Raw genomic sequence first — 72,089 nt, 5'->3', positions numbered from 1 at the left:
ATGAACTTGCTGGGTAATTTGCGGTTTCAAGGTTTTCACTGGATGAAAACTGGATATTGTTTGACGTGAAGAAAAGAAATTTTCCTACACGTAGAAAGCAAAGCATGAAGACGATCCGGAACAAAGAGTCGTGTTACAGTATTAAATATCATAAAAATAGCATGGTCCATTACTTCTCTTACTGAACTTCACTCTTATCAAATCTATGTTGATGATGTTGGAACAATTTCAACAAACTCATTTATGTATTTCTGAGAAACTTTTGATTTGCTTTTATGTTTCCTTTAGTATAAATGAAGCATTTCAATAATTTAGTAACGTGAACGTGACATTATGAAAAAAAGGCATTTAATAAGAATATATTCGAACAGAATAAACAAAACCACAATCATTTACAATTTGAAATTCTATTTTGTTTTGTCATGCGATTAATCACATTTCACCACAAACGGAACAGGCAATGACATTTTCTGTTAGTTATTTCGGGGTATCTGAAATGGAAACGATACTAGGTCACAGCAATTCGTAATTTAATTTTCATATTAGTGCATTGTATGTTTACAATATATTTACATTTTGCACAATATAATTTTTCTCTGATGACAATATTTATGTTTCCATTGGCCTTATTGCGGAATTAAAGTGAAAGGAAAATTACAACTACAATAGAAAAAGGAAAATATGTCAAAGAACACCGAAAAAATAACATTCCTTTAAAGCCGAATAGCAACGAAATAAAACTGAATGCATATGTTGTTTTCAACATTGCTTAACAAATACATTAGAATGATGTAAGAGAATTTTTATTTGGTGAAGAAGAAATCAGAAAAAGAAGATGAAAAAATGGGCAAGAACATTAAGGTGAGAAAGGGGTGGGAGTAAGCAGCAAATATCTCTGTGGAACGAAAATGTTGTCAGCGAAATGTATAAATTGTATAAATTCTTTTTTTGAACGCTGTGAATTTTGTCAACTATATATATATATATATATATATATATATATATATATATATATATATATATATATATATATATATATATATATATATATATATATATATATATATATATATATTCTTATTTGAATCCTGCTGTTAGAAATGTTAATAAATTCAAAACAATTAGTAAAGACACCCTAGCAATATAGTTTAAAAAGATAAAGATATATATACATACATACATACATACATACATACATACATACATACATACATACATAGACAAAACAAACAAGTAAAACAGAAAAACCGTTGTGTTTGCAAAACATTACATGATTATTTCTATGGGTATTAAACCTTTAAAAAGACTCATTAAGAGACGAAAGCGCTTAGGCTAGTTAGATGCTAGCTTTGCACTGCTCTTTGTCAGTTTATTGCATTTATCCTAATCAATCCTTGACACACGTGATCCCTTGCTACATCCAGTGCACTTGAAAGGAGTGTTATTTGCTATATGATATATATATATATATATATATATATATATATATATATATATATATATATATATATATATATATATATATATATATATATATATATATATATATATATATATATATATATATATATATATATATATATATATATATATATATATATATATATATATATATATAGTTTGAAGGTCGTGGGTTCGATTCCCGGCTGAGTCATACCAAAGACTTACAAAATGGTACTAACAGCTACCTCGCTTGGCGCTCAGCATTAAGAGGTTAGTGTTAGGACTGGTCGGCCTGGTGTCAGGATAATGTGACTGGGTGGGACATCATGCTACATGTCTGCGGCATGATGCTCCAGTGCTAGACATCACTACAAACTGTCACACTGCAGACATCGTAGCGATATGACTGAAAAATTGTCAAAGCTACGTTAAAGATCCAAATCGCACACACACACACACACACACATATTGAATGCAAAGAACCTGTTGGATGGAATTGTGTGTGTAGAATGCCAATAAGATACGTTTACATATTACCTACCTTTAAAGTACATGTACATATTATAGATACATGTACTTATTACCTACATGTAAAGATACATGTACATATTACTTACATGTGAAAACAAGAAAAACAAAATGAGTCATGTTTAAATTTCAAACGACATCAATGCTGAATAAAAGTAAGCATTTTAAATCTGCAAAATATGTCTGTGTAAAAATATGTTCACTTTAATGGATACAGCCCTCAACAACAATAATAAAATAACAAAAAAGGACACGAAATATTCCATGACCTCGTGTTATAGAAATAGCAAAGAGAATTATAGAATAAAAAGCAAAACTAGCAAAGGACATTGCAATAATACAGCAAAATTCACTTTTACTAGATTAATAAATGGATGGAAAAAATATTTAGTGTTTCATTTTCAAATAATACATGGATGGTACAAAATATCTAGCAATGCATTTTCATATTCGATTAATAAATTTATGGTAACAAATATATCTAACGTTGCATTTTCATGTTTGATTTAAAAAAATGGACGGTTAAAAATATCTTGCGTTGCATTTTCGTATTAGATTAAAACATCGATGGTTAAAAAATATCTAGCGTTACATTTTCAAGCACTGTTCAGCTTCCTTTACAGTAACTTGCTAATCATACCTTGGCATGACGGAGTTGTATAACAAATCAAGTGAACAATTTGTCTGTCTGTCCTTTCTAATTTGTTTCTACTTTTGCATATTAGCCCCGTGTCTGTGTACTTTTCTGCATCAGAAAATTACATCATACAATTCTAATATCTAACTTTTATGCTTTCGTGATACTTTTTTTCGACCTCATCCACTGAACGTAATAATTGTTTAAAGGTCTTTATCATTCATCAGCCACAAACAAGAAATGGCGACGACAATTTCCAGTGGTTTCGCAGCAGATTTGGAAGTCTGTAACCGACGAAGAAAATCGTTGGGTATCTTTCAACCCAGACGTCCCGTCGTTTCAACTCTTGAAATAGACAGAGGTCATTCCTTTCCATGATACCAAATTTATTAGACTTCTCAAACAACGGCGTTTCCTTGGGGGCTATAAAGGTAATAATTTAATTCAAACGTAGTGTCAGAGCTATAATGTGTACATGTTAGCATGAGTTAACATTTGTTACAGAAAAAAATACAATTTTCACTGTTCCATTTTTAGGCCAGGACGTGTTATGTGTTATCAGTACCCTACAAAGTCTCTCATTCACATGAACTATGTCAATTCTTCACTGAAATAACTTTTTTGGTACACATAATTAAAACATAAACAAATAGTATAGTCAAATGCAACAGATGCTATCCAACCGTGTAAGAAATGATACTTCAAAAATGCTTTGGTGATATCAATATGTCGGTATTTATTGTTTTTACAATAAACACTAGATAGCTATGTAACCGTACATTAATTTGATAGAAAACCATAAAAACACTTTACATTCGTGGTAGTTATATCTGTTGATAAGGTTAGGAATCCTATATTTGTAGCAAACTACCAGTCTGTTGCAGATTATACACTTTAAAGAAGATTTTACAAAGATATTTGGATTGGAACAAATGATATAAACCTTTTCTGAACTATAAATTTGTAGCTTACACTGCAAATCTGATAGAAAATATTGAACTATGAAATGTCTATAGGTATGTCTATTTTACAACGGATCTTACAATGCAAGACGTATGGAAAATATTAAGCAATGAAATTATAGGCGTTGATAATTTTACAGCTGGTGTATATTATCACATCCTTATGTCACTGGATAATTATATTTGTGTACCAGACATATAATCCTTAAACATGAATGGAATAGGAATGTTGATAGACATGTGTGTGTGTGTATACTAGACACAAATCATAAAACATGAATGGAATAGGAATATTTATAGACATGTGTGTGTACTAGACACAAATCTTAAAACATGAATGGAACATGAATGTTAATAGAGATGTGTGAGTACCAGACATATAATCCTAAAACATAGATGGAATAGGAATGTTGATAGCCGTGTGTGTGTGTGTGTGTGTGTGTGTGTGTGTGTGTGTGTGTGTGTGTGTGTGTGTGTGCTGGACATATAATCCTAAAATATGGATGGAGAAGGAACTTCATAAATATATTACTATCAGACTCATTCCACGCTCTCTTGTGAATCATAGAATGTAATGTACCGATGAATTTGCGTTCTCAATAGTTATATTCAAAATAAATATTGTCTAATCACATTAACTAAATGTTTCCAATGGAATGTTTCAAAAGCAAATCAATCATCTGTGCAGTTATGACAGTTGTACTGCTTCGTAAACATGAATGTAACTTTTAGAAGGAAATTTTGTCCACACACAAATAAATCTTGAAATGCGCTCTATCAAATCGTTGAAATGTTAGATCATTTCAAGAATTGTTGCCTGGAATTACATGTTTCACCTTATCGTCTCTTCATCTAAGTGTAAAGGAACTCAATGAAATAATCAAATTCCTTAAAAATTTGAATATAATTTTGTCTTAAACATGATGATATACGGTACGAAGAATGTTTTATTTTCCTCCTCAAATTGAGGATCAATTTTGCAACATCGTCCTAGCATTAACTTTCTGACCGCGATTTCACTTTACATGTCTCTGATACGTTTGATACGTTTTGATAAATGATATTTTAATATTTGATTAATAAACCGCTATTAATAATTTAGAGGTTGAATTAAATGGATTTTGCAGTTCGGCTATCCTGTATTTATGTTTCAAATACTTCCAATTTATTGGCACAGATGTGAAGGTTCCATATCATACTGTATCAAAATTTAACAAAATTTGATTCCATAATTCTATTTTGGCAAGTTCCTAAGCTTACAGATTTTATCTTTAATTACTTTCTCCAAACATTCCCGAAACATTTTCAGAAGGTTATCTCCTTTATTATAAATTATAGATGAGCACGATCTTTCAAGACGTTTATTTCATGGGGATTTTAAAAACCATCAAGCCCTTATCAGGATAATCAACGTTTGTTTTTAAAAATCGAACGCATGTTTGGAATATTTGAAGAATTTTATAAATACGTTTATAAACTTTCTTGTGTCACTTGTTTAGGCTCGGATAAACAGTAACACAAAACAGAGTGAAAACAACAAGCTTTGAAAAATACAACACTTTATTTCCCTGGAAAAATTCTGTAAAAATGAAGAAAACAAAAATATGAACTTACGGTTTTATAAAACCAAATCCAAAATTAATCCAAAAATAATCCGAGAATAAAATTTTAGTAGTCCTAATAACAAAATATTCTATTGATTTCACGTTCGAATCCCGACGAAGAATCCAGTATGGAAGATGATGACGTATGTTGCAATATGTAGTGTTGAAGTCTACAGTTCCTTGTAGAAATAAAAATTGTCACTCCGGTTTCTGATAGCTGAATAATTTTTTTTTAAAACTGTTCTTGTTCCACAATATTACATGAACACACGTATTTTCCAGAAAAATAACAGAATTAATCCTTTTAAATCCATGTAATTTGAAATAACTCCAAACCAAATAATTTGAAATAACTCTAAACAGCACAACATACAACTAATAGTTTAACAGCCCAGCTTCTACTGAGATTAATTCTCCAAAACATGGGTTATATGGGCTTTCTAAAACGTAAACAAGGGTCACGTGATCATCTTCTGGAAGTTTATAGAAGCAAGTACTTGTTACAGATCACGTTTACCCAGTGTGACCCTGACGAAAACCAATCGTTTTTACTCTAAGAAATACAAAAATTAAAAACTTTGTTTATATCTTAAAGACAAAGTCCCATCATGACCTTGGAAACAACCAAATATTTTAAAATAAAATAGAACTTGTTTAAGAAAGTTGGTACAAATTCTGAAACAAGGCCAGGATTTAGATCAACACCTGGTGTTTATAAACTAACAGTCAAGGTCAAACTATTTTCTGAAAAAAAAAGTATCATCTCTAGTGAATAAATTTATATTACAATGTCATGTAATGAAAAAAAAAATTGACAAAAAATTAATTATCATCATCTTTATTTCCTTCCATGGAAGATTACATGATATAAGAATAAATCATCTGAATACAATCAATAAATAAAAAAAAATAAAAAAAAAAAAAAAAAAAAAAAAAATATTCTATTATGGAATACAAATTCTTACACAATATCAATCAACAAAGTGTTCGTCAACTCATAAGTTGCAAGTTTCAGTACCTTATTTACAGAAGATAGCTGCACACTGCATGACAAAGTATGCTGCATACAGGACGAATAGCTTGGAGTTTTCTTTGTCGATTACTCCTGATGGTAACCTTTTACCTAAAAGATATTGTAGTTGCAGCTCATCTTCTGCATTAAATAACGTAATGTGCAGGCTCAGGGGAAATTTATCAGTAAGGAAATCCCAGAAAGAATTTCGAAAGTTCGACATATAAGGACAACTAACACAACAATGAAGTATCAAGTCTGTATAAACATTCCCACATCTAATACACATATCAAGCTGTGTTTGTGGAACAGCAGCCCATAGTTTAGCTACATATGTAAATACCTTAGTGTGTTGTCTAGTTTTAGCCGACTGCCACACTGAGGCAGGTCGTAAGTATTCGTGTATCGAAGAGAATCTATCAAAATCTGCTTGATTAGACATACGAACTCTCCAGAGGCTATTTTCAAGACCAACAATTTTTGACCTTACAATTTCTTTCCAATTATGTTTATCTGGAATTTCAGAATGATGTAAATAATCAGTTAGATACCCGAGCAAGTCAAACTTCTTTGAGGTATAATATAAATTTGAAATTAACCCGCAGCTTGACATGCATCCGCTCAGAATGAAGTGAAATAACGCAACGTTAAACACACGTTTAGTATGTACATTGTTAGGCATCAAACACAATCTGTGTAAAAACATCAATTTTCTTCTATCAATTTCGGACTGCGCTGATGTCCATCCTAGCATTCCCAGGGCAATGTCTGATCTTGTATGTATTGGAAAACCTTGTAAATGTTTGGCAAAATACCTCAGAGTTTTATCCAATAAAGCGAGGTCACTTTTTGAAATGTTACACCATAATTCACTTCCATAAAACATTGAAGGGAAAATTACCTTTTTAATTACATTTGCAGCAACCAAAGGATTTAAACCATTCGGTTTAATGCCAATACCAAACAGACCGTGAAAAGATTTTTTCCCTTTCTTGCATGCATCGAGTATTGCGTCATGCGACGTCAGCTTTGAGTTAATCCGGTGACCCAGGTGTGTTGCCGAATCGGTGACCGGCAAACATGACGGGCCAAGATACCATTTCATATTGATAAAATTCTTGTATTGGGGTCCGAAAATGATAATGTATGACTTTGTAACACTAAGCTCGAATCGCCACTTATTACTGTAGTCGTATGCTATATCTAACAGCTTTTGTAGATTGCTAGGATATATAGCCAAAAGTGAAATATCATCAGCTAGGGTTGGATTTCCCACAGCTAAGGATCCAATCTTTGCTCCAAATCCACTATTTTCTAACTGTAGCAGCAAGTCATTTATAAATATTGTGTACATCAAGGTTGACAAAACACCCCCTTGTCTCACTCCTTGGCCAATTGAGAACCAATCTGAAAATTGCCCATTTACAAGAACTTTACTCTGTAAATTTGTATACATGTTAAAAAATATCAAAAGGGATTTACCCGTAATTCCCAACGTGAATAATTTAAAAAGCAGTCCTTCGTGCCACACGGTATCAAATGCCTTTTTTGTATCAAGAAAAGCAGCAAAAACCCGTGAACCCATGTTTACATTATATTGTACTGATTGCAACAGCACAAAACTCGCTGTTGTGCAGCCTAAACCTTTTTGGTAACCATGTTGTTGTGAACTGGGTATACTAGAATTAGCATCTTTGAGCCAAGTTACCAAACGTTCATGAATAATTTTCTCAAAGGTTTTGTAGATAACAGGCAGTAAAGTAACAGGCCTGTAACTTTCGAGGGAGTTCTTTGATTTTCTGTTACCTTTGTACAGTGGTATTACTAACCCTTTTTTGCAATCTACAGGTATGTAAGATTGATCAATCATCCGAGTAAATAAAATTGTCATACACTCGATGAGGTAGTCGCTGCCATAGATCAAATGTTCATTGCAAATTTGATCATGGCCCGATGCTTTTGATTTCTTTAGACCTTTAATGATTTCTCTTACTTCATTTAAACTGATACTGGTCTGTAAGGCCTCGATATGGCTTACTTCGTCCTGTAGACCCCGATTTAATTCTCTCTCTATAAATTCATAAAAGTTTCCGTCAAAACTATGGTTTAAATTCGGCGTGTGAATGTCCTCATAGTATCTAGCAAAGCCATTTGCGATGGAATCATCATCACGGACACAAACTCCATCAGTTGATAGTTCCTGACAAAAATTTGTATTGTTCCCTCTCTTAATGTTGATCATTTTCCAAAAGTGTCTTACATCGCATTCATGTGCTTTTTCAATTTCTTCATACACCTCCCCCATATATTTTTCCACAGCCAGTTTTTGAACGTTTCTAAAGTCTCTCTTCTTATCTTTATATTCTCTGTAAGAATTAAATTGACTACCCCTCGGTCTTCCCTCATTTATCCAAGTATACCTAGCTTGTCTTTGAAGTTTATGTGCTTCTTTGAGTTCATTTGACCAATATGGTTTGGCATGATAATTGAATTTAGACTTTGGAAGCGCGATGTCGCTTGACTGCTGTATTGCATTAACAATGTGCTGGTAAAAGCTATCAACATTGTCCGAAATAGTATCTATATCTAAAGTTTTCAGGCGAAGGTCCAGCTCAGATTGATAGTTTTTCAAGATATCAGCGTTTAATTTATTCCAGGCTATGTTGTTTCTCTTCATAGACTGTCTGAAGTCTCTCCCACAGGTCACTGTACGAAGGGAAGTAAGGATAGGGAAGTAAGGATAGGGAGGTGGTCAGATATCGCGTGCTCTTCGTGATCTGAAACAATGTGCACACTTCGTAATCTACCTATGCATTGATCCGACAGTACAAAATGATCAATCATCGTTCTTGCTGGGGTGAACGTATAGCGGGAACCAGTGCATATTATTAAATGTCCAGCACTCACTAGATTATTATATCGCAAGAACTCATGAAATACTCTATCTTTGTAATCTCTGAAAGTGGCTGGTTCAGCTACTGCATTGAAATCACCAGTAAAATACACGTCCCCCAGCTGTGAGTACTGATCATAGAGATTTTGAATCAACTCAATTTGCGCTTTGTAACAATCTATGCCATATAATAGGGTCGGCATATATACACAAAAAATATATACATTTTGCATATCAGGAAATTTGAATTATATGCCAACAACTCTGTCACTATTAACTTCATCTATAAAGTTAGCATATCTCATGAGAGAAGTTTTGCAGAAGATTGCAACTCCTCCTTTACCACATTTTATTAACATACAATTAGAGGAAACATCCTCTGCCTTAGCAGTGCATTTATAATCAGAACGAATAGTATCGCAAAATGGAAGTATGTGCTGTAATAGTTTATGTTCAGTTACGCAAGCTACGTCAACATTATATTTATCCAGCATTGCACTAAAGCTAAGAGCAAAGGACATAATTCCTCTAACATTCCAGGTCAGTATATTAAGATTCATATTAACTTGCAATATAGGCATATTAATACTTATGCATCGTGAAAGCAGGACTAAAATGACAAAGATGACAAAACACATTAACTTACGACAGAACATAATGGCAAATTTATGAACAATTAACTGTCACCCTAGTCACAGAATATCGCATCCTGCACCTTCATTTGCCTCCTGATCGCGATTGCTAAACCTGTCTCGCCAAGATTGATTCCCATACCACCTTCTTACATAAACACCTTTTGGCCATGTTACATCATTTTCAACAGTGTCGCAGTCTGAATTATATACAGTCAGCTTGGCCGATAGACAATTACGTCTACTGTGGATAAACTTTATGGATAACGGATCTATATCGTATTCTTTCAAGAATTTACCGAGGCCTTCAGCAGTAGATTTGACGCCAATGCCACCCACATAAAAGCGCCTTGTTCTACGTCTAACTACACCTTCAAATACAACATTCTCATTTTTGTCATCAACATCCTCATGTCCAACAATACTCTCTGAACCTATTTCTAAACCTGATTTACCAAATGATCTAGGTCTTTCTACCTGACCCCCAATAACGGTAGGTATCTTGCTAGGAGGGGTTTTCAAGTCTATACCTTTCACATTACTGTTGCTAGTAATCGGATGCCTAGCGTTCTCTATCCTGGTCGAAGTCGAAGTTAACAGTTTATTTTGATTCTGAATGGGTGTGCGCACAACATTTGTCACATCAGGATGAACACTGGCTTTATAAATCTGTGGGATATTTCCATCGAAGGGGGCGATATGTCTTCTAACGAAAGTCTGTGAAATTATATCCGAACTTTTTGAAACCAGAGTTTGCAGAGCACTGACCCCACTCTTTTCCATAGTTGTTTGGGCCGTTACACCGGTTCGTGACTCCACTGCCGTTGTACCTGGTGTAGAGTCGTCAGCCTCAACCAACACGGGAGACAAACAGTTGGACACTGCAGTTCTGTTCTGAGATTCACTTGATAGGCGGCAGTGTGTATCGCAACCAGTTTTGTTAGAGTCAATCAAGACGGAAGATGAACAGTTAGACACATGAATCTTGTTCTGAGCAGCAACTGATGGAGAGCTATCACCACATCCATTGGGACTACATGATAGGTTACTTACAGCTGGACTATTCGTGCGAACGACATCCGCATAAGACATGGGTTTACTCAAAGATTTCATCAGCTTAACTCTAAGTTGCTCGGTGATGGTGTGGAGAGTTTCATTTTCTTTCATCAACACGCTTTGAGTAGTTTTCAGTGACGTAATCTCATTACGGAGCAGTTCTATTGTTTGAGATTGTGTCTGTACCTTATTGTTTACATCAGCACGGAATGCATTAAGGTCATTCATATTCACCAATGTGATTTGGGTTGCCTTCAGAGATATAATCTCTTCTCTGAGTGAAACGACAGTTTGTTGTAGATGACCGCAATCACTCTTGATTTCCGCTAGCGAGAGTCTTGCTGAATTAATCACTTGTTCTGCTTGCCCTGAGCTATGTTCATCGTCATGTTCACAATGTTCAGCTTGTACATTAGGGTTTGATTTCTTCTTGCTAAAAATAGAATCGATCTCGCAAGGATCCCCTTTTATAAATATAGCTAAAGAATAACAATCCCTTACATATTTTATTAAACTACTTACACCATTTCTGTTTTTTCTAACAACCAAATATCCAGATGGACAGCCAGGAAAACCTCGTGCTCTACTAAATAAAACTGACCTGTACCAGGTTACAATATCTTCACTGTCGTGTGAAACCTCTAGCAATTTCTCAATATACATGTCTCTGGGTAGATTATCTAGTTCCTGATCAAGTCTTCTAATATAGTCCTGATTGGGAACCTGAGATATGACATCTTGATATGTTGGGCTGTTACAACGGTGACTCGAATCTTGGGCATCTCTGTCAAAACATGTATTATCAACATTCTGTGTACTCGTGTACTGAGGTTGCGAGCATAGATCTGCCTTGTTTGCATTGTCAGGCTCATCACTCACCAAATCTGCGTCATAAAAAGCATTTAAACCACAATTCCCATGTACAGTACAATCACCTTCATTTTCTGTTTCCAGTTCAGTATATTTCTTCCTGGAGCGAGTCTCATAAACAGAATTATCCATGATTTGCACATAAGCACTGCAACGTCCATCTGAACAGTCCGCCATCTTCAATTACCCAGTGTGACCCTGACGAAAACCAATCGTTTTTACTCTAAGAAATACAAAAATTAAAAACTTTGTTTATATCTTAAAGACAAAGTCCCATCATGACCTTGGAAACAACCAAATATTTTAAAATAAAATAGAACTTGTTTAAGAAAGTTGGTACAAATTCTGAAACAAGGCCAGGATTTAGATCAACACCTGGTGTTTATAAACTAACAGTCAAGGTCAAACTATTTTCTGAAAAAAAAAGTATCATCTCTAGTGAATAAATTTATATTACAATGTCATGTAATGAAAAAAAAAATTGACAAAAAATTAATTGAAATAAATATATATTAAATCACATAATTAAATCAACTACACATAACAACTTTATGAATCAAAATATGAATTTAAAAAGCAATGGAACTAATATTTATATTCTTGCTAAACAGGATCAATACAAATTGAAATTATATCAGTCCTAATTTTAGCGACATCAAATAACAAAATCAGGACATGGTATACACACTCAACCATCGTATCGCATTCTGCTTTATTACTAATCAAATCTGCCTACCTACAATTGTCAGTTCATCGAAAGTATTGGCTGAGGTTTGTTCAACACATTATATTCTAACAAAATGATGTATTGAAATTGCCGTGTAAATGAAAGATCCAACAAAAGTGATCGAGTGCTTTCAAAACTACGGAACTACTTGGAAATAATAATCTTTGTTTATTGCATGTCCATCATAGTCAAATTTTGCATCTTGTAACCAATAAAAGAGAACCAATACAATCCATCGGTAAATACGAATGTCTTTATGAAAACGGTAATACGCTATGAAAGTGGGGTTAATAAAATCATGATTTAGGGTGTATTGGCACTCTAAAGGGTGGCATATGTATTCACACAGATTAAGTAGTCATTTAAATCCACCATGCAAAACAACGACATGTATAAAACATAAGAATGCTAGACTTATCGTTCTACAAATGTACCTTGCATCAAACAATGAAACATAATTTAAGAGACACGTCGTTTTCTGCAGCAATGTCCGGAATAAAAGAGTATTATTTTCTGTGCGATCTTAACACACAATATGAAAGGTTAAATTTTCTGATATGGGCTTCAGTATCGTTAATATTGAGCGTTGCCCGACACGATGCAATAATATTTTCTACTCTGTTTACATGTCGTTTCAGAAATGTATGAGAAACAGTTTTGATTTAAGCGACAAGCCAAGATCAATTAAGTCATTGTACATGACATTTGTAATTCATGTTTGATAGCATGCAAATAACAGGCCCATAATATTGAAAAAGAACGTTTTATCATCTTCAAAGAGTTGTCAACGAGTTATTTGATGTTTTTAGAGTCAAAGGTAAACAAATTAAAAGGCTAAGTACAAGCCCATCAGAATGGCCTTTGACACATTTTGATCAATACGTCACCGTTTTGATGTATAACGGTAAGAGTGATGTGCGAATTTTGTCCCTAAGGTCATTTGTCTGTTGTTTGCAGTGATCAAAATAAACAGCTTCTTCTGGAAGCACGCCAATCCAAACCTTTTCGTCCCCAGGCCATAATCTACGATATGAGATCAATCATAAGGCAAACGTCGTAATCAGAGTCACGGGAAATATCTAGCTTTTCTTTTATTGGAATATATGGAAGATGACAATCGGAATATTTTTTTTGTGGAACTATTGTCATATATTATACCAAGTTATTTTGTCTTACCATAAGACAAATCAAATGGTTAAAAATAATGCATTAAACGAACACAGTCTTAATCTACTGGAGACAAAATCGTGAATTTCCGAACTATCACTTTGCAGAGGAGACAAAATCGTGAATTTCCGAACTATCACTTTGCAGAGGAGACAAAATCGTGAATTTCCGAACTGTTACTTTGCAGACGATTGCCCTCCTGATTTTGACAGAAAAAGAGAGAAATTTCGTTGTTTCTCTTTTCAAAAACTTATTACAGAAAGATGTTCTTTGTAAATACCTATGATTAATTTATTTGCCATCAAAGTCTGTCACATCTCTCTCTCTCTCTCTCTCTCTCTCTCTCTCTCTCTCTCTCTCTCTCTCTCTCTCTCTCTCTCTCTCTCTCTCTGCAAATCCAGACTTCACTTCAGGTAATGACTGAAAGAATAGCATACTGTAATAACTGTGTGTAAAAGATGCAGCAAAACCCATTCTTATCTTCACGTCATTGGAGCCACATTCATTATAACTGCTTATCTCAACGGTTTTCTGGTGTCATTTTACTCTCAGGATATCAGCTGTAAATAAAAGACTACAGTCTTACATATTTTCAAATCTAAGTATTCATGTGGTCAGTTCCTATTATTCCTGTTTTTCTCTTTAAAAAACTATATATATATATATATATATATATATATATATATATATATATATATATATATATATATATATATATATATATATATATATATATATATATATATATATATATATATATATATATCAAAAAGGGATACATTTTAGTTTTATTTTTTAAAATCGTAACGTTGTGTTTATGTTGTTTCTAGACTATACCCAAGCAGCACGTGCATGTTGTTTCTAGACTGTACCCAAGCAACATGTGCATGTTGTTTCTAGACTATACCCAAGCAGCACGTGCATGTTGTTTCTAGGCTGTACCCAAGCAACACGTGCATGTTGTTTCTAGACTATACCCAAGCAACACGTGCATGTTGTTTCTAGACTATACCCAAGCAACACGTGCATGTTGTTCAGCTTATTGAATATTTTTCGAAATAGACAATCGATTTCAAGTAAAATTGAACTTAACAGACTTCAAGGATGGTTGTAATATTTATTCCGAGATTACCATAATATGTTCTTCTTCACGAGCATGTTTTATTTTCCTTTGTTACATTTTAAGGAAGAATAATTAAAGACGAAAAGGAGCCGCACTCTTGGAGAGAAGAAACGAAGACGGTTTTCGCTTTAAACTTTTATCTCAGCCTTGATTGATTACCAAATAATGTCTTCTGTTTTGAGCGGAGATCACAGTGGGGAAAAAACGAGTATTGTTACAGCGCGCTGTTTGCATTGTGTTAATGATACAGCTCTGCCGCCAATTGCGGTTTGCTCATCGATCGATAGGATAAATGAAAATGCGTGTAATGAACTTCACTAATAAGTTGTGGTTTTCAAGTGTTCATTAGACAACTATAAGATATCATCTGATCTGAAAAAGCGCTTCTGGAATATGCATCGCGCAATCTGCACTTTTCTCTACAGCATTGATGCTTACTGTAAAACGCACCAAGAGGTGTTTCCTTACAGTATAATTTTCGTGTTTTCACTTTCATTGTGTTGAAATATGCGTCAATGACTCCACAATTTCTCCGTTTTCATTTAGTTTTGAGAACAATTGCAAATTAAATTCTAGGTGACATCGATGGTGTAGCTCCAACCATGTGTTTCACATCTATCAACAACGAAGCAAAATTCGCTATAATGATTATACGGAGACATCAGAGTAGAATAATTATGAAACTGAAATTAAAATCGTCATCAATTTGCATCAGGAAGTATTTTGCTTACGCTGCAATACTGTTGAGTTCACTGTTTTGTGAAAAAGTACAGATGATTAACTCATTTTTTAAGTCATATATTTTTTATAAGTATGTATTGTAACTATGCTACGTAAGTGATGTTTCTTTTTCTTTCACTGTTACTGTTAGTGTTTTAATTTTTGAAGATATGATAAAGAAATATACATTTCAGGTAAAATATAGACGAAATTAATACTTCCGCTAAAAATATCAATCGATTAACTTTGAAAACCAGATGTTAGACAACAAAATTTAATTCATATATTTTCCAGGTATCGAATATAGATATGTTAGAATATTGCCGAATATGGCATGTTCCTCGAGAGAGTTCAATTTTGTATAAAATATTTATCAGTGGTGAGAATATCGGTAACAGAAACAGCTGAAAGGAAGATGAATCTGATTTGAATCATAAAGGCATAAACTGCATTAAATTTATGATATAAATATTAAATTTGAGAACATTTTCTCAAGGGCAGGATTATACCGAACTTTATTTTCAAAATGATAGAAAGTACTTGATATTGATTCCAACTCTATTTCGTTTCGAACTGTTTCAGTTATGTCATAGGGAAATTTCACGGTGTGGACTATTTCAGTTACGTCAAAGGGAAATTTCACGGTGTAGATTATTTCAGTTTTGTCATAGGGAAATTTCACGGTGTAGACTATCTCAGTTATTTCATAGGGAAATTTCACGGTGCAGACAATTTCAGTTATGTCATATGGAAATTTCACGGTGTAGACTATTTCAGTTATTTCATAGGGAAATTTCACGGTGTAGACTATGACTTGCTGGTTTAAAAAAAAAGGACAGATTCTGTTTGAGAGAATTGATCATAGGACACGTTTGACCCAATTGTGCAAGCGGATGTTGTTAACAAGGAAAAAACGTTTTAGCCATTCAAAAAAGTTCTGAGTTTACGCATCACACGCATCACAAATAAATGTACACTTGTCTAAAAGTTATCTCCAAGGATAATTCGTAATTTCATTGTTAAGCATTATCTTACCGATCAAAAATGCTTTGCTTTCGTAATCTGTTTCAAAACTTGCATAGCTTCCGAATTGTTCCGAAATTTCACTATCATACTTTATGATAGTAGAAGATTTAAACTTTTACTAAGTTTAATATAAAAATGGTATTTACATGTTTAATACTAAAATGGGATTTACAAGGTACACTCTTATCGCAAATTCACAAGTTGGCTGGTCTATAATATTTCTTAAATATTAATTTGCATCAGATCTCATAACGTGACATATTTCTTAACTGTTAGTATGCATTAGATCTCATAAGATGTAATATTTCTTCCCTGTTACTTTGCAAGAGATGTCATAGCCTGTAATATTTGTAATCTATGAGTTAGACAATTTGATCTCCAGCAATTATAATGTTATGGTTACTAACTAAACCCTTTTCCACACTGATATTAATATCATTCCGAGAGGAGTTGGGTTCTTGCTGAGATCTATATACAACATATTACGTTCATGATGAGACCTCTGTGTGTATGTATGTGTGTGCGTGTGTGTGTGTGTGTGTATACATTGGGTTTGTCATCTGCTTGCAAATCAGTGGCGTCCGAGGGCTCGAGGCGTCAAGGGTTACTGTTCTTTAATGGCACCCCTACTTTGCTACAGAGAGCAGATTAATGTCAGCTGCCACCCGCTTCCCACACCCCATTATAAGTGTTGTAAAAAAATTACCGACCCACCCCGTTACACTAGGGATTAGACGAAATACTAAGAAATTTATTAGCTTCAAAGAAGGAAAACAAAAATGTTCCCGACAGAATCCCCGTTTGCCTTGAGCTTCAAACAACCAGCCCCACTTGCGCTACCATGTTACAAATAATTTCAAACCATGCTGCTTCTAAATTTCTGATATATAAGTCAGGTCAACATGGAAATTATAAGCTATTTGATATATAAAATATTACTCTACCACCATACTTGTCTCGGTCATTATGTTGAACTTTCGACTAAGCAGCCATCTTATTCATTACACGCTTTGGGAAAGAGGCTCAGTTTTAAATACCCCATATGACACATAGGCTATACCTATAAAATCGAAATTTGACTGTCTACTAGGGAAACCATGATAAATATAAATTTAAAAACTCGATGAGTATAGCTTTATTTTAATTAAAGTCCAGCTTTGTTCTAATTAAATTTGCAAACTGTTAACATTTCGTAAATGAAGATCAAAACATTTTTAGAATAAAGGTTTTTGAACATTCATAGACCAGATCTTATGACATGTCTTTGTAAAAACAAATGAAAGTAATCAAACTCAGATAGTTATTGACGACATCATCTAGTTTAGTTTTTAATTCTTCGAACATTCAGGTAGAACGCTACGACATCGTCTACTTTAGTGTTTAATTCTTTGAACATTCAGGTAGAATGCTGTGCAAGTATTATCAAAGTCCAGGCTCTCGCGTGATTAGAATAATTTATGAGGCGCCGTAGCGGACAAAATCTGGTCCAATGAGAAAGTTGCAGTTGAAATTTCTATGTCGTATGTCGAGAAATCCAATATCACGTGTTGGATCAAATTGCATGTCCTTAAAGTTCCGTTATCTAGGTCGAGATTTTAGATTGTATCTGTTGAATTAAACAGTAGTGGTTGAAAGTTATATTTTCTATGTCAAGGTTTTAGACTGTGTCGTTTGAAGTACACGGTGGTGGTTGAAATTTCAATGTCATACGTTGAGAATTCCCAATTCACGTATTGGTTTAAAGAGTTTATGTTGAATGTTCCATTCATTATGTTGAGTATTTGGATTTCATCTCTTGAATTACAAAGCGCTGACGATGACGCGATTTTAGATTGTATCTTCTGAATTACACGGCGGTTGTTGAAATTTTAACGTCATTTGTCGAGAGTTTCAATTTAACATGTTGAATCACATTGATTGTGCTGAAGGTTCCATTCCGTATGTTGAGTTTTTAGTTTGTATCTGTTGAATTACACAGAGGTGGTTGGATATTTTATTGCGCTTTGTCAGAATAGTTATTTTTATAAAGTGAAATGATGGGTTGGTTTTAAAAGTAACATTACACAATGTCCACTTTAACAATTCAAAACAATATCGTGTATTAAGATACATCATTCGTGTATTCAATTATGAGGCGCCATTTAATTTCATGCATTTACAGTTTGAAAGTTACCATTAACAAGTCGAGAATTGCTTTGAATTTCTTCGCTAGAGGTCGCTCTCGTGAACGGACCGCCGTGGTATTTTTAAACACGGTGGATGCCTCTCGTTGCTGTGAAATTCAACAGATGAATCTAAATACTCGCCATATGATATGGAACTTTCATCAGAACCACTTACATTCAACGTGTGAATTAGAGGGTTTCTCGACACATGATGTTGAAATTTCAGCCACCGCTGTGTAATTCAAAATATACACTGTAAAACGTCGACATAGGAAATAGAACTTTAAATTACCACTGTATAATTCAACATATCAAATCTAAACTCTCGATCTAGAAAATGGAACTTTAACGATGTGCAATTTGATCCAACACGTGATATTGGATTTCTCGACATACGACATTTAAATTTCAACTTCATATTTCTCATTGGACCAGCTTTTGTCCGCTACGGCGCCTCACAAATCATTCTGAAAAGATTCAACTGCATCTAAAGGAGAGTCAGGACTTGTTTCTATGCTGCCTCATAAAAAGGAGAAAATTACAAGCAATAATACTACTCATAATTACAGAATCAGAAATAATTAATAAAATTTTGAAATTAGACGCACGTTTTTAGGTACACGTCTTGTATTAGTCATGCTGTCTCTGGAGGATTCTTTTATAGAAGAAAGCACTAAGTCAGAGCTTTTAGGATGCAAGTGATGAAGACAGAAGTGCTTGATCAACATGTCTGATAACAGCCTTAGATTGCAAGAAGAAATATCGTGTTTTTAAAACAAAGTCCTGCATCCTCAAAAGTTTATAGCTTTGTTCCTGACAAAATTTTCATAATGTAAAACATCTGACCGTATACAGAGAAATAACATCATCCATAAGGAAATACAAATTATATGAAGAAAAAAAGTTAGTCTGGAAATAATAGACTGCATTCCGTTTTGTGGAATTTTAGTGGCAAACCATGGCAGCAAGAAAAGCAAAAAGTATATATATATATATATATATATATATATATATATATATATATATATATATATATATATATATATATATATATATATATATATATATATATATATATATATATATATATATATATATATATATATATATATATATATATATATATATATATATATATATATATATATATATATATATATATATATATATATATATATATATATATATATATATATATTTATATATATATATATATATGTATGTATGTATGTATGTATGTATGTATGTATGTATGTATATATATATACATATGCAAAAGTACAATGCTGGTAAATGTTTTCGTGGATGATGTGAACAGTTTGAAGGGGACCATAATGCTATTGAAAGCAAAAATGTTGAGATAGTAAAGATAAAATGTATCATGCAAGTAGTAAAGATAACATGTAATTAAAAATAGTAAAGATAAAATTTCATATACCAGTACTAAAGATAAAATGTAATTACAACTAAGACACAATGTAATTACAACTAGTAAAGATAAAATGTAATATACAGTAGTAAAGATAAAATGTAATTACAACTAAGAAAGATACAATATAATTACAAGTAGTATAGAAAAAATGTAATATACCAGTACTAACAATAAAATGTAATTTACAAGTAGGAACTATAAAGTGTAATTACAAGTAGTTAATATAACATGTAATATACAAAAACTAAATATAAAATGTAATTACAAATAGATACACATCTATTCAATGCAAGAATAATGCTGGTACTCGACATAACAAAAACTACAGCTGTGTAGAGAAATAAGAGGTAGAAAATTGATACAGTTGCAATTTGATGGGTTTTGTGTATAATATAATTAACTTGTATTATGTATTGCTTTCCAATAGAAAACAAATGTATTATCATCTATTAATACAAAACAAAATATGAGAAAAAGAACAAAGGAAATCGACACAATCAAACCGTGCGATAGAATACAACATGTATAATACATGCAACAGACAAGCATACGGTTAATGATTAATCATTCCACGAACAATTGTCATAGCAAATACAGGTATCAAACGCAGCACATCTGCGATTTATTGAACTGTAATATGTGGACATGATAAAACGTATATAGACAGCAATAATGAAACATATGGGTACCGAATAATTATCACAAGTACAAAGAAAAAAGTGGAAATTTGAGTGGTGTAATTTTTGTTTAAAAATCTGATAATATATGCAATAGATTATCATATACGCGGGGAATTTTACTAGGATAATATGATATTGTAAGATATCACATGCAGTTTATATGTTCCAGTATATGTAAATAATGCATTGCTTATATGTAGATATTGTCATATTGTAAGATATTTCTATCACATATATTATCATATTAAATTAGGGGGAGGTACACACTGTCTTGTTCATTGAACGAATGATATAGTTCACATATAAAAACTTTTGGTACACGTACACAGTTTTGTTAAAGCAACATGGGTAATTCTCTTGTATCTTAACATAATCCTTGTCTTATTCAGAAGAAGAAAAACAAACATTTAATTTTTAAAAAATCCAAATAAGAAACGTATTATATGTTCCAGGAAATATACAAAATATGTACACTATCCAATTTTTAGTAAAAAATAATCCAGCAAATAATAGGATAATAACATCATGGTCAATATAGTCAGTATGGTCAATATAGTCATCGTGATCAATATAGTCTTGATGGCCAATATAGTCATCACGACCAATGTAGTCTTCATGGCCAATATAGTCATCATGACCATAGTCATCATGACCAATATAGTCATCATGGTCACTATAGTCATCATTGTCAATATATTAATTATGGCCAATATAGTTATCATGACCAATATAGTCATCATGACCAATATAGTCATCATGGCCAATATAGTCATCATGGCCAATATAGCCATCATGGCCAATATAGTCATCACGACCAATATAGTCATCATGGTCACTATAGTCATCATTGTCAATATATTAATTATGGCCAATATAGTTATCATGACCAATATAGTCATCATGACCAATATAGTCATCATGGCCAATATATTCATCATGGCCAATATATTCATCATGACCAATATAGTCATCATGGCCAATATAGTCATCATGGCCAATATATTCATCATGGCCAATATAGTCATCCTGGCCAATATAGCCATCATGGCCAATATAGTCATCATGACCAATATAGTTATCATGACCAATATAGTCATCATGACCAATATAGTCATCATGGCCAATATAGTCATCATGGCCAATATAGTCATCCTGGCCAATATATTCATCATGGCCAATATAGTCATCCTGGCCAATATATTCATCATGGCCAATATAGTCATCCTGGCCAATATATTCATCATGGCCAATATATTCATCATGACCAATATAGTCATCATGGCCAATATAGCTATCATGACCAATATAGTCATCGTATTCAATATAGTCAACATATGCAATATAGTCAACATGGTCAATATAGTCAACTGAGATTTTAAAGTTAGTGGTGGAGAAAAAAAAGACAGATTGTGAAATGGCTGTTAAAATGAAAATTAATGGAATATGTCTTTCTAAAAGGAATAACCAATGGATGAGACAAGCTTAAAATGTGCAATCTTGAAATTGAAAAGTATTCAATAGCATTATACATAAACATGGAAGCAATATATTGGATTTGTAGGGCTATATGTGAAATCTCTTGTCAATAAGTATAGACACCTACATGTAGCAGCACAATTCGTTTGATTTAGTATTTTACGATACAGCAACACAGGTAGGTTATGTAGTGGCGAGACAATCGGAGTAGAGTGTCTTGCCCAAGGATACGGCACAATAGCCAACCTGGACAGATCTGAAGGCAAAATTCGGTACAATGTCTGGCATGCTGACCACTGGGTCCTCGTGGTTCATGCCTCCATTAATCGCTTCATTTGACATGCACAAGAGTACATACGGACTCATATGACATGCAGAAGAATACATAGGGACTCATTTGACATGCAGAAGAGTACATATGGATTCATTTGGCATGCAGAAGAGACCAAATGGACTCTACAACATGCACGAGTATGCAGATAGGTAGCAAAAGAATACAAGGGGCATTTTCTATACAGATCAGTGGTGTAGCTAGGATAACTGGACTCCACTGCGGGCCCCCTATGCAAAGTTTACCGATGGGTCCCTGCCTAATGCAGAGTTTAAAAAAATAATTCGTGGACCCTTATGCTTTGGATACTTTTGCTATATGGAAGCTACGACCCTGTTACAGATTTTAGCAGTACGGTTCATCAACCTAGAGAGAGTCTGGGTAGGAGTTTCACAGATTAATATATTTCTTAGGATGATAATTAGTTTCTTTCTTTTTTTTTTTTTTTTTTTGTCTTTTTGTTTAAAGACTATACGGCTTTTATTGAATCGGCAAGTAATAGGAGCAACAATATGAAGAAAACTCTTCTCGAATGGGCACGGTTCGAATTAAGTGGGTGGGGTGATCATGCAACCGTCTGTTGGAGGACATAGGAAGAATCTGACCATATGCATACTGCTTCTGTTGTGTCTTTGACTCCTCGAGAAACCAACCATTTAATTTTTCGGGGGTTGGGGGTTGAGTTTCTGATTTTATTCCTTTTTTAATGTTCATCACTCAGTTGGATTAAAAAAATAAATATTGTGTGTGTGTTGGATTTTCTTAACGTGGCATAAAAACAGTTTCAAATTTATAGTTACGGTGCTTCCAGTGTGACAATTTATAGTGAAGGTTAGCTCTGGGACATCATGCAACAGACATGTAGCATCATATCCCACCCAGTCACATTATCCTGACACCAGGCCGACCAGTCCTAACACTTACCTCTTAATGCTGAGCGCCAAGCAAGGCAGCTGCTAGTACCATTTTTATAAGTCATTGATATTACTCGGGCGCGGTTCGAACCCACGACATCCCGCATCCGAGGCGGACATTCTAACCCCTAGGCCACTGGAGTGGTCAAAAACAATTCTTGCTATGATTTGTAATAAAAGAACTGGTTATGTCCATTATACTGGGCATAAAAAATGTTATCTTTAGGTAACAAATACCAACAAATATCCTGATCTGAAAGAAAATTTAATCCCCCTACCACTCCGAAAATTAAATGGTCGGTCTCGCAACTCAAATTACCGAATCTGAATTGAGCATGTTATCTGCTTACCTAGGGTGATCATTGAATATTCAGTTGTTCATCAGTAATAGCTTTTAGTGAACCTTCCATGTCGCGTAGGTAATAGCTTTTAGTGAACCCTCCATGTCGCGTAGGTAACAACTTTTAGTGTGAACTTGCCTTGTCAGAATCTTTATCCGCCTCTGGCTCTGCCTCTGGCTTTGTAAACGTTTTCCTAAAAAGGTATAGGAATTTTTGTAACCAGTCTTTTTATGTGAAATTACTTGATGCAGCATGACGTGTGCTTAGACATCCCAACTCTTGATGACAAATATGATGATATGTATGAACTACTCGTCGATCAGCGATCCATGGGAGCAACAGTATGGTTTTAGTTGTGTATAAATATGAATTATAATCGTATATAAATATGAATTCTAACCTTGTATAAATATGAATTATAATCGTATATAAATATGAATTCTTATCGTGATTAAATATGAATTCTAGTCGTGTATACATATGAATTCTAATAGTGTATAAATATGAATTATATTAGTGTATAAATATGAATTATAATAGTGTATAAATATGAATTCTAACCTTGTATAAATATGAATTATAATCGTATATAAATATGAATTCTTATCGTGATTTAATATGAATTATAATCGTGTATACATATGAATTCTAATAGTGTATAAATATGAATCATAATAGTGTATAAATATGAATTCTGAGATATTTTCTGTATTAATTATTGCCTTATATGCTACGATGTGGACACTGAACATAGTGTGGCCTTATGTGCACATAGAACATAGTGTGGCATAATGTGCACATTGAACATGGTGTGGCATAATGTGCACACAGAACATAGTGTGAAATAATGTGCACATAGAACATATTGTGGCATAATGTGCACACAGAACATAGTGTGGCATAATGTGCACATGGAACATAGCGTGGTATAATGTGCGCATAGAACATGGTGTAGCATAATGATACCTTTATAACAGCTGAGGTGGAAACAAATGTGCCAAAGATAGAAATTACCATGTCTATGACTAATGGAATCAGAGCTGTCACATAAATTTTTCATGAAAAGAAAAATGTAAATTTGATAACTAGTGACAACTGTGTCATAAGTGTTCAGATCTTTATTTTCTATTTTCAACTTTCTAATGTAAAAAAACAAAATAATGTTCTGTTAGAAAAAATTGTAAATTTAAAAACAGACATTTAAACTTCTTAAGGTTTGCTCAGTGCACACATTCAACTTTCATTAAATAAATGCATGTTGATAAGTAAATACTATACGTGATTATTCAAACATTATGTAAATATTTCATTTATGAGACTCATTTATTTCAGTTTCTAATTTGTAAAAAGTTCTAAAACATTGTTGCCTTTCTTTCCAATCTGCTCCTTTAAAAATAAAACTTATACTTATATATATAAGCAATGCAGACATCAAACATTATAGTAACTTATGCGTATATAGCGGCACAATAGTAATAACTTTTCGTCATACTTTAAAAGAATTGTCTTGGGACGTGTTTTCTCCTAATTAGGGATGGAATTTTTTAAAAATAATTCAATGAACGCAGAGATGAATGTTCACGACAATTTTTATTAACCATGTAAATTATTTTAGTGCCCAATCGCATCCGTTTGAAACTGGTGTGCTTCGAGTTCCAGACGCACGCTTCTGTTTTAAACAGATCCCAATATAAAAGTTTAGCATTTCTCACGTCCGTCATTACAGTACCATTACTCATTGGCAATTATTTGCTCATGTTTGCCTTCAATGCCAGATAATATTGATCAGAAAATAAGTAAAATAAGTATTGATCAGTCGGGTTTCGTGTACCTACAGCGAACCAGTCTACGTTATTTTTACAGTTATCCCGCAGTCAAACAGCTGCCTGGAGCATTCTCCCCTGAAGTTATATAATGCGCCATATTTAAATTACGTTATCTTTTTTTAACATCCCTACTGGGTGCAATTTGACTGAACTTTATCCGTATGTCCTTTAACGGTTTAATATCTGTGTCATTAAATTATCATGAAGTTGGAATGTGGATAATGGCTGGTAATGGTCTCTGACCTAATTAACGCACTCGAGTGAATCAGAAAGTAATGTAGTGAGCGTCTCCAAAGTCAGAATAAGAACGAACATTAAATAAATCCCATTAGGTTTTCAATGGAACGTTTTAAATAGAATTGATCGGGTGTAATAAGAAAATGCATGCTTTTGTTTTAAACAAAAATTACTTTAGAATGTAGAAGTCGAACATGCAGTAAGAACACTTTAAAGTCAACTCGACCACAGCGGTACAAATGGAAACACTCCTTGAATCCGTATGGTCTGTTCTTAGCCTTTGGTTCTGTATATCACTATCAATAGCCAAAGAACAGAACCCAAGTTCATCAAGATTTCAAGGGGATCTAGTAGTCGATATGATGATATACGACTATTAAAAAAAAAAATGTTTTATTTTACGCAATCGAGTCGTGGGTCGATTCTGTAACATGTTTGTAGCATTAACTTTTGAGACCCACGAGTTTTGTTACTCGGGCGTTGTATTGATGCAAATGGAGATAGTAAAAAGCTGACTAATGATATCTGGTGATCATGTGGTCGTGAAGAGCATTCCTTTGACCTAAAGCTTGATATTTTATATTTTCAATAGTTTATTAGGTTTGTTTGAAAATTGCCATCAGTCCCATGCAGTCACGTACGGACAGTTCAGTCAGATTTAGAGTGGAACAGTGGGGCCTTGCAACCGCTCGGAGTGGGTGGGTAAAAGGACAGGTTCTTTTTTATTTATTTATTTATTTTTATTTTTTTATTTATTTATTTATTTATCTATTTTTTTATTTTTTTATACAGCAGTACAGTGGTTCTTATTACGAGACCTGAACTTTGCCATCATTTGTACTCGGAGCCCAGGCTTAAAAAAGGTTGCACCCGGAGTCCACTACAACAAGAATGCCTTTTTAAGTATCCCTAAAAAGTATACATAAAAGGCTCTTTACAAAAGTCCTTTACAAAAGATCATAATTGTTAATATCACCTGACAAGGTACAAAGAAAGATATGCTTCAAGTACCCAATATTGTCTGTGGACTCCTTGCAACTGGTCGCCCATGTTCTGGAAGATATCGACGAATGGAAGTTACACTCAATATACAAAAAGTCTAAACGAAAAAAAAAATAAACCAGTGGCCTTAGGTTTACATAGCATTGGGAAGAAAAAAATTACATCGATCGAAAAATTACAATCAAAATAACCAACCAACCAACCAACCCCCCTAAAAAAACCAACAAAAAATCATTGAGATAATAAGCTTTTACGTGGTTAGGCCAAATTCCTAAAAGAAACTACTAGTCACAAGGACTATTAGTTAGTGAACTCTACTAAATATAAAACAAGACAACAATACTAACCTCGACAGCCGTTAATTAATATTGTTGTGCAGTCCCTAACAGTACGGCACGGCGTTAGCAATGTGTTGTATTAACGTCCTTCAAAGGACGTATTTGCCAGGTCATATAGTCGTATGCATGACTGTGAATGGATGCGTTTCTATCTATATGTCTGTCTATCCACCTTCCTACTACTTGCTTAGCTACCTATATATGTTATCTTTTACCCACTTCTCTGTCTGTCTACGTATCTGTCTGAAAGGGGTGGTTTGCTCCCTGATCTGTTAATATATAATTTACAGACTCAATAACATCATATTCTTGAGCCAGAATAATATCAATCGAAAGATTAAAAAACTGGAGTCGCACAAACTGGAGAGGCACTTACGTATAGAAAATCTCGTGCTCGATAACGGGTCAGAGTAACCCATTTACTCCTTGTCATAATTTGCCTCGTACTATCTGCACTCGTTTTTGTATTTTTATATATAGTGGAAAATTTAAAGTATAAACATTTTGTTCACTATTTCATTTGATATTTTAAAAAAGTTATTACTCAGCACAAGATTATTAAAGTTGGATTTAAACATCGCGACTGAAGTAACTAGTAGAAGGGACGTAATCACACTATTCATCTTCAAAACTGCTCTCTTGTATTGCTTCCCTTTCTCTCTCTCTCCAATGAATGTTGCAACACAGATAAGCAACCTGTTAATAAAACACTAAAAATATATGATTATATTCAACCTGCGTATAAACACCAAACACGATCGTTACACGTGAAAATTTCAGTCATGGATAAAATGGAGTTTAAAAAGGAAAGGTGTTTTTATTTCAATGGGCAACATGATAACCGATGCAAAGGTTTTCAGTTAGAATATTGTCGAATTTCCGAGCTCCACCTACCTACCATCACCTGTCATGTTTATTTAACATTCTAACCCACTCTGAAGCCATACCATGTTTGATTAAGTACGTAAGAATGTCGAGGGTTCTCAGCTTTTCAGACTATAAAGTGGCCTGGTTTGCTGATAGTCTGTTGCCTTGACCTGATTTGCTGACATAACATTGACAAATACAAACTATTATAAATTCACAATCTCTTATCAGTGGTTTTTTGTGTTCTGTTTGTTTGTTTGCTTTTTAATTTAATTTTGAGCCAAAACATTATACTAAAGTGGTAAAACTTACAAAAAGGAAAGAAACTTTAATTTTAAAGAAAGTGCAATGCTGACGAGTGATTATCTATTCGTTAATTGACTTTAAAACCGAATACATTTATCATTAGAATAATAACGTCATTCAGTTTTAAAGTATGATAGACATTGAATTTAACCTAAACTTTTCATAAAATTCCACCCTAACGTTATGAGATATTGAGGTTCAATGTTACAATATAATTCAACTAAAACATGACTACTTGTCTACATGTCTGTATGCGTGTGGAGATAGATATGACCTATCATGTATAACGGCCAAAACGCATTTTGAATGTTCGTTAAAACAATCAAAAAATTAAAAGATAATTCAAAAGCGTCATTTTCAGGAAGAAATTTTAGATATTTAGTGAAAGTAGGTCCTGGTGGGTGGGTGGAGTGACACTAAGGTCAATTTCCAAAGCAATTCAGTAGAGTTTTGTGATACGCAAGTTTATCGTCTTTAACCTTGGGTGGAAACCTCCAATTTGGTGAGTTTTCCGGATTGTTGGGTGGCCACCTTAAAGTGCAAAAAACGAACTTAAAAAAATAAGTCAACTAACATTTGGGTTTCCTATGTTGTTACCGGTCAATGGGAAATAACTCCAGCTCCGCCGCCTTGTTTTCATGAATAAGACGTTTAAGACTATTGTTCTCCTGGACGTTTTGGCGAAGGTAGCAGCAAAAGAAAATATTTTCCCTATATTTTTACGGATATAGTCGTGATTGGTCATCTGTCTGTCTTTTCGTGCGTCTCTCTGTCCTTTAGACCTTCTTTGTGAACTCCATCTGCCCCTAATAAAAGAGGGTGACGATATTGGATTTGTTGTTTCATGAGGCTGAGTGGAACAAAGGATTTTCTTATCTTGGACGACGTCTCTTGGGAAAAGGGGATGGAGTGGGGTCAAAGTTCACCTTATCAACCTGAACTCATCTTCATCGACTGAAAGAGTGCTACCTTATTTGGCATGATATATTGCGAGGACGAGTTGATGGCAGAAGGATTACAATTCTGATAAGGAGTAGTGGGAGTAAACACTGTGCCGGTATTAGCTATGACTTTCATCTCTACCTCAATAACAAAACAAATCTTTTTTTCTTTTAACTTTAGTACAAAAGAAGAGCAGAAATCCAGAGAAATATGGACACCTTACGTAAATTTAGTTGGAAGTACTTTTCGTCCAAAATAAAAGATAGGATTATTACATCACCGCACTTGTGATTATAAAACAGGACTTTAACGGTGACATATTATTTATGTCATGAAAGTTACTCGACTTACTCGCAAAAAAGCATTAAAATATTTTTGTCCAAGAATACCCACCTTTTTACAATTTTACTTTTCTGCAAAATTTGGAAGGCTGCTGCAAGTGCTAGTAGTGGTGGTAGTACCAGCGGAAATCTCAATAGTAGCAGTAGTATTAGCAGTAGTGGCAGCAGAACTATTAGTAATAAAGGACAATATTAGATATGGTAATAGTAGTAGCATTAGCATACGCAGCAGTAGATATTGTAGCAGCAGCAGCAGGAGCAGTAGTTGTAGCTGCAGCAGTAGCAAAAGTATAGATAAGTATAGGCAGTAGATGTGGTACTAGCGGTCAGGTCCGGCGCAAGTGGAACTTTCCACTTTGCGCTCCCCCCATCCTCCAGAATCACTTATTAAACGCTGTTCATTAGTATTAATAATTTATTAATTTCATTATTTAGTCTACATATTTAATGATAATAAATGAATAATCTGACAGTGTACCAGTGTACTTTGTTTTTGGTGCCCCCCCCCCCCAAAAAAAAAAAAAAAACCACAAGTTAGCGCCTTAGGCGACCGCCGTGTGCATATATTGGGATAATCCGGCCCTGGTAGCAGCAGTGATAGAGGCAGCTGTAGTTTCGTTTGGTTTTGTGGGATTTAACGTCGTTAGCACATTACAGGCTATATATGGTGGCCAGAACAAGGTCAAGGACAGGGTTTGTGGGCCCTAGGAAAAATTCTCCAGAAGGCCCCATTGAATTACAAATTGTGACGCCGATGGGCCTCCTGACCGTTGTGAGCCCCTGTAATTTTGTCCTATTTGGCCTACCATATCCAGGACCCGGGGTCAGTATATTTGGCTGAGGGAGAACTTCGGGAAGACTCCAGGAAGAACCATGGACACAAGAGAAGCTATTGGCAAGGTTTCTCACATAACCATGTCGGTGAAGCCGAGACTCAACGCACGCGGACAGAGGTGAGATTATGTGATCTGTGAAGGCGAGGTATATGACCACTCGGCCACACTGGACCCCAGGCAGCAGTTGAAACACCATTAATAGAGGCAGCAACATCAGTAGTATTAGTAGCATTAGTTGTAGCAATAGTAGTGGTAGTACAGGCAGTAATAGTAGTAGTAGTAAAGGCAGCAGTAGTAGTAGCTGTAGAGGCAGTGTAAGGATGCAAATTTCTGTCGATGTATGAAAGGCACATTAACTTGGGACCAGAGAACAATTAATTAGATTTATGGGGACATGTGCTTGTTAAATCGCTATACTGCAATGATTTATAATGCCTGTGTCGGGAGAGGAAGCGATTCTTAATTAAGCCTTCGTTTACTTAGCCGTTAGACGACTTAAAAAGGGAAGGGTACCTTCGATTTTATATCGGAACTGTCAGATTTGAAATTTTCCAGATCTGCTGTTTGGAATTCTATAAGTCATGCTGACCGCAATTTAGGCGACTATTTATAAAAGGCGATAAATATGTTTAATCTTGATTGGTTACGCTAAATAAAGGGCGGGGTTCCCACACGAAAATTCCTTGGGGTTAAATTGCCCTCATCGAAAGAAATCTACTCAGTCTGCAATTTTCCTGAAAGAGTGAAAATATAAGGGACTCCGAGACTGAATTTGGAAGAAGTTCTCTAGTAAAACATTGGTCAAAGGGACCGGATGTCTGAAAAGTCAATGGACAAAAATTTTAGCGGTAGAAGCGAACAAAGCTTGAAAGCACAAGGTAACTGCGTCAATTTCATGTAGTTCGCTGATACCCATATAATGATTTGCTTGAATTTAATTGCTTATATTTGCATGAATTTATTTGTTTAAATTCGTAGATCAATATTCCTGATATGTGTATAACTGTGTTGAGTTCAGACATCTGAATTCGTACAATGATCTTCTTTATATAAGTTTGACGAATTGTTTGAATTTGTCGTCTTGATTGTTATAGGAATCTAAGAATTTCATGCATTACTTTAGTTGATATGAGTTACAAGAATCCGTTGAATTCACCGATCTGAGAAGATATCGCGTATGTTGAAGACTTGAATGTGTGTATTCGCTATAAAAAAAAAGTATTTAAGCCATGTAATTAATTTCAATCATTCATTTGTGTAACTTAGACGAGAACGGAACCGTTATGTTTCGTGTAATGTTAATGGGAATCATTAATGAAATAGCCATTAGGAAGTACATTAATCTTGTGAAACTAGGTTTCTTCACGGTCTGCCATGTTTAGCTTGACCAGAGAGCCTTTGGTCTGTTTGAATTCCGATAAAACGATATCTGACATAACGAGAGGGGAGTAATGATCTGTTCCCAGTAGGACAACTGACAGAATATGTAGGTTGTCTCTGTTTATTTTGTAAGGGGAAATAGCTCCACGGACGTATCTACTTACGTATCCACCTACCCACACAAGGTTTGAGGGCCGAAAAGAGGCGAGGCAGCAGGGAGGTCGGAAAAGGGAAAAAGCGAAGGGACCTAGAGGAACCACCATAGTGAAGTTGGAGTGGACTGGAATAAGCAGGTTATGAAGTTGCACAAGGCAATGACTTCGATCGTTCACTCGATTATATGATGAACCAATTATATCATTTAAACAGATCGGCTTTGGATAAATATATTTGTTAAAATTCGGTGAAAGATTTATTCCAAAAAGAAGTGTATCTTCTTGATGTAATGTATTATCTCAGTTGTTTATGTAATTGATTAAATGTTTGTTTTTCCATGTACGGGGTCTCGTGTCATTCTGTTCTATTTATTCCATCTTTAATTTCACCCTTTATTTTAATATTTACTCAATCAGGGCAACAATACCGAGGGCGATCACCCTCTAGATAACGATAGCCAAATAAAGCGGACACCTTGTAAGAAGGTACAACCTCATAATACCACACCACCAGTAGCAAACTGCTAAAAGCAGTAATATTAGTAGTAGTAGAGGCAGTAATAGTAGTAGCAGTAGCAGTAGTAGTAGTAGATGACATTTGTGGAGAATAATATTTGATCTTTGTGACTTTTCTTCGAATTAATGTAATGAAACTTGCGTTTGTTATTCTGAACAAACCGAATGCTATTAAAGTTCTCTCCCTTATGTTGATGCTAGAAGATAATAACATCTGACAACATGCGCTTCAGACTGAAACCAAGTTTAAAAAAATCAAACGGCAAGCGGGAATTTAGCGGTGGAGACATTTTCGCTATTCTGCTGACAGTGAGATCACGAAAATATTTACTTCCTAAAATTATCACATTATATATTCTAGTCTTAGCTCTGCCATCACTAAAATTTATCCCAAATTTAAAACCCGTTTCAGATCAAAATAGCCGCAGAAGATACCCGTTATATAGTATATTAATTTGGGATTCTTTGATCGTCCAGCTTCATTGTTTTATCTTTCTTAATTTCATTTTTACACGATTATAATGATTGATTGACTGATTTGATGATATACTTTAATAGATGGAATGTATTAAATGATTTCTGATCACCCGAGAATCAAATGGCCCAAAATTTGGTAATTAATGTTTACAGAATCACACCCATCCTGTCAAACACCAAAAAGATCAAGTTGAATTCATACATGTGATTCAGAACTCTTTCCCTCACAGTAGTAGATTCAATTTGAATTTAACTGGAAACTTCATCCTTTCTCATTGGCAAGAACGGAAACAATGGTGCTGACGTGCCGACAAATGACGATATGACTGGAAACTTGTTAAAGGTACATTAAAAATCTAAATCACACACACACACATACACATACAAATGTCCCTTCAATATGATACCATGTCAACTTCTGTCTGTCCAACTGTCCCTTCAGTATGATACCATGTCAACTTCTGTCTTTCCAAATGTCCATTCAGTATGATACCATGTCAACTTCTGTCTGTCCAAATGTCCCTTCAATATGATACCATGTCAACTTCTGTCTGTGCAAATGTCCCTTCAGTAGGATACCATGTCAACTTGTCTGTCCAAATGTCCATTCAGAAGGATACCATGTCAACTTCTGTCTGTCCAAATGTCAATTCAGTATGATACCATGTCAACTTATGTCTGTCCAAATGTCCATTCAGTAGGATACCATGTCAACTTCTGTCTGTCCGAATGTCCATTCAGTATGATACCATGTCAACTTCTGTCTGTCCAAATGTCCATTCAGTATGATACCATGTCAACTTCTGTCTGTCCAAATGTCCCTTCAGTATGATACCATGTCAACTTCTGTCTGTCCAAATGTCCATTCAGTAGGATACCACGTCAACTTCTGTCTGTCCAAATGCTCCTTCAATATGATACCAGGCCAAATTCTATTTCAATTTCCCTCATTATGATACCATGTCAACTTCTGTCTGTCCCAAAATCCCTTCAATATGATACATACCAACTTTCTGTCTATTCCAATTTCCCTTTATTATGTTACCAAGACAATTTATCATGCATTTCTCAAGTGAATTTTATATGAAAATCTAATGAACCAAACACTTAAATGGGTTTGATCTGTATCAAGTTTATAACATCAGACTGTACATGAGACTTACGTATTGCATATGTGGATCAAAGTAATTGCAACTGTGTTTGTTGTGATGTGATTTGGAATTTTAACGTAGCTTTAACAATTTTTTCAGTCATATGGCTACGATGTCTGCAATGTGCCAGTTTATAGTGACGTCTAGCACTGGGGCATCATGCCACAGACATGTAGCATCATGTCGCACCCAGTCACATTATCCTGACACCATTCCGACCAGTCCTAACACTAACCTCTTAATGCTGAGCACCAAGCGAGGCAGCTGTCAGTACCATTTTTTAAAATCTTTGGTATGACTTGGGCAGGGATCGAACCCACGACCTCTCACATCCAAGGCGGACGCTCTAACCACTAGGCAACCGGAGCGGTTTTAAGGGATGAAGTAAAGTTCACCGAAAAGCGAAAGGTTTCATTTTCCATTGTGACTTCTATTTTGTGGTCTTTAAACCCACAAATATGACTCTGTGTAATAGTAATACAGCTTGGTTTTATATAAAATTCCAGCTGTTCTTACAAGCTGCAGCTGCAATTAAAGCAACGATCTGTGATTAAATATATATTATTATCCAGTATGATCAATTAACGTAACAAAATGAAAACAACATAGCACTTGAAAACAAACTACCCTTTATTTGCAATTTAGTTCACTTGAAGTAATAAATACTTAATGAAAAGCATGTCATACAAACCATGCTATAGAAAAATTACTTGCAAAAATTACTGGTCACCTAAAGCTTCTAATAAGCATTCAAATCATTGGAAACAATTTTTAATTTCACTGACAGCCCAGGTCACCCACCTGTCCACTCATCCTGACCAAACGAAAATTGGCTGGACTGAGTAAATGCAAATTTTCCCCTTGAGAATAAACCTGTGTACATTTTCAAACATGCCAATCCCAAGAGAGGTTTAAGTGTTATTTTTAATAATATCAGTGGCAAAAAGAGCATAATCTGAGCATAAAAATTGTAATCTATATATTACATGCCATAATTATACTACACTGTATGAGAAATGTACATTTAGTTTTGCTGCTAACCTTTGTCTGCAGCAGGTCAAAATACTTGGCAAAAATGGGCAAAATCCATGTGGATTAGAACCAGAATACAGACCTAAAACATGCTGACAAATTATTCATATTAAAACACTGACTTTAACTAGTCTACATGCCTATAATAAGCCTACAGGTCATGTATACACATTTACTCGTCTTCAATACAAATTGTCAGTTTAAAATGTAATACTAATTTTGATTAACCCAAGTTCATTTAATCTTGATTATTGAATATTCTGCACCTTAACTGTCATCAAGAAACTTCCAGATGAAAATTATTGATCGCGATGGACTTTAACAATGTAGCCATGTATCAAAATGGGTCAAGAAAGGTGCAAGTAAAGCTGAATCATCACAATTTATGGTAGTACAAATATGTTTATCAACATGCGGAGTTTTCATTCACAGAATCACAACTTTAGGTTGATATCCAAAAATGTCCACATACATCTACCTTAATATTGATTTTGCTGTACGTATTTCTTGGGGTTTGTTGTTGTTGTTGTTGGGTTTAACGCCATTTTTCAGCACAAGATAGGCTATACATGGCGGCCAGTATTAATAGTGAAGGAAGAACCTGGGAAAACCCTGGAAAGAACCACCGACCCATGAGAAGCTACCGGCAAGCTTTCTCACATATCCACACTGGCCGAGCCCGAGACTCAAACCCAAGTAGACAGAGGTGAGACGGCAGTGATCCATGACAGAGAGCACTTTAGACCACTCATCATGGGATTTGTAAATAATGACCTTCCAAATGAATATGGATATATGAGGAGCCAAATAAAGTTAAGTGAATAACTGATATTTTTAAGGTATGTAGAATCAAATTCTAAACGATGACATCCACTACTGAAATAACCAGTGTTGAATGAGTACTCGATCTGCATGACTTTTATTTATAACTTTAGCCAAATGATCATGAAGTCCGCAAATTCTGCCATGAGTATGATATTGCCCTCAATCTCATATTCTTCTTTTCAAACTTGTAAAACTGTGTTGATTTGTCCTTCTGACCCAAAATGTTCATCCATCTGCTCTAAGAATTTTCATCCACAAGTCAAACCGTAAAAGCCTGATTTACTTCAAATCTGGTGCCATTTTCTTTCACAATACAGACTGGTTTGCTAAAAATAATGAATCTATGAGGTAAAATTTCAAATTAAATCCATTGATTCGTTTCCTTGAAAATGGGTTATAAGTAGTTGCTATAAAATGAACATTAGCAATGTACATGAAGGTTTAGGATGGATAAATTAACTCTTATGCTATTCTTATGCAGCAGTCTTTCTTTTTAGAATATTCTCAAATTCATATGAGTAGAATTAAAAAGATGATAACAAAAATGACAAACACAACTTTTTCTTGCTTTATTTTAATTTTATTTTTTAATGAACTGTAAAAGTGTAATCCATTTACAGCATAATCCATTTACAGGTGCGCATAAGCAGCAGAACAAGCCTTTTCTCTCAAACATACATACATCTTCTCTCTTTCTCTCTCTCTCTCTCCCCCTCCCTCCCTCTCCCTCTCCCTCTATCTCTCTCTCTCATTATCCAGGAACTGAACTTAAAGCTTGAACATAGATCCTCCATCAAAAATAAAAATCCTCCAGGTCTTTATTTGTGCTCTAGATCAACTACTAAGATCAAGTATTATTTATGTGTTACCAATCATTAATGCATGAAATCGAATATATTATGTCTATTCAGACAATGCACATTAAATCCATATCACAGTTCGGAACTGAACCTGCTTCATAAGGAAAATCATTTTATAAGACTGGGAATTCTCACCATACAATATTGTCTTGTGTTAATAAATGTACATCAGGTATTCTCAAGTGTTTTCCTTTTGAGACATTTCTTTTTTCGTCTCCAAGAACTGAACTTGGCATTTTGGAAGTGCATTCTGTAACATATGGATAGTTCCCTCTTTGTCGCTCACCTCAGGGAGTTGAAACAACACCAGTTGCTGGAGGTTTCTGAAATAGTCATAAAAACTAATTACCTCAAACAATTACCTCAAATAACTGTAACATCTGATATAACTAATATTCAGGGCTTTGACTGTTTTACCTACCATATGTATCCAATAATAAGCCCATATTTGATACCATTCATACTCACTAATTAGTTCAGTCCAACTGCAAATAACATGGACCCTGATCTGTGATCACCATAATGCAGTGATAGATCAGTGTCTATTTTTTCTTCTACTGATTACCCCCAACAAACTGCACAGGCAGATCTACTGGAAGATTATGTGCTAGCAGATCTGGGTCTGTGCAGTCAGCATTTGGACTTGACTTGTGAGCATATACAATACTTTATGGCTTCAACTGTTTTACATAACATATTTATCCAAGGATAAGCCCATGCTAGATGATAATTCTGTCCCCCATTTTATAACATGTTTGCAAATATTTACAAAGGATATCTATGTCTGATAATATGCCAACCCTATACATTTTGAAAAATTTGTAAGGCTGGTACCCTGGTCTTATCATGGAAGAAATACCATGTATTTTCAAAAGCAAGCATATACTGTTGTGGTATTCCAAAGACAGATTTTAAAAACAGCAAGAAAATTAGTGCCAATGAAATTATATGTTCACAAGAAACACAGCAAATATTAAGAGTGCTAATAAAACACACACTTCCCAACAAGTTTACATCTGGAGACTGTTATTGTCACCAATACACGTAGACAAAAAAATGCATGATCCAAGCTTTAATGCAAAACTTAACACAAGACTAATAAACATGATGTATAGTTCAGGGTGACCAACTGTAAAGGGTGTTGTACTTGCCAAGGAACACCCACCTACTACACTGTAACACTGATCAAGTAACAGTGTACAAGGAAGTATATGTTATATACTCTTGTAAACATACACATCACACTTATCAAGATATAAGTGAGAAATATAGGTCACATTGATCTATGTTTTTTTAATGAGAAAGGTATTGTACTTACAAATAGACTTGTATACCATAACCCTGAAGCTAAACATGCATTACAAAACTGATCTTACCTAAGCAGTGTTGCACTTTCAGTACACGATTATGGGTTTCCCACTATTTTATACCTCATGTCCTCCAAATCTAGACCCCTGTAGGCTAAATTTCTTTGGTTCATTAATTATAATAAAAACAACTGTCCCCTTTCAAAATTGTGTATGTCCTCCAGAGTTGTAGGACAGAGACACACTATGTCCCCATGCCTGATGGATTTTAAGTGCAACACTGCCAGGAACATCCACATTTATTGAGTGTGTGCGTGTGATTTGGATTTTTAACATAGCTTTAACAATTTTCCAGTCATAATGCTATGATATCTACAGTGTGGCAGTTTATAGTGATGTCTAGCACTGGCATCATGCCGCAGACATGTAGCATAATGTCCCACACAGTCACATTATCCTGACACCAGGCCGAGCAGTCCTAACACTAACCTCTTAATGCTGAGCGCCAAGCGAGGCAGCTGTTAGTACCATTTTTGTAAGTCTTTGGTATGACTCGGCCGGGGATCGAATCCACGACCTCCTGCATCAGAGGCAGATGCTCTAACCACTAGGCCACCAGAGCAGTCCATTTATTGTGCAGCATAAGCTGAAATAAAGTGAGTGATATAAGCTTGAATAAGAATCTGATTTGGGTCAGGTTTTTATAATGTATTAAACAACATTTTTCAGCACAAGATAGGCTATACATGACAGCCAGTATATTTTGGTGGAGAAAAAACCTGGGAAATCCCTGGAAAGAACCAACTCACAGGAAGCTACTGGCAAGCTTTCTCACATACCAACACTGGCTGAGCTAAGACTCAAACCTATGTGGTCAGATGTGTGGTGTCCGTGCTCTGCAAAGATAAGCACCTTAGACCACTTCCTCCCCACACAATAATAAACTGATGCATTGCAATAAATTTAGATGTTGACAAAACAAGATAATATGGCAAAAGATAAAAAGGCATACTTACAATGTAAAAAATAAATATATAAATTACTTCAACAAGTCCAACATTCTATTTAAAAAAAATCTTCAAACCAGTATAATATTGTCAGTAGAAACCAACTTTTGGAGTAAAATACTTTTGTTTAATAATATTTATCCAATTATAATACATCAGGATTGCAGCCACTACCTACTTACCCAATCATAATACATCAGGAGTACAGCCACTATCTACTTACCCAATCATAAAACATCAGTACAACCACTACCTACTTACCCAGTCATAATACATCAGACGTACAGCCACTACCTACTTACCCAATCATAATACATCAGGATTACAGCCACTATCTACTGACCCAATCATAATACATCACAAGTACAGCCACTACCTACTTATCCAATCATAATAAATCTGGAGTACAGCCACTACCTACTTACCCAATCATAATACATCAGGAGTACAGCCACTACCTACTTACCCAATCATAATACATCACGAGTACAGCCACTACCTACTTATCCAATCATAATAAATCTGGAGTACAGCCACTACCTACTTACCCAATCATAATACATCAGGAGTACAGCCACTATATACTTACCCAATCATAATACATCAGGATTACAGCCACTACCTACTTATCCAGTCATAATACATCAGGATTACAGCCACTACCTACTTACCCAATCATAATACATCAGGGGTACAGCCACTATATACTTACCCAATCATAATACATCAGGATTACAGCCACTACCTACTTACCCAATCATAAAACATCAGGATTACAGCCACTACCTACTTAACCAATCATAATACATCAAGAGTACAGCCACTACCTACTTATTCAATCATAAAACATCAGTACAGCCACTACCTACTTACCCAATCATAAAACATTAGGAGTATAGCCACTACCTACTTATTCAATCATAAAACATCAGTACAGCCACTACCTACTTACCCAATCATAATACATCAGAAGTACAGCCACTACCTACTTATTCAATCATAAAACATCAAGAGTACAACACTACCTACTTACCCAATCATAATACATCAAGGGTACAGCCACTACTTACTTACCCAATCATAATACATCAGAAGTACAGCCACTACCTGCTTACCCAATCATAAAACATCAAGAGTACAACACTACCTACTTACCCAATCATAATACATCAGGATTCCAGCCACTACCTACTTATCCAATCATAATACATCAGGATTACAGCCACTACCTACTTACCCAATCATAATACATCAAGAGTATAGCCACTACCTACTTACCCAATCATAATACATCAAGAGTATAGCCACTACCTACTTACCCAATCATAATACATCAAGAGTACAGCCACTACCTACTTATCCAATCATAATACATCAGGATTACAGCCACTACCTACTTACCCAATCATAATACATCAAGAGTATAGCCACTACCTACTTACCCAATCATAATACATCAAGAGTACAGCCACTACCTGCTTACCCAATCATAATACATCAAAAGTACAGCCACTACCTGCTTACCCAATCATAAAACATCAAGAGGACAACACTACCTACTTACCCAATCATAATACATCAGGATTACAGCCACTACCTGCTTACCCAATCATAATACATCAGGAGTATAGCCACTACCTACTTACCCAATCATAATACATCAGGAGTACAGCCACTACCTACTTAAACAATCATAATACATCAGGAGTATAGCCACTACCTACTTGAACAATCATAATACATCAAGAGTACAGCCACTACCTACTTACCCAATCATAATACATCAGGAGTATAGCCACTACCTTCTTAAACAATCATAATACATCAAGAGTACAGCTACTACCTTGCAAACCCAGCCTTTCCAATGGTGCTAAAAACAATCACCTAAGGATAAGTCAGACAAGAATGGTCTCTCATTGATAGTGGGATTGGTGCCAAATCCTGTCCACACTTGAATTACTTCAGGATTAAAATTGTAACTGAGGGAAAGCTAGGAGGGCTTGCCATTATTAACATTGCGTAAATGTTACTGAAAAAAACAAATTTTATTCCAAAAATGACTTTCTTCTTCAAATATGTTACCTGATCATAATACATTACAAGAACAGGTAAGAGGTGAAGGGAGTTTAATTTCCTCTTACACTGAAAAGTTGCAATATCCAGTTCCAAATCTTGTGAGAGATATGGGCTAGAATAGTCATATAGATATGCCTGGACTTGCAGGGAAAATACCTCCTCCCATACCACTCAAACCCAGAACAAGTCGAGTGCCATGTTGTTGTGAAGCTGCTGAACATGCCAGAAAGGTAACCTGTTGTGCTGCTGATATGCTATGCTGCTACAAGTCCCATTAGTTCACACAGCTCATTGCGATGAAAGGTCACTCAGGTAATAGCTAAACATAGTTGTCTCTGTCCTCCATCACACACCTTTGATAATGCCATCTATGGTGCTATGCTAGTAGCAACTGTCAAATCTTTTGAGCTTATATTTGCAACAAACTCATCTGGTCTTGGGTTTTTCTTTATACACAGAGTAAATAAACTATCATATACAGGACAATAGTGGTTGTGTCATGATACAATCCTTTCCTTCTTTTAATGGTAGAAATAAATTATATCTCCATCTTCTCACAGGCCTGGTTCACTTCAGGTACCACTTCAAAGCCCCTGAAGATGCTCTTGAGGCAATGGGTACAATGAGGAATGGTGTTTCACAGCAAAGAACCGACTCCCAATGAATGGGGGCCTGTTCTTAACAATGAAAAAAGGAACCATTATAAGTGAAATGAAATCATTACAATGGATATGCAGAAATCTCAGATCAACCAACAGGGAATGTATACTGATACACTAAAATGACAAGTAAGCAGATTTTATATAAGTGGTTTGTAAAGGTGGCTCTAGACACAAGTTTCAAAAATGCTTCAGCCATGTCAGAACCAAATGCAGATCCTACTTTAGAAGTGTGACCAAGACGTTCAGTCAAGGCAACTCAAATGTCTTTGGTTTGGCCTCTATTCTCAATTCCATGATGAAGAAACATGACTATGATAGTGGGATGGTAGCTTTTTAAAGGCCTAGCTTCTTCTCTTCAACGTGTCAAAGAAGAAAGTGGTGTACTAAGGTTTCCAGTGGAATGGTGTGTTTTCCCTGGCACTCGGATTCCCTCATTTTCTGGAGTGGGATGCAAGATGTATGCATCTACACCATTCCAGTTCATGGAGAGATCATAGACTGTCCATACTCTTGGACTTAGGACTAGAGAGACAAAAGTAGGTAGCTTTGAATTCCACCTTATTGCAAAAAGATCCATGAGTGGTTGGCCCCATTTGGCACAGATTTGTGGAATCAGCAAGGGAATACCCACCATAAGTCAGGTGAAGTTCTCCCATTTGCTGATATGCAGCCTCATATATCCTGAAATTGGAATTGCTTGACCCAGTGGGTAAAGATTCAGCTGCCACTGGCACAAGAGAATCATCTACAGTGGTCTCATAAACAAAGTGGCCCAAGACGAAAAGCTCTACTGCTGCATTAAGGAGACCAAATGAGCAAAGAAATTTCAGAACGTGAGGGAATAGGACCCTGTTTATACATGTGGGTAAAATGTTGGGATGGGGCAATATTGGATTTGTTCTTGTTGAAAAGGAATCAGAGGTGGATCAGAAGTGAAAAAGGTGATGTAAATTTTTTATCTAGAATAAAACAAACCTGGATCTTCAGCCAGCTACAATCAAGACAACTTGAAGTCACAGACACAGAGTTGACTCTGAAGTGTGACTCTGTCCATAATTATCATGATGAAACAATGACAGTTGTTTTAACCAAAAGGGAGTACCTTGGATTGGTATATCATAGACCTGAATGTGAATGTCAAGGATTCCTTAAAAGACATGTGCTTTAGTACATATGCTTAAGATCTAAAATGTAAGCAAAATCTCTCCTGAAAAGCACTGAGAATCTGTCTCATTATCTCCATTTTGAACCATGGTGCTACAAGAAAAGACTGAGAATAAACCTAAAATAGGCCAAAGTGTGCCACTGGACTTTGCCACCAAGAACAGTCTGGAGTAAAATCCTGCTGATTTAACATTATGAACAATCTCTACCATTCTTCTGATAAGGAGACTGTAATCTCTTTCTGAAGAATGTCAGCTCTGATTGGGTTTCTTGGGACATCTGTAGCAAAGGCAACTTACAACTGAAGATGGGTACTGAATGTGATCTGGAAGCCCTCCAACTTAATTTGGCAAGGCCCATGGATTGCCAAGTCAAAGTATTTCCCATTCTATGGTGAAGTGCTTGATGGGAAGATAAACTAGAATGAAAGTAAACCTAATCACCCTGACTTTTGTCATCAGTTGGCCTTGAAAACTGCTCCTGTCAAAGAAAAGGCATGTACGACTGTTTCTCTGTTTAGTATAGCATGGGCTGGGGGATATTCCTGTTTCTCTCTTCTCTACACTAAAACTGGGCCTCTACAGAAAGTTGTTTCAAAACTTCCTCTATATGACCATGAAAGAGCATATTGGATATGGTGGCTGTTATCTTAAAGTGGCTTTATGGTGTTTCTTCATCAAGGCCTGGATGGAGTGAAAGGAATATTATTCAGCAAGCTGTTCACTGATGCATGCACGTGTGTGTGTGATTTGGATTTTTAATCCAGCTTTAAACCATTTTCAGTCATATCACTATGATATCTGCAGTATGGCAGTTTATAGTGATGTCTAGCACTGGGGCATCATGCTGAAGACATGTAGCATAATGTCCCACCCAGTCACATTATCTTGACACCAGGTCAACTAATCCTAATACTAACCTTTGAATGCTGAGCACCTAGCGAGGCTGCTGTTAGTACCATTTTTATAAGTCTTTGGTATGACTCAGCCAGAGATTGAACCCATGACCTCCCGCTTCTGAGGAGGATGCTCTAACCACTAGGCCATTGTGTCAGTTCTGTTTACTGATGCTGTTATGGAATCGGCAACATGTGTTTTGCTACTCTGTTTAGAATAAGTCCCATCTACAAGACTGTGTCCAGAGTGCAAAGAGCAATCGTATCAATGGATAAGGCTAAGATGTGCTTTGTTCACTGAAATAGAACCATGGATATCAAGTCAAGACTGGATCCTTTTACAATCACATTTTGAACCAGTTACTGTGTCACCAAAGGTCTTTCCATTCATATGAACTAATGTGGGTTTTGACATTCCCAGGTGGTAATGTGTCGGTTGACACATGGGGCCCCAGTCTGAAAAACTGGAGAATAAGTCTTCAAGAAAGCCTTGTTGTTTCAGTGCAAAAACATAGGACTGTTGACAATTGGATCTTGAAAATGGCTCTCAAAACAATGTTTGTAATAAATCAGACTCACCCAGACTGTTGTGGTTTGAATGTTAACTGGTCTTTCTTGGCCAATGGATTGACAGATGCAGGATTGTTTTAAGTTCCAAATAATGGTGATGGAGAAGGCGAACAAAGTAGCAGAGGTTGGAAAACATGTCCAAGTGGTGTGCTAAAGAACGAGTCCTCTCTGGACATTATTTGGATCCCATTTGGAAGACATGTCTTGTGAGTGCAAGTCTTCAAACTGGGTGATATAAACAGCAACTGCAATAGCTGTGATGAAGCTGGTGAAGCCTACTGGGAAAGACAGTGAACTAGACATACTGTTCAAACTTGCAATGGTCTAGGAATGGTACAAAGCATTCAGGACCAAAGCATCAATGTTGACTCTATCAGGCTGTGACAGAGCCAGGAACAGTGCTGAATAGAGACTATTTGTTCTTTGATGCTGGTGCTGGGAATACAATGTTAGCAGTCAGAGCAATTTTATATGTTGAAAGCTATCTCCTTCATTATGCTAAGACTGGGTACAACTGGAAAATATTTGACTGTACAGTCTTGTGTACACCAGGCAGAGGCTGTTTTTTTTTTTTTTGGAGCTGGTACAACCAAGAAGACCTCTTCCAGATGTGAAGATGAGGGTGGAGCTGGTGCTGTATGTGTAGCCTGTGATGATGTGGCCTTGTTGAATTTTCTTCTGGATTGGTGAGCTCTCTGCCTCCAGTGTCTCTTCTAGTAGAAAGCTGTCAAATGAGGCAGCTAAAGGGTAATACTGATCATGTACAACGCTTTGCTAGTTCGCTTCCTTGCACTCTTACATGTTCAAATAATTTGACCAAGGTAGTTGCCCATACATTTGCTTACCATCATGTACTTATGGCCCAAATTGTCCGAGACAGGCAACACCCTAAGTACTTTGTCCTGCCATTGTGTTGATACTTGTAATTACATTCTGCAAAAACAACGGCATATGCAGCTAAAAACTGTCAAGTGTCACATCAACCTATTTGGCACTAATGACAAAAACAAAAGTCTAAAATAATTACATGAATGACCTTACAACACGTATTGCTAAACAGTGGAAATTCATAAACCAGGTCAAGTACTGAGATGAAGTAAGTACTATGGACCTTAGGGCAGGTAACTAAAATGGTGCTGTCATGCAAATCCTAGATCTTCATCTATGATAGATTAGATTTTGAAATAGAAATATAGCTGGAGTATAATTCCTGGTGTGAGAAAAAACCTTAAACAGAGGTTCAATTAAAAATCAGTTTTACAATGTCTCCAAACAGAGTATGCTTCCAAACACAAGCAGAACTAGTAACTGGAGTATGGATGGAATATTGTGCCAGCCCCCTCTATCGAAGAAAAAATAAGTCAACCTAAGTAGGCAGAAAACCTTTTGCACACATGTTGTTAAAATGAAGCTTGTGAAGGCTTGACTTGTGAAGTAATGGATATACTCATAATGTGTTATGATTAGCTAATCTATTTGACAAGAAATTTACTTTCATAATAAAGACCTTTATTTTTAAACTGACCAAATCACAAAAAGTAATAAACATGCTTACTCTAGCACTACAAGCTTGCTTAGTCCATTCTTGGTGATGTTTGGACATCTGCTGATCTGCAGAAACTTCAAGGTGTCCTTTATGTGGGACAGATCTTCCAGTGCATTGTCTTCTAAGTATATACATTCATGGAGAATCATCTTTGTGACATGCTTAAGACCATCTGAAATAATAATAAAGGTGTTTGCAATCGTTAACAGTTTATATTACTGGAATTCAACTTTCAATTAGCAGAAACATGTTTCTCTCCTTCCCAAAATTAAAATTATTATTATGTGAAAGGAACAATCTAGAAAAGTGAATTTAGTGAACTAGTGTTATGACAATGCGAGTTTCTAAGTTTCTGTAACAGCCATTGGTGACGAAAAATGATGTCATCTGTGTTGATTACATTGTCATGGGAAATGATACAAGTTACAATGAAACCTGCCAATAAAGGATACAAACAGGACCACTTAATTTCATCCTTTATTGACTGGTATAGTTTATGTGAAGGTTTAAAATGACTGAATCAAACTTTGCTGAGACAATATTAAGAATGAAATCAATGTAAATCAAAGTGTATTATGTGATCTTTAAAATTAGGTCAAGGTCATCAAAGCATACTAAGGTCTTGAGATCTTTCAAAAGCATCTCAATATCCAATAGTCAGAATTCCATGTTCCTGAGTGATCTTGCATACCAACAATTGATACTAAAGACCCACTGCATACAGAAGTTCATCCTGTAACCCTGAAATTTTGCACAGGGTCAAGAAACCAATTGTTTCTAATAAAATGTTTTTTTGATAATACTTACCCCAAAATAATACCTTAGGAGAACTACTACTACCCTGCAAATCCAGCCCTCCCTGATAAAAACCTTGTAGCTAAATAGCAAACGTTATCAGCCCACCTTGGTGGCAGTCAGATAGAGGAAACTCCCATTGATACAGCATACCTGCCAACCCCAGAGTAAAAAAATACTGACACTGATTTTCAGGAACAAATACTGATTTTTAAAACTTTAAATGCATATGTAATTATCAACAACATCTACAACCATCTGTAAAGTAACTTAATTATTAAATTAAGCACAGGAGCAATAATTTCCAATTTTACTGTGTGGATAAAGTGTGCAAAATAAATCGCCAGTAGTGCTAGTAAGTGAGGAAGGTTCATTTCTAAAAGAAATTAAGTAAAATTTACTTTGATCAAATTACATCAAGGTTCTCTCTGGCATTTATAAATGTCCCAAGTTCAGGTTGAGTTGTTGATAATGAAGCAGCAAGCTGATGTTTATTATCTTTTTCATGCTGTTTATGTTCATTGGCACCTCCATGCCCAATAGCAAAATCACAATTACACAATTTGCAAAGCACAAGGTTTTCTCCTTTACTAGATGGTTTCACAAATCTAAACAGGATGGCATACTATGAAGATGAAATATAGCAACAGAGCCAACTGTTTGCACAATCCAATATGGTGGTTAAAGACTGGCATGGTAGCCTTGTTTTGAATGTCATATTTCAGAACTCATATCCCTATATCCATGCTATTCATTTACTCTCAGAATGGAACCAGGTGCCTGTTATAAACAGAAAATTGTATGGCAATTTTTATACATTTTTTTTTTTCTAAATGGATTTTTAAGACGAAAAATGTAAAGCTGTAGTCGGTTCCAAAATATGGAACAAATACAAAAAAAGATGGGACATTTCACAGTTATGATACAGAGATTGGTGCCAAATCCCATGAATTTGTCATTTACTACTGCAGCAGAAGGCACACTCTCTATATGGATGCATCTGCAGGGAAACCAAGAGAGTGTATGTTTATTATGGTTGGGTAAGTATTATCAAAGAAACATATTTTACAAGAAATAATTGGTTTATTCTTCAAATATGTTACCCAATCATAATACCTTAGAAGAACATGTAAGAGGTGGAGGTAGATGCATCACTTTACCCCAAGGAGACCAACTTCAGTCCCGTATGGTATGTGAGACAGCTTCTAGATAACCTGATCAGAAAATAGACTCCATATGTTGGGGAGTGACTTTGAAATGGAAAGATTTTCCCTCCATCAAATCAAGATGAAGTCATAAAGCCACATATTTATGAAGCTGTTAAACAACCTGGAAAGATAACCTTCTGCACCACTTGTAGAGGTTCCTTCAGACTGAACTGAGCATTTTAGGGTGAAAGATCTCTGATAAACACTGAAGAAGTGTACTTGGATCACCATCCCACAGCATACAAAATTACAGTTAAAGAACAGTTTTGCTCATCTGCAATGTTTGTGGCAACTGCCCTAACTTCAAGAGCTGATATGCAAAGCAAATTCATTGATGTGGGTTAAGTTTAGTCCAATATGCAGAACATATAGCCCACTTTATTAAAGACAAAAGTGTCTGTGTTGATATATCATCCGTCACCTCTTCGAAGGCAAATGAGTCATGATCTCCCTCGATGCAATGGCTCAGTCTTCCCGAAATACCACTTAAGAGCTCACAATGGATCCTGTAGATGACTATGAGATGAAGTGTCCAAAGTAGACAAGAATTATTACCATTATCTGATTACCCACAAATGGTAGCCTGTAGTTGGCAATGAAATCAGGGGGCTTCATGAGATCCTGATCCATCTTGTTGGGACTGCATGTTGATGGGTTCACCAATAGGAAATGTACTGGCTTATTTTGCCTGCTGACTGCCAAAAGGAGTAAGGTGGCAGGACTTACATGAGAGGTGAACTAATTAAGCTCCTGAGAGCAGTTTGAATAGTGTCTTGTTCAACCTGATTAATCGCCATGATGAATTCCCTTAAGCATAGATCCAGTGTCACTGACCATGTGAAATCCCATATGAACAGAAGATTGGATAGGTCTTTAGTTTATCTGACGACGTCTCTTCCATGGTAACAGGGTGCCAGTGATCATGGACTGATAGGCTTAATTGTGATTGATGCTAACTGTTTCTCAATGAAGCGCTATAGGAAGTTAGATATTGCTGTATGGATGCCAACATTGGTATAAAGTACTCTTGTGCAGTCGACTGAGAATATATTCCATTGCCTTCGTATGCCTCTAAGATAATCAAATATGTATTGCCTAGAAGTATTAATTTTAAGCATAGCGGGTATATAATATTCAAACACTGTTAACAATCGTATTATTATTAATATTAATATTATTATTATTATCACTTGAGTGATTCTCAAGAACTGTTGATTCTTAAGGGCATATTTTAATAACATCCAGATAAGCAGGTTGAGTGACTGGGTTGGAATGAAACTCCTGCCATCATGCTTGCTTAATGCAGTTCAGGGAATATCTTGATTCCTGGCAATTCTGTTGCAAGAATGATTAGGATGGTCCAAGATTCCTACTGAGTGGAGCAATCAGAATGAGACCCTCTGATTCTTTTAATTCCTGTATCACCTTCAGAACCTGAGGTGTTGAAGAAATATACACATTTGGCCATTCCAATTCACAGAAAGAATATGAACTATTCATGCCTATTTGAATCTGGGACAGGTGAGACAAAGGCTGGGATTTAGGCATTCCACCTTGTCACCAATAGTTCTATCATAGGATGATCCCATCTAGCATCTACTGAAAGAAAACTGAGAGATGATGATTTCATTGTTTACATTAGTTCCTTTTTGCAGGACAATAGAGTCTTGCACCCCCCAATCCTCTGTGTTCACATCTGATCATGATTGCCAGAGGTTGTACTTGCAGAAGTATCCTGGAGGCAAGTCCAGGTTGGTTTCACTGCCTTCAAGAATCGACGAATGCATTAATTCAGAAATATTTCTGCCTGATTATTGATTCCAAACCAAGTCAGCTGCAATTCTGAGAGGGTATGAGGCTGGATATGTCCTTCTTGACAAGTAGATTGAGAATGAGGAAGGTAACAATGAAATCCTGTCTTGCTCTAGAATATAACTAGCTTGCTGTTTAGCAGACTTTTGTTGGGGAATCACAAAACATCTGGAAGCCATGTGAGTAGGAACATGAAGCCATTCCTTGCAAATCCACAGATTGCAGTGTCTCTATAAAATGGAGGGTATCAGAACCTATTGTTGCATCCAATCGCGATCCCCAGAGCATAAATGAATTGACTGAATGTGCTTAGGTTAACGACCACGTGATATGTGCTGCATTGTAGCTGAAAGAACTCTGGGCAAAGGCTTAATAGCTGTGTGTAACCTGATACTGAGTCCACTGGAAACCACTTGTTAGGTCCACCACATGCCAAGGTAAATCTTCCCCATTCAGCAATGAAAGATTTAAGCCTTCTCCCTACCGGGATCTGTGATAAGGGGGAGGAGGCATGAATGTATATCATTTGAGATAGGGAGAGTCTCATAAAATGCTGTCAAAAACAACTGACCTCCCTTTGACTCTTCCACTTTGTTCACAATAACTGTAATTTTTGAAGGTTGTAAATTCATTAGGACTGCTTCCCAGTTGCATGTGCTCTAGTGACATCCCTGCAACCTTTTGTTTGCTATCTTTCAATCCCTCTGCTACAGCTGAGACTGAGGGATGGAGGGAAAGTATCCATGGTGACTTGTTGCAAATTCCATCAACCTTATCATTAAAGAGATTAGATGATTATGGTTGTGAGTGTAGTTTGGTCTATGATCATCCTTACGACAGTGGAGGTAGAAAGCATTGCTTTTGTCCAACCCGTTGAAAGTTCAGCTGCTGTTACAGCCATGGCCATAATATGTTAGGCCTCTATTTTACGAAGTGGGCCATTCTATAAACGAAGTGGGCCATTGTGGTCTAAGGTTGACATTGCCCGGGGTGGGACTGGGAGACAAGCGCCCCAATCCTCCAAAATGCCCCATACGGCCTGCGTCTCCTACTGCCTCTGTCAACTAAAATCCAGCTCCTGGCCTTCGCGAGTGGCTTAGATTTGAAGCCCGGCAGACCATGTTTTCTACTAACAGGAGAAGGGGTGAAGGCGGCCCACTGGCGCCTTAAAACCAGTTGCTTCGGGTAGATGGGACTCGTAAACCTTGGATGGTAGCTCATCTAGGAGAAGGAAAACTCTGATTCCAAACCTCTGCTGCCTTGTGGCTATACCCACTCATGGGAAAGGCTAAGGGAGTAAACCCCGACAGAAAATCTGGAGATGGAGTCCCTAAGGTGGTATGACATTGGCTTCAACGTCATTCCGGCAACTCCTGCGACGCCGTTGGTGCCAAGCTGTATCGGCATTCGTCGTTCCCTTGGGCACACCAGCTGCGTGGAGAGGGGGGATCTGCTGCATGGGCAACAGCTGATTCTCCATACCACCCTGCCCAGGCTTCATAGCTCCACTGGAGAGGACACTCCAGCGTCGTCGTACGGCGTCGGCACAACACGAGAAGTAGCAGTTTACCGGTTCTAAGTCAAAGCTCGATTGGCGTAGAGCTTGGCGCCAGGGGTTACTTCTGACGGTGGGAGAGATCATCAGGTCTCACTGGACAGCTACCGCCCGCCTCAAGCTGGGCAGCCCCCAGTCAGTAAGGTGCTGCCCGCCATGGCCTGCCTGCTTCACTGGGTGCGTGGAGCTCAGAGAACCATCTCGACAAGTGGGCCACAAAACTCTGCACCAGGAAAGACTAAAAGAAGAAATAAAAAGACTCCAACTCTTCGTTTTGCAACCTGGAACATCAGGACCATGTGCCCTGGATTGACCACTGACCTACAGCAGATCGACGATGCACGGAAGACTGCCGTCATTGACAGAGAACTCTCCCGACTGGACATCGACATTGCCTGCCTCCAGGAGACCCGACTGGCTGACAGCGGCACCATCAGGGAAGCCAATTACACATTCTTTTGGCAGGGGAAGCCCTTGGATGAACCTAGGCAGCATGGTGTAGGCTTTGCCGTCAAGAACACGCTAATCGCCTTCATTGAACCTCCATCATCAGGTACTGAGAGAATCCTTGCCCTCCGGCTGTCAACATCCTTAGGCCCGGTCAACATCTTCAGTGTGTACGCCCCAACCCTCTACTCCACCTACGAGGAGAAAGACAAGTTTTATGAGGCTCTGGATCAGGCAATATCCAGTATCCCCAACAATGAAAGCCTTTACTTACTAGGAGACTTCAATGCTAGAGTGGGAGCTGACCATGAGGCCTGGTCCACCTGTCTCGGTTTTTACGGAAGGGGCAAGATCAACGAGAATGGTCAGCGACTGCTGGAGATGTGCTGCTCCCACAGCCTATGTGTGACAAACACTTTCTTCAAATGCAAGGAGATCCACCAGGTGTCGTGGAGACACCCACGTTCACGCCACTGGCACCAGCTAGACCTCGTCATCAGCAGGCGTGCAGAACTGGCCAGTGTCCTCCTTACCCGCAGCTACCACAGTGCCGATTGTGACACGGACCATTCCCTCGTGGCCAGTAAGGTGCGAATATTACCCAAGAAGCTGCACCACGCCAAGAAGAAGGGTCACCCACGTATCAACACCTGCTGTGCAAGCAACCCAGAGAAAACACAGCAGTTCATCAGCAAACTGAAGGAAGCCCTCACCAAAGTGACACCTGATGACACCATTGATTCCAAGTGGTCCCATATCCGTGACTCTGTGTACAAATCAGCCATCACAGCTTACGGGAAGAGGGAGCGAAAGAATGTCGACCGGTATGAGGCAAACTGGGAGGAGATGGAGCCCGTGACTGAGGCAAAGAGGAAAGCCCTTCTGGCATACAAGGCTGCACCTAGCCCCAGAACACTACAAGCCCTCAGGATTGCAAGGAATAACGCCCAGAAGACCGCCCGCCGCTGTGCCAACACCTACTGGCTGAACCTTTGCAACAGTATACAGACAGCTGCTGACACCGGGGATACAAGAGGAATGTATGAGGGTATCAAAAAAGCGACAGGCCCCCCCAGCTACAAGACCGCCCCCCTCAAGTCCAAGATGGGCGAAGTCATCACAGACCAGGGGAAACAACTGCAGCGATGGGTTGAGCACTATCTTGAGCTATATGCAACCCAAAACAATGTCACTGGAACTGCCCTGGACGCCATTCCAGACCTGCCTGTCATGGAGGAGCTAGACACACAGCCCACCCTGGAAGAGCTCGGAAAAGCCATCGATTGCCTTGCCTGTGGGAAGGCTCCTGGAAGCGACGGCATTCCGCCTGAAGTCCTCAAGAGCGGAAAACCAGCACTGCTCCAGCCCCTACACACACTCCTCTGCCTTTGCTGGGAACAGGGATACATCCCACAGGACATGCGTGATGCCAACATCGTCACTTTGTACAAAAACAAAGGAGACCGTAGCGACTGCAACAACTATCGGGGCATCTCCCTCCTCAGCATCGTCGGAAAAGCCTTCGCCCGTGTTGCCTTGGCACGCTTGCAGATCCTAGCCTCCCGCGTCTACCCAGAATCCCAGTGTGGATTTCGAGCCGGCAGGTCAACTGTAGACATGATCTTCTCACTACGTCAGCTGCAGGAGAAGTGTCGCGAGCAGCGGATGCCCCTCTACATTGCCTTCATAGACCTGACGAAGGCATTTGACATGGTTAGTCGGAGTGGACTCTTCAAACTCCTGCAGAAGATCGGCTGCCCCCCACGTCTGCTTGCTGTCATTATGTCGTTCCACGAGAACATGCACAGCACAGTGTGCTTCAATGGCGCAACATCTGAAGCATTCCCAGTCGTTAGCGGAGTCAAACAAGGCTGTGTCCTTGCACCGACGCTCTTTGCCATCTTCTTCTCCATGCTTCTCCAGTATGCATTCAAGGACTGCAGCGAGGGAGTGTACATCCATACCAGGGCTGACGGCAAGCTGTTCAACATCGCCCGTCTCCGTGCTAAGACTAAAGTCACAGAGGTACTCATTCGTGAATTGCTCTTTGCCGACGATGCAGCCTTGACATCACACACGGAAGATGGACTCCAGCAGCTGGTATGCTGCCTCTCCCATGCATGTAAGGAATTTGGACTGACCATCAGTTTGAAGAAAACAAATGTCATGGCACAGGACACAGACTCCCCTCCCTCTGTCTCCATCGATGGGTACAATTTGGAAGTTGTCGAGAACTTCACATACCTCGGGTCTAACATCTCCAGCTCACTCTCCATTGATTCTGAGGTGGGCGGCAGGATTGCCAAGGCAGCAGCAGTGATGGCCAGACTTAACCAGAGGGTCTGGAACAACCCCAACCTCACAGAGAAGACCAAACTGCGTGTCTACCAAGCGTGCGTGCTCAGCTCACTTCTCTACAGCAGCGAAACATGGACCACCTATGCAAGACACGAGAGGAAACTCAACAGCTTCCACCTGAGATGTCTGCGGCGCATTCTGCACATCCAGTGGCAGGACAAAGTACCCAACACAGAGGTTCTAGAACGCACCAACATGAACAGCATGTTCTCCATACTCAGCGAGAGGCGCCTTCGCTGGCTCGGCCATGTCAAGAGAATGGACCCAGGTCGCATTCCCAAGGACCTGTTATATGGGGAGTTAGCAGAAAGTGCACGACCAACTGGACGACCACACCTGCACTACAAAGATGTTTGCAAGAAGGATATGAAGACAGCAAACATCAATGTCAACGACTGGGAGAGCTGTGCAAACAACCGTTCCAGCTGGCGTCTAGCTGTCAGGCAGGGAGTTCAAAACGCAGAGGAAAAGAGAAGAATAAAGCAAGCTGAAAAGAGAGCTAAAAAGAAGGATAAGCAAAAGCGTACTTTGGAGCTATGCCATCGTCTCTCGTAGACGGACGGATGCCAAGACAAGATTTTACGAAGTGGGCCATTCTATAAACGGGGCCCATGCATTTCTGGCGAAATTTGGTGTGGAAAAAGGCAAGCTGTGTTCCACCTATTGAAGATCAACATTGACATTGCATGCGATGTTGATCCCACATTACAAATCAATTCATAGGTATCCAAGCTGAAAATTGAGGGAAGGCTTTTGCAAGAAAAAATGTCCATAGACTCTTGGAAAATGTAATTAATGATATAAGCATTTCCAAAATATCAGTAACTTTTCAGATTGTGGAATAAAGGTTCTTCTGCAGACAATGATTACCAGATGTCAGAACTGTAGACCTGGCAGGTAAGAAAAAGAGGACAGAACTCTGATGGGAGTGGGCGAAAAACTTCTTTAAAAAATAGGTAAATATGTAAACTCACATGCTAAGGAAATAAGCTTAGAACATCAAATCAGTGAGGGAAACTGGATATGGCTTCTTGTTGCAGAACTAAAGAAAGAAGCAGAAGGGTTGGCAATATCATTGCATGACCAGGCAATCATGTTGGACAGGATCTGGTCAAGGACAGACAGATGGCATCACAATATACCCTGCTAATGCATGTGGTATAAAGCCGATTATTTTTCCTCCTTTTTAAATACTAACACAGACAAGTTTAAACAGAAGTAACCATCTATAAGTCCAGAACATGTGCTTACTCAAGTGAGGGAAACCAATAAACATAATGCAGGATCCTGATGCATCAATTTCCTCTATCTTGTATCTGTCAAAGCTTCCTCCAGGAAGACTGTTGTAGTCCTTCTCAATGTGGTTGAACCCCTTCCACCGGACGGAAGCACCACATCGCAGTAACCACTCTGCAGCTGCTCTGTCTGGACCTACTTCCTTTATTCGATCATCGTCTACTCTAAAATTAGACAAATCTTAATATCCCATTTGGAGTTGGAATAAGAAACATGTATATTAATGTGTACAAGATGTCAAGTGCAAATCTATGCAAGAATGTCTGAGGTCTGTATCTCTCATGGTGTATACAAGAATGAGAAAGAAATAATCAGTTCCCTGAAAATAAACTATTTTCTGGGTACCATTGCTATTTAAAATTTATTATTATTATTATTTCCATTATTATTATTTTCATTATTATTATTACTGTTATTATTATTAACATGACAAATGCCTTTCTTAGACAAATTTCATTAGCTCAGCATGAACTCATGGCTGATCCAGGATTTTTCATTCAATAAAATGTTTTTATATATCAGGGTTTTGCATTGCAAAGAAAATCAAACTTTGTATAGAAGAATGAATATGTTGGCCTGCAATACCATTAAATTTTAACAAAGGTCATCCACTATTAATTATTTAATAACAGTATTTTTATATAAATTTTCCCCCTTATTTTAAAACTGCATAGACCCAGATCAGCCATCACATAAAGCACAAGCAAATCTGGGTTTAAGCTATGTATAAGGAGTAATCAGTAGTACAAACAACCCTGCTCTGCTGGTGCATTATGCAATGACAGATCATGCTGTTTGCAGTTGGACTCAACATATCAGCATGTATATACAGTAACTATTATATATATTTTGACTTATAAGAAAGTATTTACAGTAATACTCATCACATCACATTTTTCAAGACTAAATAACACTAATACATCTGTTGTTTTCTTTCATTCTCATTGTGATGAGAGGCAATACTATTATGATCAAATGTAACCTTAAATGTCAATGCATTACAGCAGATCACCTTAAATGAAAATGCATTACAGCAGATCACCTTAAATGTAAATGCATTACTGCAGATCACCTTAAATGTAAATGCATTACTGCAGATCACCTTAAATGTAAATGCATAACAGCATTTCACTTTAAATGTAAATGCATAACAGCATTTCACCTTAAATGTAAATGCATAATGGCAGATCACCTTAAATGTAATGCATTACAGCAGATCACCTTAAATGTAAATGCATAACAGCAGATCACCTTAAATGTAAACGCATAATGGCAGATCACCTTAAATGTAAATGCATAATGGTAGATTACCTTAAATGTAAATGCATAACAGCAGATCAGTGGAAAAAGTTACCTCTACTAGTTTAATTGCAGCTTATTATTGTAGAGCTCTACAAGTAAATTTCTCCATGCCTATGTCAGTTTGAGCTGAAACGAATAACCAAACATTCAAATCAAAATATTTTTTAATGAATATTCAAATTGAAAGTCAATATTCAAATAATCAATTGTTTACCTAGCATGTCTAGCAGCATATTTTGTAAAAAAAACAAACAAGATGAAATGAAACCAATGCAACATTGAATCTTTTTACATGGAAAGAACATCAAACCTGTAAAATCACCTGAAATTCAAACCCCGACTCATACAGTAATCATGTCAAGAATCTGATAGTTGCATTCTTCATAATATTGCCACTTATATTCTCAATCACTTGATGCTCTTGGTCTTTTTAACATATCAAGGTGATAAAATACATGGTATAAAACAGGGGCCTTTAATATGTCAAGTTGATAAAATACATGGTATAAAACAGGGGCCTTTAATATGTCAAGTTGATAAAATACATGGTATAAAACAGGGGCCTTTAATATGTCAAGTTGATAAAATACATGGTATAAAACAGGGGCCTTTAATATGTCAAGTTGATAAAATACATGGTATAAAACAGGGGCCTTTAATATATCAAGCTGATAAAATACATGGTATAAAACAGGAGCCTTTAACATGTCAAGTTGATAAAATACATGGTATAAAACGGGGCCTTTAACATGTCAAGTTGACAAAATACATGGTATAAAACAGGGGCCTTTAATATGTCAAGTTGATAAAATACGTGGTATAAAACAGAGGCCTTTAATATGTCAAGTTGATAAAATACATGGTATAAAACAGGAGCCTTTAACATGTCAAGTTGATAAAATACATGGTATAAAACAGGGGCCTTTAACATGTCATGCTGATAAAATACATGGTATAAAACAGGGACCTTTAACATGTCAAGCTGATAAAATACATGGTATAAAACAGGGGCCTTTAATATGCCAAGTTGATAAAATACATGGTATAAAACAGCAGCCTTTAACATGTCAAGCTGATAAAATACATGGTATAAAACAGGGGCCTTTAACATGTCAAGCTGATAAAATACATGGTATAAAACAGGGGCCTTTAATATGCCAAGTTGATAAAATACATGGTATAAAACAGGCGCCTTTAATATGTCAAGTTGATAAAATACATGGTATAAAACAAGGACCTTTAACATGTCAAGCTGATAAAATACATGGTATAAAACAGGGGCCTTTAACATGTCAAGCTGATACAATACATGGTATAAAACAGGGGCCTTTAATATGCCAAGTTGAAAAAATACATGGTATAAAACAGGGGCCTTTAACATGTCAAGCTGATAAAATACATGGTATAAAACAGGGGCCTTTAACATGTCAAGCTGATAAAATACATGGTATAAAAGAGGGGCCTTTAATATGTCAAGCTCATAAAATACATGGCATAAAACAGGGGCCTTTAACAAAATGTGACCTAAGTCTTTACATTTCAATCACTGTATGAAAATTAAATTAAACTGATCACATGTGCATGCATCTTTCATTGTAAATAAATCACTTCCAATAGATTTCTGAGATAATCTTCACATTTAACTGAACATGTAACCATGTTACTTACCTTCTTCATTTATAGTGTTTAGAATGTTGCTTAATTTGGGGCTAGGTCAATAAATACCAAAGCAGACAGGGGAAAAATTAATTTTACAGCTCTTTTTTATATTGACAAATAATGCTGTCCAAATCCATTCAATTAATATTCCAATATGAATGTTTGATACTAGTTTCAGTTCTAATGTCAGCGGATCTGTTTGGGGGTCTGAAGAACACATGGATAATGGGATGGGATGGCTATCTAGTCAACAGATGTCTTAGTTATAGAAAAACTTAACTGACTCATTGCATACAGGATTCTGTCTAGGATAGTTAGGGATTTTCTTTATAAACAGTGATATCCTGATGTATTATACTGTATGTGCCTGACTTTTTCTCCATCCTGCCAGTGGATGACCTTGAAACTTACCTTGTACTCATACATTTAAGTAATAAACCCATCATCCCAAATGTTCCAAAATGAAACTTTCCCCTTCCACATGAGCCAGCTAATTGTACCTATTAACTGAATTGCAAAGACCAATCAAGAAAATAAAGTCATCTCAATGTGTCATTTCTTGCCTGCTCACAACTGCAGTGTCCATCTGGTGCAGACACTAGTAAGGGAATAAGTGAATCAAAAGTACTATTCATTTGATTTGGGCATATCTATGCAAATGGTCAGTTAAAGTTATATTTATTCCCAGACAACCTCTCTGTTGCCACCATCACTAAAAATGATCAGTTAATGATGCATGGGACAACATCATACAAGCTTGGATTAATATGTAGGTATCTTTTTTTATGGTCTTGAATTATCACATTTTGTCAACTGTACAACTCGTTATGTCTTTATTAAGTAAATTATCTCAATTTATATTCATTCAATCTTTATTAAATCAATGGCTATTCAAAGAAGACTTTAATCAAAGGGGTCAATTTGTAAATGATACACAGTTTTTGGTTTGGTGTTTTGTACAGGATAAATTATTTTGCTTTCTAAATATTGTAAAAACACGTGAAAAAAATATAAATTGGAAAAGCAAAAGTGCAATGCAATGTGGGATTTCCAAGCTCAAGATATGAAACTTTCACATTAGTCATCTTGTTTTGTTAAGATTATAATAAATCTCATCTTACCTGAATGCATTATGAAAATAATTATTACTAACGTGACTGGAAAGCTGGAATTATCCAGGGGACAATTGATCAGGCTGTCCACTGACTGTGGCCAGTGAGTTTGGTTTGGATTTGTTTTATGTATATTTATTTTGTATTGTGTGAATGACTTTTGTCTGTGACTGAGGATAGAGTTTTTGTGTGTAGCTGCTTTTTGCCATGTTTGCAAGTTATAAATAGGCTGTTTACTGATATCTTAGTTCAATGTCCATTTTTTTTTAATACAGAAACTTAGAATGTGATGGAAGAAAATGTGTGACCCACATCTGTCATTTTATTGTGTTTTATATATGTTTGTTGTCAAACAAATTATTCATTCGTGTCTTAAGATCTGTGGTGGAATAATTTTCAGTTGTGTTTAGATATAATTTGAGAGGAATCATGTTTTTAAATTATTCAATGGAATTACAAAGTGCTCAATTATATTTTGGACTAAAACACTACTTTGGGATCATTGTCACTTCATGCAAGGACATTCTAGATTATACCATTGGGATACATCAAGACTGTTGGTACATCAGCTCATTCAAGACTTGGAATTTATACAGAATATTCTATACCTTTGGATTTGTGACAGAACATTTCACAACACTGTAAGTTCCTTTTTCAATTTTCACTTTATAAAGAGATATAAATTGTTTCTTGAATTTTACAAAACCTGATGATTTTGCTTTTCTCTGTTTCCTAGTTTAAGACCACAGATTTGTAACAGTCAGCTGAATATTCTAAAAGTGAGATCATTGGGCCAGTCAATTATTTTCAATACTATCAAATGTAAATTTCCCTTTGATTGTCTGATATGATGAAGCAATCTTTTAAGGCTCAAGTCCAGTTTTTATAGACTATCTATTAGAGCTGCATGGTGTACTGGTATACCAGTTTACTGCAGTATTTTGTTCTGGTGATATATACTACAATGTTTTAACTGTACCGGTATGTCGGTAGTTTCTGTCAGCAGGGACTGTATAGAAGTTCCTGAGCAATCTTTTTAAGACTTTAATGGTATGACAAATGATAAAATAGTTTTAAAAAGCATCTCTTTTTACAAAACAGTTGTAACTGTCACAAATTAATGGTGACAAATATAAATCTATTTCTGATCCTTTAATTACATCCGTGACACCTGTCATGTATGATATTATGGCTATATGGTCTTAAACTAAATAACATAAAAGAGAGAAAACCAGCATATTTTTGTAAAATTGAACAAATAATTTATTTCCCTTGAATTCAAGGTGAAAATTTAAAAAGAACCACAGTATTATGAATTAAATCCAAAGCAGCCCTAAAAGTTTTATCACAAGTCCAAAAGTATAAGTTCCAACTGAATTCCAGTGGTATTCCAAAAATATTCCAATACTAAATGTGCTGATATGCCTGTAGTCTCAGATATGCTGATATGCTTCTCACATTGATAGAGATGATGTGCTAAGACTTTTGACGTATCACAATAATATAATCTCCTAAAATGTTCTTATCTGAATTCACTATGATTCCAATTTATTTTTCCAGTCCAAGAATATTACTGATGATCACTTCTGTATTTCCAGTGAATAATAATTTGAACGAATAATTCTACCCAAATCAAATACTGAATACAAAAATAAGAATGATTCTGCTAAAGATGTTAAAGCAAGAATGAGTAATTTCTCAAGTAAACAAGATTATATAAAAGGTCAAGACACAAAACAGAACTAGGATGAGGGTCAAAAATCATTTTTAGAACATTTTAAGTAGTCAACAAGATAAGGTCTATTACTAAAATTATAATAAAGCAAACATCAGGAAGACCTGGATTTTATGGGGGAATTCCAATGTCCTAGACCCACATCCAAATAAAGATTTTTTCTATATTGAAATGTAATGATTTGAATAATTAATCCACAATCAAAGAAAATATTAGTTACATATTTTATTGTTTACAAAATCAATGTTATTGGTCAGGTACAACATGAATTTTGGATTAGGTCAATTACTAAATACAATTATACACAACATTTATTAGGTCAAGTACTAAATACAATTATACATAATATTTATTAGGTCAAGTACTAGATACAATTATACATAACATTGATTAGGTCAAGTACTAAATACAATTATACACAAATTTAATAAGCGCAGCTGTTTTCTGAACTATATGTAATTTCTCAGGTCCACTAAATATTTTGTCGTTGTGTAAGTATGTTTAATGTTCACTGACCTTCTCTGATAAATATCTTGCCTGGGTGTTGGCATCCCACTCAAAGTTTCCCCACATATTGTATCACTAGTGTACTAGAAAATATAGTAGACTTCATAATCTACACTTCCAATTTTTATCAATAGGCACTTTAATATCAGCACAATGTCTTTCGCAGTATCAGCTACAGTGTAAACTTAATCATCCCACTTTAGTTACAGCTTTTAGATTGCAACTTACACAAAAATTAACATACACAGCAAATTCATCTACTGTAAGGTACTGGACATTTTATTATTGGGCAGGGGTTGTGATCTTCGTATGAGCTGAAATATTTCCTAGTCTTTTATCTCAAGATAATTAATATTTTTCCTAATAATATCATGAATAGAATATGGTGTTATTTTGCTATAAATCAGAGCAAGGTATTTTTCCAGTTATTCACAGATGGAAAGTAAACAAAAAGGTGACAGGCCCTTGTCCCAGAACTTTGAATTGTTGGTCCATTATATAATTGTGGTTTACTGTGGTACATATCACAGTACTTTGGAAAATGCAGTGGTACACATTTTTTGTGGTGCCCACCTCTACTATATATTACTGGAGTAGTGGGTATGTTGTTTATAACAGGATACCACACTACACTGTACATAAGCAGAACTTACACAATGTTGTTGGTCAAACAAAGTTTTCAGCCAATCATAGCATATGTTTCACTAATTATTGTTATGATTACAAAAGGTACATGTTCTGTCATTTTATACTGCCATGCTGAATTAGGATATCTGTGGAAATAGTGATTCTTTTATATCTAGTCAAAAACAGACTAATATTATTACATGTATGCGTCATGTTCTAGTCAAATTTACGCAGTTTGTCTTTCATTAAAATACTGTATCTTTGAAGTTTATCAATGGTTTCCCTGTATTCTATTATTGAAAATTATATTTCTCATTGACCAGTTTCTTTCAAAGTTGAATGGCCCTGCTGGCCAGCAAATAGTCATATCTTAAGTCTATGGCTGCTGTTGTTAAAACACATTTTGGGACCTGGTTCACCAGATTATGGGCCACGGGCCTGGCCAGGTTACAAAAGGGTTAATAATGATGGGAGAATGTAAACCAAAGAATGTTACACAAGTTGTCTGGGAGGAAACAAAACATTCTGTTAACCGATTTGACCCCGATCCCATCTGTAAGCATGATGAGGCTGTACCCTACTTCCAAGCTCTGCAGCATCAAGGTCATTTAAGATACACCAACGTGGGTGGTATTAAATAAAAGCAGACAGATATAGCTCTAAACTGATACCAAATAATCTGGAAGTTCTAGTTGCACTACAAAATACGCTACAAAATACAGAGGGAAAAACCTCATTTTTTGGACCCGTTTTTTTTTCACCCAAAATTCGCTTGAGGTTGGAATGCGATTTTGTGTCCGGATTTTAGACCTTTTGGCCTCAGATCTAAGGCATACTGGTCTTAACTGCACACAGACAGGTGATTCTTTGCAAAAACTAGGATAAGGTGGGCATTTGGAATAAATTGTGGTCTACATACGAAAATGATGGGTCCATTAACATTAAGCACAAAAAAAATTAAAAAAAAGAACTCCAACTTTTACCCTTCTGCTCATGCATGAGCAAAATAACCAACGCAAAAGGATGTTTCTAATACAACTAGGCTTTAGTCTCATGGAAAATCTGTTGAAAGCTGATGTATTATGATGCATTCAGAAACAGCCCCCCAAATGTCTTTCCTACGCACATTTCCAGTAAAAACAACAAAAACCTCTGAGGCCGAATGAATTAATGGGAGAATTTTGGTGACATCACCAAATCTGAATACTACTTATTTATTTCATCATTTGTACATCACTATTGCACGTAAGGTAAGAAAAGAGCCATTCTTTGACAATTTCTAAGAAATTTCCATAAACCTGATTAACCGATTCGGCCCCAATCCCGTCTGTAGGTGTAATGAGGCTGTACCCTACTTCCAAGCTCTGCAGCATCAAGATCATTTAAGATACACCAACGTGGGTGGTATTAAATAAAAGCAGACAGATACAGCTCTAAAATGATACCAAATAATCTGAAGTTCTAGTTGCACTACAAAATACAGAGGGAGAAGCCTCATTTTTTGGACCTGGTTTTTTTTCATCCAAAATTCGCTTGAGGTTGGAATGTGATTTTGTGTCCGAATTTTAGACCTTTTGGCCTCAGATCTAAGGCATACCAGTCTTAACTGCACACAGACAGGTGATTCTTTGCAAAAACTAGGATAAGGTGGGCATTTGGAATAAATTGTGGTCTACATACGAAAATAAAAAAAAAGAACTCCAACTTTTACCCTTCTGCTCATGCGCGAGCAAAAAAACCAATGCAAAAGGATGTTTCTAATACAACTAGGTTTTAGTCTCATGGAAAATCTGTTGAAAGCCAAAGTATTACGATGTATTCAGAAATAGGTCCCCAAATGTCTTTCCTATGCACATTTCCAGCAAAAACGACAAAAACCTCTGGGGCCGAATGAGTTAAGTGTCAAAATGATGTTTAACACAGCTCTGTGCTGTACAGTACTACAGTTATGCTCTTCTCTTCTGGAAAAGGTCTAACAGGTCACTTAATAAGCATTTACCTTACATTTGTTAAAAAAGGATGACTTCCTATGCAAGCATAACTCTTTAGCTATCAAGTGGACATAACCCAAATAAATAATGGACCACAAGATTTAAGGAACAGAAAAAATTACTTGTTAAACACAGCGTTCAACCATCCCCAGAAGTGCTGTCTTTGCATTAGGCATGGGTCAGCATGTCCAGTCAGGATTTTATGTCCTGTTCTGTTCCAATGTGACGTAACCCTTGAAACCTAAAACGAAAGTTGCCATTTTTATATGTGTATAATACAGGCATAAAATAGCACTAACAACCAAAATGAATCAAATGTTAAAGCATGCCTTCAGAAAGAAGATTTCTACTAGAACTTTTGATGGATATTGATGTCCTGGCTTTCATAAATCATTTATTATCCAATCAGCATGTCCTCATAAAAATCCTTACTAAGTATTCTCATGAGGAAAAACTTCCCACCATAATAGGCGTCCAGTCTGCTACAATAACTCAAAATGTGATAGCAACATGAATAACAGCTGATAAATGCCAAACATGAATAACAACTGATAAATGCATCAGTAACACTTAATAAAAGTGTTTAGCTTTATGAAGTTTCCAACATGACTTACAGCTGATAAATGCATCAGTAACACTGTTGAGAATAGCACTGAGTTTCAAATGGATCTGCCACTACTGACGTTTAGTTGTGGTTCTATATTATCATTTGTGCATATTTACAAGAAACTTTTATGATATTTTTCATAATGAAATCGGCATCCACTGCATTTTTGTCTTATTTGTATTTGGATTTTCTATCTGATAATAAATACATATCTTAACAGTAAATCTGCCATCATCCTTAAGAGAATTTTTATGTCCAAGTGTAATTTATTGAATTTTATTAACCTGGATATAATGCTAAGAATGTACAAATACACTTTGCCCATTAATTTAAAAACAAATTTTATATTTAAAAAATATGAGTCTGTCATAAGCTCTTGTGCTTACATGCAAATGATTTTCCCAATTTGAATCTTTTAGCTTGGAAAGACAAATAATCTCTGAAAACCGAAACAATGATAAATATTATAAACACTTTGTGTGCTAAATTACATTTCTTTATGTAACACATTCTATCGACTTTTGTTTTCAATGTGCTATTAACGTTAATGTTAGTCCGCAATACATTGTTTTTCAAGGGCATATGTCGTACAAAGGTGCCACTGGTAGAAGTAGACTCCCGGTTACCATAAACACCGAAATACACTGAAAAACCGAAATACACCGAAAGACTCATGTGAATAGTCCTACAACGTAAGTCGTATCACATGTTATTTATGTTTTAGTGCTACCCAAAATATAGTCCTACAATGTAAGACATAGCACATGTTGTTTTTGTTTTAGTGCCCACAACATAAATATCAGAGTCAAGGTCTTTCATGTAGGACTACCCAAAACATAAATATCAAAGGCGAGGTCTTACATTGAAGGACTATCCCGTGAAGTGCGTACACAGGCACTTTCCGACAACAGGTGATCATTGTCATTTGATGTGCATGGTTTGTTAAAATAACTAAAAACAATTCAAACTAAATGATAGGCATCACGATGAAAGAAATATATTTCAAATAAGGTCACGGTGTAAATAAATGCGTCGAAACGAAGGACTCAATAGGAATATGATATAACTGTGGTTGAAAACTGGAGAAAAGATCCCCAAAACGGCCTACTAGCAACTATGTTTTATAAAATCAAAAGAATTAATCGTTACAAAAGCTAATGTGAAAAACATCATGGAAATTTAGTAAGCAAATAAATAATAAAGAAAACAAAATTTACCTTTTGGAGTAGCCGTATTCCTGTAGCCATTTTCTGTAATGATATATTGTTTCCTCCGACACATCGATAAACCGTCGCTTTAGAGAACAATTGTAAATGGTTTGTGTTTCAAAGACATTTTTCAGCACATGATAGGCTATACATGGCGGCCATTATATCTGGTGGATGAAGACCCTAGAAAAATCCCGGGAAGAGTTATCGACCTACGTGAAGATTTGTTTCTTTGTAACATAATAGAGAGACAGAAAGGATATTATTTTCTAGCTTTTTTTTAAAATAATTTGAAGATTTTTTTTAAAACAAAAATTCTTTATAATAAACAAATTGTAAATCCAATTATATGGAATTTTTACACAGCAAAGCTCGTATTAAAATACATAATACATGTCAATACTAACTATCCTTTCAAAAAAAGTTGGAAAATGGCCTATATAAAAGTTTTGGTATGGATAAAAAGTACTTTCTACTGGCATTTATATAACATTAAATTGTCACAAGAAAGGGAAAGCAAAGCAGGCACGTTTATTTTAGCTGGATATGAGTAATAATATGTGCTGCATGGAGGTAAACGGGAATTAACATTATGCCGTACGTTTACATGGGGGGGGGGGGGCATATTGTAAGAATGTACGCGTCTCACGGAAATTTAACATGGAGATGGCAGTATTGGGTCCGTGACTAATACCTTACATTTTTCTTTCTATCCAACGTACAGTTTTATTTAAAATTCAATAACCAGTTGTTCATTACTATCCGACAGACCACATTTTCTACAACTATCCAACACCTACATTTTGAGTACAATCCAAAAGGCCGCGTGTAGTGACCAAAACCGCATACCAAATATTCAGCGAAGTGGGTAAGATCTAAAAGAAGGGTTATGAAAACATGCATTACCACACCATCTAGGCCTGTTTAAGAGCTATAGTTACAGCCACTCAAGCCAAATGGTAGTAGTGTTTACATGCACACCGTACCCACAAACACATTATCATACACAAGAGGGGTATAATGGGTTTTAACCTCCACTTGCCTGTATATAGACATAGACATAAACATAAACATAAAGTAACATAAAAACATGAAGCAGCAATGATTTAAAGTAGCATCTCTCTTTTCGAAGATAATTGGGTGACCCTGAAAAGGAACCCCTGTCGTATGTTAACCAAAGAAGGTTACCACAGGTGGCAGGGCTTCACAGTTCTTCTTCGCAGGTTTTTCCTTAAAACCTGATCCAGAGGCTAATGTTCTTTTCAGGGTTCATGGCATTTCCACATAGATTCTTCTCTGTCAGAAAGACGTGTATAGTATGTGTGTGATCGCCCATATTTCTTTATTTAATTGATTAAATTGTTATATTTTACATACGTGTTGTTCTATTCTATATCATTGTTCAGATCTCTCTCTCTCTCTCTCTCTCTCTCTCTCTCTCTCTATATATATATATATATATATATATATATATATATATATATATATATATATATATATATATATATATATATATATATATATATATATATATAGATAGATAGATAGATAGACAGACAGAGATATGTATACATTTTTCATTAAAAGGAAACGAGGCTTGCCGAGTTTCCTTATAATGAAAAATGTATACAACGAGCGGTGTATCATTTATAAAGCGTACATAATATACATATATTTTATTCATATCACATGTAAATACATATATTTGCCCATTGAACGGAGTTACGATTTACTACAGGCAGCGCTGTATTGACCGAGCGAACGAACTCCTCACATCCCCGAGTGTGTCCGTTACAAAATGTAGTTCTATGCCTTTTGTGGCAATTCACAATCACCTTTGCATATCGATAAGTTGATCGTTTTCTTTTTCTAGTTTCTATTTTTCTTGACATTGATTAAATCAAAAAAAATAGACATTTATGATTTAAACATGAAAGATTGTTCAAACACTTGGTTAGCTACGCTATTCACCTGAACGCTTCGCCATTCACGTTCCGGTGCATGGAAATTAATGTGGATAGAAACTAAGCGAAATAACGAACCAACAAGAGGTAATAAAAATATTTTATTGATTTCCAGTTCATCTAAGTCATTATTCTGCTTTAGCAACAGTACCACCGACCATAAACTCTCTCTCTCTCTCTCTCTCTCTCTCTCTCTCTCTCTCTCTCATCCCTTGGTAGGTTTGACTTAACTTTTACCACCATTCATAAGTCCAGAGACATCGTAATTTCTATTTCAAGGTTTTAATTCAGCCAAAATTCCTGTTCTCTCTCACTCCACATTTCTGCGTAGTTTGTCCGTTAGTCATGAAAGGAGGGGTAACAGAAAGCATACAGGATTACGATGAAAATGTGTATCATACTAAATTCATTTAGAAAACGGGGATTATTAATACTTTTTCTTGTTGTTTTTTTCTTCATGCGTCACTAGTGATTAATGTGTGGAAATTCGTCATTGATCTAGATTCAACCGCACACCGTCGCGAGAATCTTTATATATGCGTATTATTGCGCCATGGGCGGATCATACCAATATTATTGGTATATCAAATTGCTTTATACCAACACTTTAAAGGCCATGTTATTTTTAATGTATATATATATATATATATATATATATATATATATATATATATATATATATATATATATATATATATATATCCATAACACTGTTGCACCGTGAGTAGTGAATAGGGATAGTATAGCGTCAATGGGACTTATCATTAAAAACACCCTTGGGAACATATAGCGTCAAGGGAAATTTAACATGGAGAAAAATCGTGGGAACATATAGCGTCAAGGGAAATTAACATGGAGAAAAATCGTGGGACTGTATAGCGTCAAAGGAATTTAAACAGGGTGGGACTGTTGAGCGACAAGGGAAATGGAACATGGGATTTTTTTAAAAAAATTTTTTTTTTTTAAAAAAAAGGGTAGGCAATGGAAAAGCTATCTCTTTTCGAGAAATATGGCTGGCCCTGAAAAGGGCCTTTGGGTTTATGTTAATATGCCCTTAACATAAAGGGCATCTGTGGCATCTTCTTTTCCTCAAACTTCGTCTTACAGCAGGGCCATACATCAGAGTCCTCTTGAGGCAACCTTGTCTCTCTATGTAGACTCTTCGTATCCAAAAACTGCTGGTGGTCCTGTGGACAACGGTCCACTTGGATCGGACATACATGAGCATGTCCGTCCTGAACATCATTGTTGACACAAGGGTTGAAGATTCAACGTCTGTCCACATGTTGAGGCTCCGACAATAGGTGAATCAATGCAGTGAACTGCGCTTATTTATAGGGACAGAAAGGATTGAAACGGATTGAGTTCATTCACCAATCCGAACACGCGTTACAAAATTCAGTTAGCCCGCATCCAATCCCAAGAGAGCAGTCTGTGACGTCACGAAGTCTATATAGATTCGCTAGCGCTTGTGTGCAGTCAATCTATGCGACAGTGATTCAACATGACGGAAACTCAGAAAACGATCCATTGGGGTGCACCAGCAGGGGAGACTGCCCAAGGGAACCCGGACTTACTTTCAGAAGAGGTGAATTGGGATTTTGTGGATTTTCTCTCCTCGCAAGAATTTGTTCCGGAACCTTCGTTACCTTCTTCATTACCGCAAGTGGAGAATTTTAGACAGAGACAGAAAGAAGAATTGGAGAAATTTATACAACGACAAAAGGAAGCGGAACAGGCTTTTCTCCTACAGCAACAGCAACAAGAAGAAGAGGTAAGAAAAAAACAACAGCAGCAACAGCAAGAAGAAGTAGCAGCAAAGAAACAAGAGGGTGAAAATCAAACGGTCACAGTACTGTTGGACATTTTAGCGGAGTTAAGAAGTCTGAAACAAATGTATCAGACTTCTTTATCACGACCGAAGAGAATACGACCTTCCCGAGCTAAACACGTCAACCCTGTGACTAAGCCTACCGTACCACCCTTAGTGATTTCAACCCAATCATTATCATCATCATCAACATTACGCAGTCCAGAAGTAGGCCTTGGCCGTGGCAAAGGCATAAGGCAGTTAAAGTTGATTGCTTAAACTCACCCCTACACCATAAAGAAAAAGGCCCTTTTCAGGGCCACCCACATTTCTCGAAAAGAGATAGCCCTTCAATTTTGCCAATAACTCAAAAAAATAACTCACCCATTTTACCCTTATAGTACGTGTCTTTTTGTATGAGTGCGTGAGTGTATCTTCTTATTTTAAAATCAAAACTCAAAGACACTTACCTTATATCATTAATTTATTCTTTTCTCCATTGTTACAATACATTTCACAATTCACAACAAAACACTTTAATTAAAAGTTCATTAACTTCTTCTGTTTCCTTGTTTAGTCTCTCTGTTTTTTGAATTTTTTCACCGTCACACTCTTTTCCTCTTCTTCCTCCTCCTCGCTTTCTTCCCTTCTTCTTTTTTTCTCCTGTTTCTTTTTCTTCACCTGTCTTCTTTCTTCCTCTGAAGAATCCCTCTCTTCCTCTGAAGAATCCCTCTCTTCTTCTGAAGAATTCCTCTTTTCTTCTGATTCCTCTTGTTTCTTTTTTGGGCAATCTGGAGACCAATGTCCTTTTTCTTTACAATAATAACAGGTATCTTGACTTTTGTCTTTTTTAGCCCCTGTTTTTGTTCTTTTTTGACGGTCTGGACACTCTGAAGACCAATGCCCTTTCTTCTGGCAGTTATAGCAAGTATCTTGACTTTTATCTCGAAAGGAAGGAGAGTAGTCCGTAGGCTGGTCTGAAGAGAATTTTCTAATGACCCCTCGCAAAGCTCTGACGAAACGTTCCATCTGGTTAGTCTCTTCCATCGTTGTGCTCGGCTTGAGAGTGAAATGAATAGTGAAAGGACAAGACACACACCCTTTTATATACGCTGGTCTGCTATGACTATAAAGTAGCTCATGGTGTTTGAACTTGAGTCATTTGACTTTTTGCTTTCAAGATGAAACGATCCCATTCATTCGAGAAGAAAGAAGAAGAAAGTAAGAGGCAGAAACGTGATCTATCGCCTCGAACCAGGGCTGAAATCTTGGCACAAATTCATGCCAGTGGTTTTGAAGAGGACATGAGTGAACCAGAATCAGAACCCTCTAAACCAAGTTCACCACCCTTAGTCAACCCTGAAAAATACTATTCCATTCGAGAGACGGAAAAGCGCTCCTCTAGAAAATTTAGAACCACGGCTTACAAATACACGGTGAAGTTTAAAGATTTCAAGTCCGAAGTACCGTTAGAGAAAGCAGAAGGGTTCATCACCGGAGTGTGGGATTCTCTGCTCACTGCACTCAAGCGACAATATCAACCCAAAGAAGACGATCGCTTGAGACTTTCCATACAACACGACGGTTTGAAATCCCCTGTTTGGATCGAGTTTAGCACCCCTGCAGAATTGACCGCTTCCAAAGTCATGGACAAGATTCAACATGTGCAACAATCTAATGACCAGTTTGACATCACCGATGGAAAAGCCACATTGGACATGACCCACGTCTCTCCTCCTCAAGGGACCGGACGCAAAAAGATGTTATTGGTGAACGACCTTCGCAGCATTAAGCGTAGCCTTGTCCAAATTCACAATCCTCATGACCAGATGTGTTTAGCCCGTGCCATCGTGGTGGGACGAACCTATGCCAACAAGAACGACACGGTAGAATGGAAAAGAACTTGGAAAACTATTCAACAATCGGACCGAGCCAAACAACGAAATGAAGCAGAACTCCTGTTGCAACAAGCTGGCCTGTCCAAAGACACACCCTGTGGCATTCCTGAGATGCAAAAATTGCAAGATGCCCTAGCTCCA

General features: G+C 36.4%; 1 protein-coding gene across 1 annotated transcript; it reads right to left on the bottom strand.

Annotated features, from left to right (window-relative positions):
- Window positions 1-34,725: 34,725 nt before the first annotated feature.
- Window positions 34,726-66,441, bottom strand: LOC149802098 (ATP synthase subunit s, mitochondrial-like). Its single transcript, XM_089956499.1, has 5 exons — window positions 66,286-66,441; window positions 64,584-64,702; window positions 55,484-55,692; window positions 46,067-46,229; window positions 34,726-37,153 (listed from the first exon to the last, which is right to left on the bottom strand). Exons 1-5 carry the CDS (start codon window positions 66,313-66,315, stop codon window positions 37,009-37,011), a joined length of 666 nt encoding a protein of 221 aa, XP_089812625.1. The 5' UTR covers window positions 66,316-66,441; the 3' UTR covers window positions 34,726-37,008.
- Window positions 66,442-72,089: the final 5,648 nt, after the last annotated feature.

This window comes from Sinohyriopsis cumingii, chromosome 4 (genome assembly GCF_028554795.1).
Source record: "Sinohyriopsis cumingii isolate HCF-2022 chromosome 4, ASM2855479v2, whole genome shotgun sequence".
NCBI classification, from domain to species: Eukaryota; Metazoa; Mollusca; class Bivalvia; order Unionida; family Unionidae; genus Sinohyriopsis; species Sinohyriopsis cumingii.
This window is presented reverse-complemented; position numbering and strand designations above follow the sequence as displayed.

Excerpts from the sequence above, each read along its gene's own strand:
- LOC149802098 (XM_089956499.1), bottom strand. The coding sequence starts at position 66,315 with ATGGCTACAGGAATACGGCTACTCCAAAAG. Across the intron at positions 64,703-66,285 it reads GAATACGGCTACTCCAAAAG|GTTTCAAGGGTTACGTCACA; the intron begins GTAAATTTTGTT and ends CTTTCGTTTTAG. Across the intron at positions 55,693-64,583 it reads TTGAACGCTGTGTTTAACAA|AGTAGACGATGATCGAATAA; the intron begins GTAATTTTTTCT and ends GTCTAATTTTAG.